The 72089-nt window shown below is 37.9% G+C and overlaps 1 protein-coding gene across 1 annotated transcript; it reads left to right on the top strand.

The window, feature by feature from the left end:
• The first annotated feature begins 39728 nt into the window (after window positions 1-39728).
• Window positions 39729-50008, top strand: LOC122027005 (long chain base biosynthesis protein 2a-like). The gene is made up of 12 exons (XM_042585796.1): window positions 39729-40164; window positions 40269-40334; window positions 47377-47465; window positions 47669-47814; window positions 47890-48014; window positions 48118-48211; window positions 48286-48449; window positions 48597-48758; window positions 48864-48990; window positions 49072-49238; window positions 49502-49609; window positions 49702-50008. Exons 1-12 carry the CDS (start codon window positions 40033-40035, stop codon window positions 49792-49794), a joined length of 1473 nt encoding a protein of 490 aa, XP_042441730.1. The 5' UTR covers window positions 39729-40032; the 3' UTR covers window positions 49795-50008.
• The last annotated feature ends 22081 nt before the right edge of the window (window positions 50009-72089 follow it).

The raw sequence follows: 72089 nt of genomic DNA, 5'->3' as shown, positions 1-72089 counted from the left end.
TGGATTTCTCACAAGAAATTGCATCAAATTCAGCTTAAGAATTTCACTTCCAACAGAATATTTCCCAGGTTGAGTATCAGCACTTTCATTTCTTGCAGTCTCAAAGTTTTGCACACAAAATAAACACAAACTTTACACATTAGTGACTTAAGTTGATACATTCTTTCACAGCAGCAATCTTCAACTACTGCAGCCACTAGCTGGAATTTCCAGAAATCCAATATATAATCCAATTCAAAATCTTACATCCTGATCAGCAAATATATTGATAAGTTTGTATCATTGCATTACTGATTTCCAATTTCTGAGAAGATGTATGTTCCAAAATTCAGCATTTAGTTTCAGTTTTCCTCTAATAACTTGCAAACAACATTTCATTCCCAAAATCTGCAAAACAGCTCCAAAAAAAACTACAAGACAGCTTCCAATCACAACTTCATTCTGATTAATGTGTTGCATTCTGATTAATGTCCACCACCAGTTTAGCTTCATATCCCTTTTGGTTTATTCCTATATCCCCAACTTTTTCACAATTTCCTGCAGATTACAGCTTCTGGATCCAGTAAGTTGAGTTACTGAATTTCAGTTTCATAGTTTCAGAATTTATAGAGGTAAGGCTGAAATACCATTTGTTCTGTATCATCCTGGAGTTAGCTCTGATTACTTTCTTGTTTAGATGTTGCTACTAATCTTTTGATACTCCTTTGATACAAAGTTCCAGCATTTTCTCATATACCCTCTCAAATTCAGTAAGCTACAGCTCTTGTCTCATGTCAGAAATTCCACTTCTCTCAAATTCTCTGCACTCCAATTCAGCAACCCATTTCAGACTTTCAGAAACTGAACAAAAGAAATCAGCTTCAAAGAAGTTCAAGAAGTCTTTTTCAGGATGTCAAATTTAAACTTAAAACTTCCTGCATTACAAGAGTTGCATTTAGCATAGAAAACCTCTGTTCATTTCTGTTTTTACAGCAAAGATCCTTTTTTTTTTTTTTTCAGGAATCCAGTAGCTTGACACCATGTAGCTCATTTTAGTGTATTTCCGAATTCCCTGTTCAACCCCTGACTTTAAATTTCAGAATCTGTACAAGGTGATAAAAATTCAGCATTTTGGTCTTTAGTTTCAGAAATGGAATTTGACTTCAATGAAGCTTCAAGGACCTTATAGAAAGACTATCAATTGTCACTAAAACTGGTTAGAAGCTATTGATGCCAACACTCCATTTGTGCACACATTTATTTTCATTGTTTCTGAATTCTGTTCTACATTTTTACCTCACTGTTTTGAGTGTCAAGTGCTGCCCTTGCTTCAACTCTCCTATCTCAGTTGAAAATTAATACCAAAAGCTATATCCTAATCAGCCACTCCACATGTAAGTCAATATTTCAGCATTTCCAAACCTTCTTGCCACATAATTTTGAATGTATCAACATAGTATCAAGACTTAAAATTCAAAGCAATTGGAACTTGCTCTTGACATGATAAAACTCAAGAAATGGACACATTTAGCATAGAACATTAGAGTCATTCTTCCACAAACGAATTTTCAGAGTTTTGCACCATAAACACCTCCTAAAATTAGCCCTTACTCAAACATTTTCCAATTCTTGATCCATTTCTGCCACTTCAAATTCAGTGATGTTCCTTCCCCCACACTTAAAATCTTGGACATCCTTACTCATCAAGCAATTCATCCAAACTCTCAATGAATGGACCAAGCAAAAGGGAATTAAAGGTTAAAATGCAAGATGAGAATGCTTAAAGGAAATTGTTAAAGAAAATTGTGGAAAAATGAATTAGAATTTGAAATAGGCAAAAGAAAAGAATTCATCCTTCCTTTCCATGCATACATATGCTATTGTGACCTTGAAAAGAAGTAAAGCAAGTTCTAGAGTTCAATTGCTATGAGTGCATGCCACACAAAAATAAAATAACGCATAGGCTTAAAGTGACCCTCTCTAGGTATTTTTATGCAATCAAGCTCAATCAATCAAATTGGAATTCCCTACCATTTTAACCAATATCATGTAAGTAGAGTATCCAATCATGTCAAATGACCTAAAGTTGATGATCAAATTTAAAACAACTTTTACCATCTTAAAAATATTACTAGAAAATTCCCATGGTGATTTTTATTCAAATGAAATGCTATATACTAACAAAATGCAAAGTATGAAAGTAAAATGTAAAATAAAATGCAAAGTGTAAAATCAAAGTGCAAATGCAAAGTATGAAACCAAAGAAATGTATAACGAATTAATTAAAGAAAAACTAAACTCAAAGCATGAATCAAAATGCAAAAGAAAGCAAAATTGGAACCAACTCCCCTTTCATTCCCGGTGGTTGAAAAAGGTTTAGAAGTAGTAGCCACCCCGGAAGTGGAGTAATCGTGGTTCCACTCAAATTCTTTTTATTAATCCTTTTTCCTTTCAAAATTCTCTCCGGAGGTCTAAGGCGGTTCAGTTTTAGCACCCACTCCGGAAGCTTAGGTTCTCCTACAACATCAATCAAAGAAAACACCTCCCACACACATGTGGGATAAAAAGAAAATAGGAGAAAATTAGTGTGGGTAAAATATATATCAAGAATTGCATCACAACTTATAAAATCAATAAATGGTACCTCTATGAAATTTTCTGAAAAATCACACAAAATACTCACCTTGTCATCTTGAGAGGTACCTGGAGTGGTGTTTGTTACCTCTTTCTCCTCAAATAAATGCTCAAACTCCAGTTCTGGCAAATGTTCAACTTCATGTAGTGATTCTTGGGTGCTTGGCTCCATAGCACAAGTCCCTACACTTACATCTTCAACTCTTGGTGATTCTAGAGGTAATGCTTCCAGTAAGCAATCCCCTACACTTAAATCATCTTCTGCAACAATACCTGCATCTTCAACAACATCTAAAGCAACAGCATCAGTAGTATCAGAAATTTTAACAACTACATCATCATCACAAATAATATTAGAAAATTCTTGTGAAGAAATAGAAGTAGTGTCAGGCCTGACAAGATCTCCACAATCCACCTCTTCACTGGCTCTTTGTGCTTGTAACTGATTAATAGATGATGCTATCTGATCTAACTGACTCTGTATATTCTGTATCCTTGCAAATTGCTGCTCTTGATGCTCTAACATTTGTTGCATAACTTCATTGCATTTCCACATTGATTCTTCAATTTGTTCTTGTGCATCCTCATACCTATTCCGTTGCTCCATAGGTAGGTAGGACTGATATCCAAGATGATAAAACTGAGTCTGAGGCTGAAAATAATAATTCTCCATCCCATCTCCAAAATACTGATAAAATGGATCCATGGTCACAAGAATTTCCTGTTCTTACATTGAAAAACTAGAAAATAAAATTAGAAGACTCAGGAACAAATAAAATCAACACATGGATATATAAACATGAAATCAATCAAAACAATCCTAAAATTACTAAACATTGCATTTTTTTCCCCGGCAACGGCGCCAAAATTTGATATAGCCGAATCTGTCACATCCGCTAATCAAATTGTACAAATATATATTTACTGAACCCCTTAATTAAGCAATAATGTTGTAGTAACGAGCCCAGGATCGATCCGAGGAACCAACGGTAGAATGTAATTTAGGATTGTCTTTTTATTCCTATTTTTGGGGTTTCGATATAAAAATGGAGTTGGGGGTTTTAAAGCTTGAATTTAAATCTAACAAATGAAAAGCACAGCGAATAAAGAAATTAATCTAAAGCATAAGAGTGAAACCTAAACAAATAAAATCTACTTGTGTGCCAACAATCAAACCATTATGCATTGTCACCCTACATTATAATTTAATCATCACCACACTTAAACTACATATGAAATTACAAGACAGAAATAAATCTAATCTAAAGCATGATTTAAACCCTAATTTAAAACTTAACAACTAACTAAGCATTAAACAAAAATTAAACTAAATGTATCAATGAAATTACAACTACTAAACATGAATCAAACTTCAACAAAACAAAGAAATGCAAAATTGCAATGATAAGAACTTAACAAACATAAAAGGAAATCTATATCAAGCTACAAAACAGAAATAAAATAAGATAAACCCTAACCGATCCAATCTCTCAACCAATCTCACCAAACTTCATACTCTTGCCGTCACACAAGAGACCGAAATCGAAACCACCCAATTTCGGACCTCAGTGGAGCATCTCAGTGTCGTATCAGCTCGAGGAATGCTCAGCAATGCCGACGGACCACCCCCGGCGAGCTAAGAACACCCAAAACCCACTCAAGTGCCGAAAATCTGGAAATCTAATCTCTGGATCTGGGGTGATGTTGCGGATGATGGTATGCTGTCGGATGGAGCTCAGGAATACCGGAGAACCACCGCCGATAGTCGCTGATGTGAATCGGAGCTTGGATTTGGAGGACCACCGCCAAATCAAGCTGGAAAAGGAAGATGCCGCGAGCCAAATTCCACCGGAGAGAACACTCTCCGATGGCTCCAGAAGATCGGGATGATACCGCTAAGAATCCTTCCACCGAGGTTGAAGCTCGGGAGGATGATCGGAGAAAGAATCGGGGCCGAAATCCGTCGGAAAATGCCGCGGGACGAAGCTGTGCGGAGGAAGAGATCGACGAAGGAAGCTGGGTACTGTAGCTTCTGTTTTGAATCAGATCTGGATTTGAACGGACGGCTGGGATTGATTTGGAGCTAAATCAACGGTGAAAGTTTGCCCAAAATCCGATCTGAAGGTACTGATGTTGATCTAGGGTCTGGATCTACTCTCCCGTAGGTTGGATCGATCAGATCATCACTGGATGGCCCGGATCTGCACAGTCTTCATTGAACGGTCCAGATTAATCCGGCTGGATCAATGGCTGGATGAACTCAGATCTGGATCAAAACTTCTGGATCTTCATCAATGGCTAATATCTGCTCCCCATTAGGTTGGATCGGCCAGATCTTCAACGGATGGTCCAGATCTGTCCTATTCTTGATAAACGGCCCAAATCGACCCAAAGCTTGATCTTGTCTTTTGAACTCCGATTCGAGCCCAATTCCGGTCCAAATAGATCCAAATCTAAGATCCTTTGATGCCTACAAAATAAGAATCAAATATTAGCATCAAATAACACCAAAAATAATATAATTTGTAATTAAGTCTAAAAATACACACTATGCACAAAATGTGATATAACCATGATTTAAACTATGAAATCAACATCAAACCATGCATATATGAATCAAAATAATGCAGTAAAGTCATGGTTATCAAGGGTTGTTAAGCAACCTTAAAAGATTCATGTTTTGGGAGAGTTTTTGAACTCGATCCCTGAAGGACATGAACCTGATCTCCGGACATATGACGAAGCACTCCAAGATAAATATGAAGCATCTTGGCAAAGAGTAATGAATAATAGAATTAGAATATATGTATTCTAATAAAATTTGGAAGCTTGTAGAACCACCAAGTGGTGTAAAAGCCTTTGGGTGTAAAAGGTCTATAATAGAAAAAGAGGGATAGACAGGAAGGTAGAAACCTTCAAAGCAAGGCTTGATGAAAAAGGAAACCTTTTTCACTGGTAGCCATGCTTAAGTCTATCCGGATTCTTTTATCTATTTGGCAAGTGGATGTCAAGACAACATTCCTTAATGGAAGTCTTGAAGAAAGCATCCATATAAAGCAACCAGAAGGGTTCATTGCAAAGTGCTAAGAGCATCTTGTGTGCAAGCTCAATCAGTCTATGGACTGATACAAAGCTTCAAGGTCTTGGAACATCCAGTTTATCAAAGTAATCCACACCTATGGATTTATTGAGTAAACGGATAAAGTTTTGTGTATACAAAAGATGTGATGGAAACGTGGTGGTATTTCTTGTACTATACATAGATAACATTTTTGGTAGTTGGAAACAATATCAAAATGTTGTCAGAAGTAGGGGTATGGTTGTCCAAATAATTCGATATAAAGGACTTGGGAGAATGTATATATTTTTAAGATCAAAGTAATAAGGGATCACAAGAAAAAATATATTTATTCCAAGCTTGATACATCTGAAAAATCCTTGCTCGTTTTAAGCATGCAAAACTCCTCAAAAGGTTTCTTACCTTTTAAGCATGGAGTGTCTTTATCTAAATAGATGTCTCTAATGACATTAAAGGAGATTGAGGACATGTAGACAGTTCTTTATGCTTTGGCAGTTAGACAACCTAATGTATGCTATGCACGAGATCTGAAATCTGTTTTGCCAAGGGCATAGTTAGCAGATATCAAAGTAACCCTTGACAAGGACATTGGACTGCAGTAAAGCATATATTAAAGTACCTTAGAGGCGCTAGAGATTATATGCTAGCTTACAAGGCAGTTAATTTGGTCCTAGTGGGTTCCATGGATTTTGGCTTCCAATCGGATAGGGATAATAATAAGTCAACCTCAGGGTTTTGTGATTACTTTAGGAGGTATAGTCATAACTATGGAAGAGTGATAAGCATAGGTGTTTTTCTGGACTCCACCATAGAAGCTTAGTATATGGCAAGCCTCTGAGGTAGCCATAAAAGCTGAATGACTCAATAACCTCAAGATAGACTTAGATATGATTTCTGGTTTGTCCAAAGATTGTTACAATTTAATGTAATAATGTTGGTGCAGTATCAAACTCGAAGAAACCATAAGTCTATAAGGCAAGTAAACACAATAGAGCGCAAGTACTACCCAATACGAGAAATCGTATAAACGAGGAGAAGTTGTTGCCGCCTAGAATGCATCAGATGATGACCTATAGATCTTTTCACTAAGGTCCTTAAAGCGAGAGCTTTTGATGGACATGTTGAAGGGTTGGGAATCAGATGTATGGCAGCAGATATGGCAGTTTAGTCTTTTAGTATAAGTGGGAGATTGTTAGAGTGTATACTAAAAGCCTAGCTTTTGGTATAAACACTAATCTAGAAATAAGAATCACATTGGTCAAATGTCTACATTGATGATAAATGTAGTTGCTCAATTAATTTATATTGTAGATAACATGGTGTGTGGTGTCACATACAGAAGATCATGTTATCGGTTCCTTATAAATTATAAACAGTAGCTCACGACCAAGATGGAAAGGAACAAACCATTGGAAGGTCGTAGTGTAATTAGATATTAGTTTATCTTAACTATATAATTACACTAGTACACTTAGAGTGTATTGAGTAGGACCATTTGAGGTCGTTCCTTTTATACTGACTTTATAAAAGAATAAAGACCTCAGTTATTATGGAAGTGTGTGCTCTTAATCCTAATATAATAACAAGCACATATATTTGATATTTATTTCTTTAATTTATCAATGGGTGAGATTTAGTTCGATAAATCAATAAACCCGATAAGTTGGGAAATGGTATCACTTATAGTGTGTGTTGTTGATTATAGAAGGAAACTGTGTCCTAGAGATACTAGGTTGATAATGTCCTCAAGAGGAGCTCATAAGGATTGTCATGTTAAACCCTGCAGGTGGACTTAGTCCGACATGATAATAAGGTTGAGTGGTACTACTCTTGGACTTAGATATTAATTAAATGAGTTGTCAGTAACTCACTTAATTAGTGGACATTCGATATCTTAAACACAGGGAGACTAACACGCTCATAATAAGAAGGAGCCCAAAATGTAATTTGGGATTGGTGCGGTAGTTCAATAATAGTTCTTTAGTGGAATGAATTATTATTGATGAAATTAAGTTGTGTGTTCGGGGCGAACACGGGATGCTTAATTTCATCGGGAGACCAAAACCAATTCCTCCTCTCGGTCCCTATCGTAGCCTCTAGTATATAGAGATTTATACCCACCGCATACCCACCTTCTTACCCATCCAATGGGGCCGGCCAAGCTAGCTTGGAACCCAAGCTAGGGCCGGCCAAGATCAAGTGGATGAGTCATGTAGGTGGCCGGCCACTAGAATATTAAAAAGGACTTTTATTAAAATTATTTCTTATGTGGATATCATGATTTTAAAAGAGAGTTTAAAAATTAAAAATTTCCTTTTATAGTTTTCTACAAAAGATTAAGAGAAGAGATTAATCTCTTTCCTTATTTGTAGTTTAAAAGGATGGTTTTAATTTTTGGTAAAAACTTTCCTTATTTGTAAATCATCTACATGTTTAAAAGAGAGTTTAAAATTTGAAATCTTTCCTTATTTGTTGATTAAAGGAGGATTTTAAATTTTAAGAAAACTTTCCTTTTTAACCATGTTCATGATTTAAAAGAAAAGTTTAAAAATTAATAATTCTCTTTTATTAGTTTCTACAAAAGATTGAGAAAAGATTTGATATCTTTCCTTATTTGTAGATTAAAAGAGATTTTAATTTTTAGAGATAACTTTCTTTTTATCCACATGTTTAAAAGAAAGATTTTAATTTATTAAATTTCCTTTTTATAAACCAATCATGAAGGGATTAAATTATTGGAGAAATTTTATAAATTTCTGGAGACAAATTAGGAAGTTTTAATTAATTAAAACTCTCCTTGTTTGTAGCTTTGGTGTGGCCGGCCATGTAAATTGAGAAAAGGAAAATTGTTTTAATTAAATAAATTTTTCCTTTTCATGGCAAAAGAATTAAGGAAGTTTTTAATTAAATTTCCTTATTTGCCAAGACCAAGGATTATAAAAGAGGGGGTAGAGAAGGCTTCATGGAGAACAACCTCTATTATTTCTCTCCCTCTTTTCCTTGGTGTTGTGGCCGGCCAACCTCTCTTCCTCTCTTCCTCTTGGTGGTGGCCGAACCTTCTCTATTTGCTTGGAGCTCTTGTGGTGGCCGGATACTACTTGGAGAAGAAGAAGAAGAAGGAGAGAAAGCTTGTATCCCTTGGAGCTTGGTTGGTGGAAAAAGATCTTCATCTTTTGGAAGCTTTGTGCTTGGCCGAAACTTGAAGAAAGGAGAAGAAGGTGCTTTGGTGGATTCTCATCTCGGAAGATCGTTGCCCACACAACGTCCGAGGTTAGAAGAGGAATACGGTAGAAGATCAAGAGGTCTTTCTAAAAGGTATAACTAGTATTTTTTCTTTCCGCATCATACTAGTTATTTTTGGAAATAATACCAAATACAAGAGGCTTACGATTCTAGTATTTCGAATATGTTTTTCGAAGTTGTGTTCTTTTGTTTTATTTTTCCTTGTGATTTGATTGTTCTTTTCGGTTAACCTAAAGTTATTTTAGGAAATTAAATATTAGATTTCTATAAAAGGTTTTGTCTAGTCGGTGGTGGTTGCTCTCATATCCAAGAAGGCCATGTGCCTCGCCACGTCAGTACTGGGAACCAATTATGGAAATTAATATTTAATGGAATTAATAACTTAAGGTGATTTGGGTCGAACGTGTTAAGTTCCGCAGGAGATCCAAGTCAAAACCTAAAAGAACAAATAGATTAAGTTTTGGATCAAACGTGTTAAGTTCCGCAGGCGATCCAAAATTTAATTTAAAAGAACACATGGTAGCTAGGAAAAGGTTCAGACCTTTGTACAAAATTTTTGTACAGTGGAACCTCTCGGCTTTCCGAGTAGCAACCAACAACACTTGGTTGGGAAATCCTGATGAGTGAAGCTAGGAAGAAAGGAAATCATATTGAGTGAAGCCAAGTGAAAAGCCCTAGTGAGTAAAGCTAGGCAGATAAAAAACCCTAGTGAGTGAAGCTAGGCATATGAGAAGTTCTAGTGAGTGAAGTCAGGCAGTTGAAAAATCCTATTGAGTGAAACCATGTGAAAAACCCTAGTGAGTGAAGCTAAACAAAAGGAAAATCCTGGTGAGTGAAGCTAGGTGAAAGTCCTAGTGAGTGAAGCTAAGCAGTGTGAAAAGTTCTAATGAGTGAAGCCAGACATGTAGAAATCCAGGTGGGTCAATGGTTGATCGGACACCTGGTAATTGGTAAGTCTGAGTGGGTCAAGGCTGGTCGTACACTTGGCACGAGATGGTAAGTCCAAGTGGGTCAAGGTTGATCGGACACTTGGTGATTGGGAGCCCAAGTAGATTAAAGGATTGATCGGATACTTGGCATAAGGAGAAAGGACCAAGTGGATCAAAGGATTGACCGGACACTTGGTGAAGAAGTCCTAGCACGTCAAGGTTGACCAAATGCTAGGTAATAAGGAGTCCCAACAGGTCATGGTGGACCAGATGTTGGGAAAGGACACCCTAGACTCAGATAGAAGAAGTTAGGGCTGACAATCGATTACCAAGTCCTTAATTGATTAGGGTGATCGATTAAGGAGTTTGATGCGAGTGCACAAAAAGGTTCATAATCATTTAGGGTAATTGATTACAAATGCTTAATCGATTACGACAATCGATTAAGCTTAGATTTCACAAATGTATAGAGAGTTTGGTAAGCGATTAAGCAGGAAAGCTTAATCGCTTACGGACTGTTCTCGCGTGAACAGAAGGCTTTCTAATCAATTAGGCTAATCGATTAAGCTTGAAAAACTAGCCGTTATCAGCCTGATAAACGACTTTGGCGTGCACTATTCAATCTATCTTCTTTCCCACTCTCTTCACCAAGCTCAGAGGTCATCACTACAGATTCTTAAAGCTTCTTGGACATAAATGATGTTGCATTTCTAAGGTCAAGTGGTGTTCCCAAATACGAAGAAGAAGCAAGGTAGAGTTTCATGATTGTAATCTTGTAAGATTTCATTTTGTATTAGCTTGTATTTTCCTCTTATTGTATTTCTTTGTGTATGAGATTATAAGAGGCTTCTCCGCCTCTAGATTATTTTCGAAAAGAAGTGTTTCATAGTGGAGAGTGTGCATGAGGGCCGGATCCTTGGATTAGTCACCTCTTCTTGAGGTGGATACTAAGTAAGTCCATCTTTTTAGCATTAGGGAGCTTTATGTCGAGCTTATCCACTATATATCAATATCGAAAAAGTGCGAGAAGCTATTCACCCCCTCTAGCTCCGAAGTGACCCAACATCTAGGACATAGTAGTGAGAGTATGCTCACTTATAACTCAGCCGATAGACATGAGAGTTTAGAACATATGCGTGAGAGCTTGATCACTTATAACTCGGCTAATCAGTTCAAGAGTCTAGGATATAGGGGTGAGAACATGCTCACTTATAACTCGGTTGAATGACTCGAGAGTCTGGAATATAGACATGAGAGCATGCTTACTTATAACTTGGCCAAACGACTCAAGAGTCTGAGACATAGGCGTGAGAACATGTTCACTTATAACTCGGTCGATCGACATAAGAGTCTAGGATATAGGCGTGAGAGCATACTCACTTATAACTTGACTGAATGGCTTGAGAGTCTGTGATAATCGAACTTTCCAAGTTGAATTTGTCTATATTTTTATTGAGCACAAACATTCAATAAGGTACACATTTATGCAATATAAGCATACCCTCAAGTCTGATAGGATTGCAGATGGTTGACACTCCATGACCAATTTAACTCTCTTTCGTCAGCATCCTAAAGATAGTAAGAACCCAATGTGAGCTTTTGCATGACTATGTATGCCCCCCCCACTATGGTTCCAATTTATTGACATCTCCGGCCAGCTTAACATGCTTCCACACCAAATCGCCAACTTGAAAGAACCTCGGGATGACCCTACGATTATAGTTGTGCTTTATTCGTTGCCGATAATAGATTAGCTGAGAGACCGCTTTATCTCTAGTCTCGTCTATAAGATCGAACTCCATAAGGTGCCGACCAACATTGTCTTCATCATATAATTGCCTCCAATTAGACTCAACGCTAACTTCTACTGGAACAATTACCTCTCCCCCATAGACAAGATGGAAAGGAGTAATACCTGTGACCTCTTGAGGCGTGATGCGGCAAGCCCATAACACATTAGGTAACTCGTCAACCTAACTTCCTCCGACATGATCCAACTTAATTTTGAGTCCTCTAATAAAAAAAAAGGTATATCCGCTACCTTAGCGGCCCCCCTAGTGCCAGCCCCACGGATATGGAAGGAGGTTCATGCAGGTACACAGGCCATAGGCACATGGCGGGGTAAACCCCAGGTCGTCAGTTCCTGAGAATCGACCCCTGGCCATTACGCCAGAGATACCATGCGCCCACTATCTGCGCTACGCCCTGGGGGCAATTTTGAGTCCTCTAATGATTTTACTGTTCATGACCTCTGCTTGCCCATTACTCTGAGAAGAAGCCGCGGAGGTGAAAGCTTACGAGATGCCATAACTTGAGCAACATTCCTGGATCTTTCAATCTTGGAACTGTCTTCTATTATCAGAAACAAGCTTATAAGGAATTTTGAATCGGCATACAATATTCTACCAGAGGAACCTGAAGACCACCCACTCGGTTATCTTGGCTAGCACCTCACCATTCCTCATTTGTAAAGTTACGATTTTTTTTTTCAAAAATTTGCCTTCATTTTTCAACTTAAATGCCTTAAACTCATTCTCTTATAAAACATTTCAAACTTTTACTTTTGACATATTTTTCAATTCCTTAACTTAAAATTTTAAAATCTTACAAAGTGTTCAAAATTCTTGTTTTCACAATCTATAACTTTACAAATTTTTAAAAGAGTCTTTCACTCTAATATTTTTTTTTATCAAATTTCTACTTTAATTCTATTTATTAGCCTCCCTTATTTTGATGTGTGTCAAAGGGGGAGAGATAGTGAATTCAGGGAGAGTTATTCAACTCAGGGGGAGAGTGAAATGCTTGCTTATTTTTTTTTTTTTGTAATTTTTAACTTAACTTTGAATCTTGGTTGCCAAACATCAAAAAGGGAGAGATTGTTGGTGCAAGTTGCACCAGAACAAATCTAAGTTTAGATGTTGTCAAAGGTTCAAGTTTGTTGTGATCTAACAAGTTAACTGAGTGTGAATGTTTTTTCTTAACCGGGAAAAGACCTAGCTGGAGACTAGGTAGGAAAAGTCTTAGCAGACTGTGGAACCCAGGTGAAAGTCCAAGTGAGTCGAGAGGACCTGACGCTTGGCAGTGTGATTATTGAGAGGTCTGGAGGACCGAAGGTCGAAGGAAAAGTCTTGGCGAGCCGATCAAGGCTAAGTGAAAAGTCCAAACAAGATCGGGAGAATCAATGTTTGGCAGGTAGGTTGAGGTAAATAACTGGAGGAGCGACAGAGAGGTCAAGCTCCTAAAGGGAACAACCTAAGGTTGCTGATCCAACTGATGAAACTGGGAAGGTTTCCAAGTTGAGAACAAGACAAGTTCTACTGTCTAATATTACTCATGCATTATATATTACTGTGCTAATCTTTGTGTTGCAGGGATACTTTGTCTAACACTGTTTTACAGGTTATGGCCTGATCGGTCGATCGAACGTAGGGATTGGTCGACCGAACTAGGTTGACTCAGCACAGATCAATTCAATCAGCAATGATAGGCAGCGAAGGAAACTACACTGAGTCGGTCGATCGAACGATCAATCATTAAAGGCACAGTAAATGCGAATCTCGATAAATCTTGACGAACAGGGAAGGAGTCTGTTCGGTCGACCGAACAGAGGGATCTGTTGACCGAACCCTTAATGATCATTAATTACCGAAGATCGAATCAGCATCGAATCTCAGTCAGGAAAGAAGGGAGCTGGTTCGGTCGACTGAACCCTAGGATTGGTCGATCGAACATCGACGTTTCTTATAAAAGAGAGCTCGAGGTTCGAGGCTGGGTAAGGTTTTTGGTTCGAAATTAATCACTGTGCAAGCTTCTGCTGATCGTGCTACTACTCTACAACTTGCAAGATGCTCCATCCAAAAGTGTCGACCAAGCTTCGTCTTTCATTATTGTCGGTACATTTATTTATATTTTCATTGTACTTAAACTCTTACAAGATAGTAGGGTGTTACTATCTTGCATATTGTACGCATTGCTTCTTCTCGAGGTTTTCGGAAAGAAGGGTTTTAGTGGATTGCCCATCAGTGTGGTCAAGGATCGCGGGCCTTGGAGTAGGAGTCGATCTAGGTTTTGAACCAAGTAACTGAACTGTTCTTTATTTTTCTGCTACATGACTTTGTTTTTAACGAGTAAAAGAAAAGTTTTAAAAGCGCGATATTCACCCCCCCCCCCCCCCCCCCCTCAATCGCACCCCTTCGATCTAACAGCGTCAACAAAAGTACAATACATGTTATAATTAGCTACAATAGCTTTAATGATTAGAGCATCGTTATGGGGCATTTCCACCCCCTTTAAGTCTTTAGACCCAAAGCTAATTTTGGGCCCTTGTGCATGCTCCCAGATACATCCAACTACGTGGATTTTCAGTCGGTGAGCATGTGACTTGTAGGCTCGATTAGAATCTCAATCGGTCGGTCCACTAGCTATCATACCAATGTCTCCCTGAGTAGTGTTGCTGGGGGTTTCTTCTTGTTGAGTGGGGGGATGCTCCTGTTCACCTCGGGTGGGGGCCTGAGAGAAGGCGCTCACTAGAATCTCTAGAGTGGCCGAAGGAAAGTTGATGACCACTTGGTTGAACTTTTTAATATAGTCCCTTAGCGTCTCCTTGGGCCCCTATTTGAGGGAGAATAGGCTTAGTGTGGTTTTATGGTATCAAAGGCAATTGATGAAGTGGTGGATGAAAGCTTTACAGAAGTCTTTGAAACAACCAATGGACTCAACTGGGAGTCAGTTGAACCACCTCCGTGCTGAGCCAGAGAGAGTAGTAAGAAACACTTGACACTTAACTCTATCCGTGTTTTGATGGAGGATAGAGACATTTTTAAATTTAAGAAGATGGTCTTCGGGGTCAGTCATTCCCTCATATTCTCTAATCATTAAGGGTCGGAAGTGGCTCAACAATCTGTCCTCCAAAATTTCTTGGGAGAACAACATGTTTATCCGTCTGGGAGAATCGTTAGGGACTTGAGTCTTTCCCTTTCATGGATCTTGAGTGGGTGCATCCCTAGAAGATGATCCTTGTGGTCTTTTCGCTCACCCACATCATCAAATGGTGTGTGAAACATTGCCCGATGGCATGCGATCGGGGAGGGCAGTACGGGCGACAGGTTGATCGGTTGTGTAGGTGTTTGCGTGAAGCCAGACGGAAGAGGAATTGGTTGGAACCCAGTTGGGCCTTCCACTCTAGTTCCTCATTCTATGTGAGGGTCTGTCATTGATGCAGTTAGATCATATGATAAAGGACGCTCAACTGCTTCTTGTTGTTGTTGTATCAATCACTGAGCTCGGGTGACTATAAGCAACTCCAAGTTTTCTTGAGACAAAGTAATTGTATTAAATCGTCCAGCTTCTTCCATCCTCTTGTTTCAGATTTAGGTGAAGTTTCTATAGACAATGTCAAATTTAATCCTATTTGAAATTGGGAAAGATAGGGCGTTGGGCAAGTAGCTCTTTTATTGATCGTGAGAAGACCCTGAGTTGGAAGAGGATGGCACCGAGTGCTCCTTTCTGCATGCACCACCATGAGTCAAATGAAAACATTAGAGTGAGAACCAGGGAGGGGGTCCTTAATGCAGACAATTCAACCCTCAAGTCAGAACCGTCGAAGAAGAAGATCAATAGTAATGTAGATGTGTGAGTATGTGTGCTTGCGTGAGTGAACTTAAGAGCATGAGCATACTATTGGTGTAATTAGCACCAATGGTCAAACTTAGGTTTTGATGAATGATAAATTGATTAAAGTTAGATGTTATATTTATCTAATTTATCTACCAAGTGTGTAGGATATAAACTTGATTGGTCTAGAGGATCGAAACACTAGGCTAAAGTCCAGATTGATTGAGATCCGACAGAAGGAAGTCTAGTTGAGTTGACAATTGGCTAAAGTCCAGATTAGTTAAGATTTACAGGAAGTCCTGGTGGATTAAAGGACCTGATATCAAGGAAGTTTGTAATTGGTAAGTGGAGGTACACAACTGGAGGAGAGATCTAGTGAGAACACATTCCCAGTTGAGGGAACAGTAAACATCGGTCCTGCCTAGAGTTTCAGTGAAACTTAAAGTTATGACCAGATAGTCTGAAGACTATTAAATATTACTTTTCCTTGCATATTATTGACTGTTGTGCTAACCTTGTGATACAGGAAAACAAGTTATTGAAAAAAGAGGCTCTAAGCACTCGGACGCGCGGAGTTGTTCCAGGCACCCAAGATGGGGTCGAACAGGCGACCGGTGGACCTGAGGTGGCGCACGTGGATGGGATGCCACATGTCATGACCGGATAGTCTGAAGACTATCAAATATTACTTTTCCTTGCATATTATTGCCTGTTGTGCTAACCTTGTGATACAGGAAAACAAGTTACTGAAAAAAGAGGCTCCAAGCACTCGAACGCAAGTAGTTGTTCTAGGCACCCAGGATGGGGTCGAACAGGCGACCGGTGGAGCTGAGGTGGCGCACGTGGATGGGCTACCACATGTCACAGTCCAGGCACCCGGACCAGTCTAGGTGCTAGAAGAAAGATAAATTTTTAGAGATAAAGTTTCACCGAGGAGCCACCATGTCAACAACCCAGGCGCCCTAGGGGTGGTCCGGGCGCTCGAAGGAGGATAAGTTAACAACATAGTAGGCCTTGTTGGAGGTGCCCAGGGGTGGTCCAGGCACCCAGAGATGACCTATAAAAAGGCCTTCAGCCAGAAGCTTCAACAGAACATTTGCTCCAACTTTTGATCTTGTGCTCTGCTCCGAAAAGGTTTCTATATCAATGAAAAGTTACTCTGACAACCAGCAATCAAGTTTTCTTTTTCTTCTATTGTCGATACTCATTTATTATTCTTGCATTTATACTTAACTTTTGTAATCTTTATGAACTTATAGTAATTGCCCAATGAAAGCACTTAACGAGTGCGGACCTTAGAGTATGAGCCGTCAAAGGCTCCAAACCAAGTAAACCGAATCTATATTAGCAATTGTTTCATTTTTGTCTCACTTTCTTTTTTTTTGCTACACACTTAATTTTTAAAAGAAAAGAAATGTTTTCAAAATCATGTGATTCACCCCCCTCTCACATGCTTACGATCCAACAAGTGGTATTAGAGCGAGGTATGCTCTGAATTGATGCAACCACCAATTGAATAGGGAGTTCTCTTATTTTCTTTTTCTTTAGGCCTCGTTTGATTTTAAGTTTTTCGATCTAGTTCAAATTGGTGCAATTACCTCTTTTGGACAAAGTTTTCTCATTGCAAAACACTCTGAATTGGTGCAATCCAATTGAGTCTTCTAATTTTATCATCTCCCACACTACTAATCCAAGACCTAGTCTTGGGATCTCCTTGTTAGTTTACTTTTTTATGTGTGCAAGATTCTTTATTCAATGGTCCAAAATGAAGGTTACATCACTTCTTGTCCTCCTCTCTTTAGCGGGGATGATTTCCCCTACTAGAAGAGAAGAATGGAGGTATACTTGAAGACAGACATCGATCAATGGTTCACCATTCGACGAGGATATAAGGTGCCAATGGATGAAGCAACGAAAGTACCTCTCAACCCGGAAAACTAGAACCCAGAAATGAAGAAGGCATAAACTGAGTTCAAAGCTGTAAACACTTATCAATGCGGACTGACCAAGAAAGAACTTAATTGGGCCAGACCATTCGAGAATGCCAAGAAAATTTGGAAAAAACTGATCGAGTTACATGAAGGCACATGTAATGCAAAGGTAACAAAGTGTGATTTATTATTAAATAATTTATTTAATATTAAAATACATGATGGAGAAACAAGAACTCAGCTGCATGCGAGAATCAAGGACATTCTGAACTGGTTTTACTTAATCGACCACCAACTAGAGAATAGGGATGAATACGGTATGCCTTGAACTCTTTTCCTCAAAATGTACTGTGGACATCTATAGTAGATGCCTACAAAGTTTTGAGGAATTTAAACAAATTAAAATTAGACTAATTATTTTGTGAACTTGAGCTCCATGAACAGACTCACTCCAAACATGTCGAGAAAGGTATGACTTTTCTTGCATGTTCATTAAAGGAAGAAAAGACTAGAACTTGAGTCAAGCTTGAGTCAAAAAGTGAATCTGACTCTGAAACATATGAAGAAGAATAACTAGTAAACATGGTCAGAAAAATATTCACTAGAAGAAAGAACAACTTCACAAAGAAGGACTTACATAGGTGATCATATCTTCACCCAACGATGCAAAGGCGAAGATGATGTGCTTTAGATGCAACAAGAAGGGTCATTTCAAGTATGAATGTCTAAATCGAAAAGAAGACAAAGAGAAAGAAGGCACTCTAAGCCACCTGGGACAACTCCTTTGAAGAATCAAATACTGAAGATCGAAAACAAGCAAGCTACCTCACGCTCATGTCAATCAGACCCGAGTCGAAAAGAGCCTTAGATCAAGAAGAGGAGTCTGAATATGAATCAAGCCACGAGTTCACACTCATTTTTGAAGGTCCTAATAAGGTACAAACTATTTTAATTGAAAAGTTCTTTAAAATTATTACATGCTTGAATAAAAAGTTATTTAAATATGAAAATAAACTTAAAATACTCCTTGAGGAAAATCAAGACCTTAAGGAATAATTTGAAACAAACCCAACAACTGAGCAAGATCAATCTAGAAGTCCAACTCAAGTTGCAAAACTTGATGAAGAAAATTCCAAATTGAAAAGTGAAGTTGCTAGGCATAGAGAACTTTTAGAAAAATTCACAACAAAATCCAAGTATCTAGATATGATACTTAGATCCCAACAAGCCATGTATAATAAATTCGGACTAGGATGCAAGTCCAACTTGACAAATAAAAAGTTCATCTCATTAATAAGTCAAAATAAAAAATAAACCAAAGCTTGGGTTCCAAAATCTTGTCTAACTAAGCAAGTAGGACCAAACCAATTTTACATACCTAAAAATGAAATACGCTATATAAAAACAAAACAAGATAATCTCTTAAATAAATCTAACAAACCAAGTCTAAACCTAATCCATCAATTCAATTCAACTAAATCAAATCTAACCTTGGGCTACAAGTCTAAATCGAAGCAAAGATCTAAATTCCATGAACAAAGCTACAATTAAGTTTACTATAATTACAAAACAAATCAATATAGACCTAAAACTTAAACCTAAGTTCAATAATTCAAGGGGAGGCTCCAAATTAGTTGGCACCTCAATAACATGAACCTTACCCATAAGGGTAATTAGGACTAGAAAAATTAGGATTAATTTAACTTGACAAATAGTACTAGAAAAGTTTAGAATGATAGTAGGTTAGAGAAGCTCTATCTATGCATGTCTAGGAAGAATGATATATGTTCGACCTAGTGTATTTGACTTAGTGAAAGTAACTGAAGCTACCCTTTACCAATCTAAACTGCTAGACTAAACTTTTGTATTAAGTTCTTTGGGTAGGACTATTTAAAAAAACTCGAAGGACGTGGTTACTTTAATGATGTCTAGATAACTCACCATAGCCTAGAAATTTATTCAAAAAATATTTGCTTAATGGACCCAAAGCTAAAGTTGAATCTAACACAAGTTAAACCAACTCCTAAAAATAAACTTAACTAATCTCATAAAATGATAGGATACCTTTGTCTGAAAACTTAGACCGGGTGAGATAATTAGATCAAAAGAATTCAAATTTAACCTAAAACTAACTTAATTCAAATTAAATTTAGATTCAAAGTTAATCTAATTAAAAATCAAACTAACATTCAAATTAAATTAAAACTAAAATTAATTAAAATCAAACTAACATTCAAATTAAATTAAAATTAAAATTAATGACTTAAATTAAAACTGATTACTTAAGCAATAAAATAAAATTTGAACTAGCTAGATGAAGTTGAATTAACAACTCTAATCAGACCTAACATAAGCTTAATCACGATTCAAAATTAATAATGACTCCTATTTTTTGTAGGAATCCAAGTGGATATTAGATAATGGTTGTTCTAGACATATGATTGAGAATCACGCTAAATTCATTCAATTGAAATACAAGAGCTTAGGAATTGTTGCCTTTGCAAACAATGACAAACTTAAGGTAATTGAGATAAGTAATATTGAACTTAAATCTGATTTTGTTATTATAAATGTTTTACTTGTTGATGATTTTAAATTTAACTTACTCAGCATTAGTCAATTGTGTGATTCTGGTTATAAAGTTAAGTTCTTATCCTCTGAATGCTTGATTAAGTACACAGACAACCCTAACATAAGACTTAGAAGGTTTAGAAAGGACAATATCTGCAATCAACCTAATCAGCTCCTCACTTAAGTGTCACTTGATACAAAAAAAGGAAACCTGGCTATGACATAAAAGATTGTCCCATACTCATTTTTGAAACCTCATCAAATTAAATGGCTTAGTTAGATGACTACCAAAACTATCCAACTTAGACTCAATAATTTGTAATACTTGTCAATAAGGAAAATTGACCAAATCAACCCACAAACCAACTAATCAAACTCAAACCAATTCAATACTTGAATTACACTTATATTTATTTGACTCACATGGAATTAAATCTATAAATGGAAGCCTATATTGTTTGGTAATAATTTATAATCATTTAAAATTCACCCGGATAAAATTCTTAAGAAATAAAGATGAAATATTTGAAGTTTTTAGTAACTTTTGTAAACAAACTGAAAATAAAAAAGAATTAAAAATCAAAAGAATTAGAAATGATGACGGAAGTGAATTTAAAAATTATAATTTTAACAAATTCTACCTAGAAAATGGTTATCACCATGAATTTTTATATCCTAAAATACCTCAACAAAACGGAATAGTTGAAAAAAAAAATAGGACCCTATAAGAAGCTACTAGGACAATGCTTAATGAATACCAACTACCAAAATATCATTGGACAGAAGTTGTCAGTACAACCTTCTATATACAAAATAGAATAATGATAAATAAGAAACATAATAAAACCCTGTTTGAAATTTACTATAATAAAATACCTAATATTAAATATTATAAAGTATTTGGATGTTCAATTTACATACTAAATACAAAGAACATTTAGGGAAGTTCACCTCAAAAGTTGAAAATAGAATTTTTATAGGATACTCCCTAAATAGTAGAGGATATAGAGTTTATAATAAACATACACTAAGAATCGAAGAAATGAAAAATATAAAATTTGATGAAAAATCCAAGGAAACTAACTCTAATAAAACTTAACTTCAACCAATTGACTTCGTTAGATCTAGCACTGATTTAAGGGGAGCAAGTAAAAAGCTAAGTTAAATAGATGAGCCTGAAGATGAATAAATCAACCACAAGAAAATGAACAAACACAAACTAAGTCTAGAACAATAAGAGTTAGTTCAGAACATCCAACTGAACAAATCATAGGTGACCCAGACCTAAGGGTTCAAACTAGATCATCATTTAAAAATACAAGTCAAATAGTTTTAATTTCTAAGATTGAACCCAAAATAGTAGAAGAATCCCTACTTAACCCAGATTGGATTATACTCATACAAGAAGAACTACCCCAATTTGAAATAAATGAAGTCTGAGATTTAGTACCATTCACGCCCCCAAAGGAGTCTCTGCCAGACAAAAATCCGACAGCATCTCCCATGTACCGGTAACAATCTGAAGCATAAGTACAAACAAAATATACATCAGCCACATGCGGCTGGAATATATACACAACCACGCAGTTAATAATCTCAGCCGACACGACTGGACAAATATAACAACAACCACGCAGTTATATATATTTCTATCAGCCCACTCGGCTGAAATCAAAACCAACACAGCGGAAAAATATAAAACAAGCCCATACAAAACACATCAAGACATTGCTAGACGGCTAGGCTTTATACAACAACCACAACAAAATAAATACAACAACAACACCAAATACACCAAATACACCGAATGCACCAAATAACGAATACAAGTAAAACATAAGCGGAAACCCGAAACGCTCTTCGGATGTGACGTAGGACCCGGCAGACAGGATACTCCGAGCGACACTCCAACCATCTACGTGAAAACATAAAGATATACATGCGGTGGTGAGTATAGGTAACTCAACGGGTAATAGAAAAGATAGTGCATGATCTATAAATAAACATAGAGATCAAAGGTATATAGTCTCGGTAGGAAATCAAACAACATGATCCAACTATCATAATCAATACATCTGAACATATCAGACCTACTAACCTAACATACATACTGTACAAACCACAACCGACATAATGATAGATATATACCCAATCTAGAATCGACACCAGATACAATGGTCAGTAAACTCACCAGATCTGCAACAGACCTACTCGTGACACCTGTGCAATATAAATACGACTGCAAATACATGTAAAATAAATGACATGTATGCAGCATGACAACCATATGCAACAATCATATCGCAAACAAATGCAACATACCACAAACACATGCAACTAGTATCTACTAGGCATGTATGCAAATATATCTTCAAAGATGCACCGCGCATCAAATGCCAATGTGCATGCATGCTCCATGGTCACCCCCGCCACCTCTCTAGACACCACAACCCCTGTATGGCCGAGAGGCTTGGGTCCGTGACAAACCGTACTAGCCTCCAGTACAAGCACCGCTATAGGCGGCCGAAGCGGACAGTCAGCTAAGTAGTTATATAACTACATAGCTAAGGGTCCCTGACCACTCACATCTTTAGCCCTCTGACTACTGTACCCTCAAGACTTACTACTCCAGAGTGGTCGAGGCTGACAGAACACTGAGCGACTGAGTAAGCGCGACAGGACTAGCTCCACTCCTAGCTACCACTCTCCATCAATGGTCGAAAGGACAGCTATAAACGACTGACGACTCTCTCCACCACAAGGAAGACAATAGTCGTCAACAATGCAATGAATGATGAACATGATATATATATATAATCATGATACGAACACCGTCATCATCCATGCAACTCTAAATCCACCTAAGTACCCCACAACATGAGTATAATCATCATGATACCTCCATATATCCGACCAAACATATGTATATAACTACACATGTATAGTCAACCAAAAATCTCCAATAACCCCAACAGACACACATACACAACCCCACGTGTACAATCAACATGTATCCTCCAGTAAAAAAAACACATCAAACACGTGTATAAACCACAGACATACAATCAACACAACTCCAATCATCACACCAGACAGAAGTATACACGACATACTAATGGACAAACCTCATATGAATACCACCAACGAAGTATCCCCTACCATACATACTCCACATGTAAAAATATCACAGAGTATAGATAACCAAAGTGCAGATTGTATAAGAATTAAATAGATCATCACAAGGGTCAAGCATCGGTATCAAACAGGAAAACAACAAACGAACAAGATATAAGGTAAAGCATCCTAAACCATCACATAAAACCATGCACTAAGTTCAATAAAAATCTACATAGAGCCAAGGAAGAAATACCCGCCTTTATCTGTCGATCGTATCTGATAAACCAATCCCACGTCGAGACGCTCCCCTCGAATCAAAGTCCTGCAATCACATAATATATTTATCTAATTACATACAAAGTAAATAACTAAACAACTGCCCCCACCTAATTAGAATAACCCTAATCCAACATGATCATGGATTAATCCTCCAACTCACCTTAACCATAATACAACCTAATTAGATTAGGTTATACATGCTACATCTCCAAAAGTCCTCCAAATCCACACATCATTTAATCCAATAACAAATCCATCCTTTAATTATCAATCCACTACCTAGTGATACTAACCCACAATAACCTATCATAAAATCAAATCTCTATCATAAATCCACATCAACCTAACATCATCATCAACAACCAACCAAATCCACAACCAATCACAAACTCCAACATCCCGTTATTATCCACTACACATCATAAATCAAACATGCAAAATCATCCTCATGATCCACCTCCAACCACTGAATCTGATAATCAATCTCATCATATCAAAACCCTCCTTCACATTTCACATGCCCTAATGAATTAGCTCTTACATACAATCGCCAACCCATGAGAAATATGGAAAGAACAGATTATCCACAAATGGAAATCAAAGGCGAAGTCACTAAAGAAACTCACCCATGACATGTGGACAGTGATCAAACGCCACAACCTCTGCAATAGCTTCATCCTGTTGATGGCAAACCCTAGTTATCCGACCCTTCTCCAATTTGGACCCCAACAGCAGGATATGCCAAAGAGATCAACATTCACAACCCCACAAGAACTCTGCCGATAGCCACCCAATAACCCCTACACCAATTCTTTCTAGAATTAAATCCAGAACCTAGCTGTAGAGACTTTAATTACCTGAAACTCCAACAAACATAACCTTACTCACCTCAAATGCTCCCAAATTCTTCAGCCGAGAGCCCAATCAGCTGCAAGGAGGAATAAGGTCAAGATCTGCACAGGGGAAATCCATCACTAGGTTGATCCGAAGCTTTCCTCTAATCCAGATCAGAAATAACCCAACAAAAGAAGCCAATTACACTAGAATCCTTGAATCTAAAGAATTCCCGACATTGCCTTACCTCAATCAGTTGCCTCCAGATGGTGTCGCGTGATCCATTCTAACTGATGACGATCCGGAATATACTCCATTGAACAGATCGAGGGGGAGAACTGAAAGGGGCTCAATCAGCCGGAACCCCGCCGTGCCCTAGCTCCATCGAAGCATCGTCGATCACCCGCAAGAAACTGTCGAGGAAGCGATCGGTCCACTGGAGAAGGCTTGGACAACTTCAGCTCCTTCAAGATTCCGGTGACGGTCCTCAGGCGACGTAAGGAGGCCGAGACCATCGGGAAGAGTTGTCCTCTGTCGACGTCGGGTCATCCGCAAGAGAGAGCAATCGGGAGAGAGGAAACCAAGAGGTGAGGAAGAAGAATCGACCACTTGTTTTCCCCTCAAAGCTCCAGTGATTGCCTGCGCCGGCGACGTCGAGAGGGGAAGAGTAGGATCGGCGATCGTTGGTGTGAGGGGAGGAGATGTGAAGAATAGAGAAGGGAGAAGAATCGGGGTGCAAACAGGGGAGGGAAAATTTGTGAATTTAGAGATTAGGTTTTTAATTAAATACTTAGGTTAGATTTAATTAAGTCCTAAGTTAGTTTCTCCATCAACTCCCAACTTAATTAGGTATACAAAATAGGCTTCCTCTGTACCCCGAATCCATCCCTTTAAAATGGGTCATATGAAACCCATTTAATTCCCGAAAAATTTCTAAAAATTCTTGAAAAATCTAATAAAATTTTTCGTCCAATAATATTTATTATTTAATTTTACGGTATCTTACATTCTCCCCCACTAATAAAAATTTGGTCCCCAAATTTACTGGTCAACTCAGGGATCCTCATCCAAGGGTAACATCCAAACCACCTACTCATATACCACTCACTCCAAGTATAATAACCAAACAACATTCTCATCCACTACTCCACCCTAGTATCATAAACATATCTCCAAACATGACAATCCACCTCTAAGTGAATAACGACGATTCTGTGAGCTATGAACTCACCCTACTCCTGCTACTCCCACTCTACAATCTAGCTAACTGCGGAATAAATCAACTACCTCTAAAATCTAAAATCCACTATCAACAGATCCTCCAACATCTATATAGGGCGCTTAAACCATCCATCTGTCTGAGGATAAAAATCTATACTAAAGTGAAGCTCCTAATCCAAAGTCTGCTGTAACCTCAGTCAAAACCATGATGTGAAATCACTGATCTCCATCCAATACAACACTCAGAGACATACCATAATGTCAGGTAATCTATCTACAGTATTATCCTACTACTCAATCCAAAAGAATCTGTCCTACAAATCGATAGCTAGGGAGCAAAGTCGTCACCAACAACGATTATCTAAACCATCATATCCTCCCCATGTCCTGAATAATCCCACAACAAAAGCCGTCAAAACATGCTCCCAACTCCACTCTAGTATCCAAATCAACGGAGGCAATCCTACTAACATCTGATGTTCAGCCTTCTCTTGCTGACATACTAGACCTCAAGCTACTAAATCCACGATGTCTTTCTTCATATCGTTCCACCAATAAGAATGCTCCAAGTCTCCATACATCATACGCCACCCGAATGTATCGCAAATCCAGATCAATGTGTTTCCTGCAGTAACTCCTCCGGATAAGAAGTGACTCGGAAACACCCATACTCTCCCATGAAAATCAAAGAATCTCATTCCCATCACACGATAATTCGGTATACTGGCATGAGACTACTCCTTTCATGCTACATCGAAACTGCACCAAACCCAGGTACAATACATCTGTGTAGAGTACAAATCCATCTATACTAGAAAGTACAACTAAGACGAATGCAGTTATCGGCATTTCGTTACAACTCCTGAAACCGATCTCACAAGCATCTATCCAGGAAACTTCTCTACCCTTCTTAGACGGTCCAGACAAAAACATATCAATGCTAGAGAAACCCTCATCCAATCTCCGGTAATATCCAGCTAGACCAAGGAAGCTGTGAGTCTCCTGTATAAACTACGACTACTCCTAACTGGTAATAGCCTCTATTTCCTGTACATCCACTAATATCCCTCTACTAAAGACGTGTCCCAGAAATCTCGTAGAAGACAATCAAAATACGCACTACTGAACTTCGCATATAGATGTTCCCGTCGAAACATCTCTAGAACTATGCGAAGATAGTGTACATGATCCACCTCGGATCGAAAATAGATCACAACATCGTCAATGAAGACAATGAAAACTGATCTAAATACCCTAGAAATACCAAGTACATCGAGTCCATGAAAACATCTAGGGCACGGTATACCTAAATGGTAACACCAAGAACTCATAATGTACGCACGACAGACTCACTCAACTGTAAGATCCCCAACAACAAGTCTGTAATCTAATCGTCAACTACAAATCACCAAATCCATAAATATCACAGACATGCTACTTCCCATATCACTATCAACATCAAACACCAAATAATAAATCGTCAAGCCAAAATATCTACCAATATATCATCAAAAGACAGCATATCACTACACATGATCTCACAATATCCATCAATCAAGATCGTCCTCAACATCAATCAATCATACCAGATAGTCTCCTACACAAAGATAGAGAAAAAGGAAAGCATCCAACCTTCAACACCTACTGCCAACAACTAAATGTATCCCAAAAAGTCTGGCAAATCTCATCATCTCATCCTTTCTGATAATCAAATATTCATAGTAAAGGAATGTCAATCCAAAGTCAAGGGTTACACAACCTTCTGACTAAGAGTCTACCCATCTAGAAAGTATCTCCACAACCTTCATAATCATCCCATATATGTCCCTCGACAAATATCGATAAAAGGTCAAACCCTCTAATATGAGATATAGACCACAAGATCTAGTAAAATGATCACGTGGTTAAGGTCTTGAACCACCTAATATAGAGACAATGTTAGCTGAGCCGTCTAACCATTGTCTTATACCCCATCATACTGTGATTGCTCCACCCTGAGGTTCAACAAGCTCCAGTATCGAGCAATGAACACAAAGATAGCGGAACGCTACAACTAAATAGCTGATCAAAATATCTGTCAATCAACACTCTATCCCTCGAAGATCATCATCTGAAATTATACCTAATTATGATCGGAACTCCTAGGTATTACTCAACTAATACCACTACCTCTGTATCATTACAGGTCATAGATCACTAGGTACATCGAGGATATCTAACTATATCCGATAAGTCTATGAGTCAGGATCTCCCATGGAGCAACGTTAGGAGAGTCTCATCGTCTTATAAACCACCCTGCTACCGAAAGAGGTAGAGAACTACTCTCTCTCCAAAACATCTCAAAGAAAACACTAAATGATCTCCTGATCTCCAAAAAGCATTCTCTGCTTCCCCTTTCACGTGGTACCGGGTCACGTAAAGGATAAGTAGCTAACTTCAACTCTCTCACGTCAGTACAAATCCTAAATCCAAATGTACTCTCCAAGTTATACCCCCTAGCAACGGTTATATCTCATAAGTGTTATGCAAGTAGCTTTACACTTTTTCACACCGTAGGGTATCCTATCTGAATGTACCTTCTAAGTCCTGCATCCAAGTACAGACAATCCATGGTCAAAGTCCCCATGGAATAGGATACATCAATCCTTTATAGACTGACTAAGCCGACAATGGTATACGGCTAATTCAATCCTTTCTACACCGGTACAAGTCAAAATATCTAACCAAGTATGAAACATCCCAAAGATAGGAATCTCTAAAAATAGAGTAAGTCAGCCCCTACTGGTTGGACCAATAAAATAAATCGGTCAACTACTATCCAATCCAATAAGAGTAAATCAATCATCCACTGCTGAAACTAAGGTAAATCGATACCCAACTACAAAAGTCAAACCCCACTGCACAAGTCAAACAGGTAACCCAATCTTAAACAGGAGTAAATCGGTACTCTACTAACTGAGTCAACATGAGTATAAAGATATCGTCTACTACCCAGCTAATAATAACAGGTACTAGTATGTGACTCTAACTCTCAACCAACTAGTAGTAACTGACACTAGAACTACTGGTAGCATGATATGACGAATCCCCTGAGACTGTAATCCTTGATCTCCAGTAGGTCAACCGTGATCAGTGATTGACCCAACACATGAAATGCATGCTACAAGCAACTGGACAAGTACTAACAAAAGTGCACTAACACATGTCATCACTATCAGAACAACAATGCATGTACTAATAGAAATGTACAATAACAATATGTAAACATACCTCCTATAGCCTGGAGATGTCCTGCTGCTGCCTGGTCCCAAAACTCGAAAAGTCACATCAAGAAAATTAAAACACGAAATCCCAAAACACGAAGAATAGGAATCACAAACCCGCTCTGATACCACTAAATTGATATAAGATAAATCTCGAAAATCCAGAACACATGGCAAGTATCGTATACCTGCTCTGATACCAAAAATTATCACGCCCCCAAAGGAGTCCCTGCCAGACAAAAATCCGGCAGCATCTCCCCTGTATCGGTGACAATCTGAAGCATAAGTACAAACAAAATATACATCAGCCACATGCGGCTGGAATATATACACAACCACGCAGTTAATAATCTCAGCCGACACAGCTAGACAAATATAACAACAACAACGCAGTTATATATATTTCTATCAGCCCACTCGGCTGAAATCAAAACCAACACAGCGGAAAAACATAAAACAAGCCCATACAAAACACATCAAGACACTACTAGCCGGCTAGGCTTTAGACAACAACCACAACAACACAAATACAACAACAACACCAAATACACCAAATACACCGAATGCACCAAATAACGAATACAAGTAAAACATAAGCGGAAACCCGAAACGCTCTTCGGATGTGACGTAGGACCCGACAGACAGGATACTCCGAGCGACACTCCAACCATCTACCTGAAAACATAAAGATATGCATGCGGTGGTGAGTATAGGTAACTCAGCGGGTAATAGAAAAGATCGTACATGATCTAAAAATAAACATAGAGATCAAAGGTATACAGTCTCAGTAGGGAATCAAAGAACATGATCCAACTATCATAATCAATGCATCTGAACATATCAGACCTACTAACCTGACATACATACTGTACAAACCACAACCGACATAATGATAGATATATACCCAATCTGGAATCGACACCTGGTACAATGGTCAGTAAACTCACCATATCTGCAACAGACCTACTCGTGACACCTGTGCAATATAAATACGACTACAAATACATGTAAAATAAATGACATGTATGCAGCATGACAACCATATGCAACAATCATATCGCAAACAAATGCAACATACCACAAACACATGCAACTAGTATCTATAGGCATGTATGCAAATATATCTCCAAAGATGCACCGCGCATCAAACGCCAATGGGCATGCATGCTCCATGGTCACCCCCGCCACCTCTCTAGACACCACGACCCCTGTATGGCCGAGAGGCTTGGGTCCGTGACAAACCGTACTAGCCTCCAGTATAAGCACCGCTATAGGCGGCCGAAGCGGACAGTCAGCTAAGTAGTTATATAACTACAAAGCTAAGGGTCCCTGACCACTCACATCTCTAGCCCTCTGACTACTGTACCCTCAAGACTTACTACTCCAGAGTAGTCGAGGCTGACAGAACACTGAGCGGCTGAGTAAGCGCGACAGGACTAGCTCCACTCCTAGCTATCACTCTCCATCAGTGGTCGAAAGGACAGCTATAAACGACTGACGACTCTCTCCACCACAAGGAAGACAATAGTCGTCAACAATGCAATGAATGATGAACATGATATATATATATAATCATGATACGAACACCGTCAACATCCATGCAACTCTAAATCCACCTAAGTACCCCACAACATGAGTATAATCATCATGATACCTCCATATATCTGACCAAACATATGTATATAACTACACATGTATAGTCAACCAAAAATCTCCAATAACCCCAACAGACACACATACACAACCCCACGTGTACAATCAACATGTATCCTCCAGTAAAAAAAATACATCAAACACGTGTATAAACCACAGACATACAATCAACACAACTCCAATCATCACACCAGACAGAAGTATACACGACATACCAATGGACAAACCTCATATGAATACCACCAACGAAGTATCCCCTACCATACATACTCCACATGTAAAAATATCACAGAGTATAGATAACCAAAGTGCAGATTGTATAAGAATTAAATAGATCATCACAAGGGTCAAGCATCGGTATCAAACAGGAAAACAACAAACGAACACGATATAAGGTAAAGCATCCTAAACCATCACATAAAACCATGCACTAAGTTCAATAAAAATCTACATAGAGCCAAGGAAGAAATACCCGCCTTTATCTGTCGACCATATCTGATAAACCAATCCCACGTCGAGACGCTCCCCTCGAATCAAAGTCCTACAATCACATAATATATTTATCTAATTACATACGAAGTAAATAACTAAACAACTGCCCCCACCTAATTAGAATAACCCTAATCTAACATGATCATGGATTAATCCTCCAACTCACCTTAACCATAATACAACCTAATTAGATTAGGTTATACATGCTACATCTCCAAAAGTCCTCCAAATCCACACATCATTTAATCCAATAACAAATCCATCCTTTAATTATCAATCCACTACCTAGTGATACCAACCCACAATAACCTATCATAAAATCAAATCTCTATCATAAATCCACATCAACCTAACATCATCATCAACAACCAACCAAATCCACAACCAATCACAAACTCCAACATCCCGTTATTATCCACTACACATCATAAATCAAACATGCAAAATCATCCTCATGATCCACCTCCAACCACTGAATCTGATAATCAATCTCATCATATCAAAACCCTCCTTCACATTTCACATGCCCTAATGAATTAGCTCTTACATACAATCGCCAACCCATGAGAAATATGGAAAGAACAGATTATCCACAAATGGAAATCAAAGGCGAAGTCACTAAAGAAACTCACCCATGACATGTGGACAATGATCAAACGCCACAACCTCTGCAATAGCTTCATCCTGTTGATGGCAAACCCTAGTTAGCTGACCCTTCTCCAATTTGGACCCCAACAGCAGGATATGCCAAAGAGATCAACATTCACAACCCCGCAAGAACTCTGCCGATAGCCACCCAATAACCCCTACACCAATTCTTTCTAGAATTAAATCCAGAACCTAGCTGTAGAGACTTTAATTAGCTGAAACTCCAACAAACATAACCTTACTCACCTCAAATGCTCCCAAATTCTTCAGCCGAGAGCCCAATCAGCTGCAAGGAGGAATAAGGTCAAGATCTGCACAGGGGAGATCCATCACTAGGTTGATCCGAAGCTTTCCTCTAATCCAGATCAAAAATAACCCAACAAAAGAAGCCAATTACACCAGAATCCTTGAATCCAAAGAATTCCCGACATTGCCTTACCTCAATCAGTTGCCTCCAGATGGTGTTGCGTGATCCATTCTAACTGATGACGATCTGGAATATACTCCATTGAACAGATCGAGGGGGAGAACCGAAAGGGGCTCAATCGGCCGGAACCCCGCCGTGCCCTAGCTCAGTCGAATCATCGTCGATCACCCGCAAGAAACTGTCAAGGAAACGATCGGTCCACTGGAGAAGGCTTGGACAGCTTCAGCTCCTTCAAGATTCCGGTGATGGTCCTCAGACGACGCGAGGAGGCCGAGACCATCGAGAAGAGTTGTCCTCTGTCGACGTCGGGTTATCCGCAAGAGAGAGCAATCGGGAGAGAGGAAACCAAGAGGTGAGGAAGAAGAATCGGCCACTTGTTTTCCCCTCAAAGCTCCGGTGATTGCCTGCGCTGGTGACGTTGAGAGGGGAAGAGTAGCATCGCCGATCGCTGGTGTGAGGGGAGGATATGCGAAGAATAGAGAAGGGAGAAGAATCGGGGTGCGAACAGGGGAGGGAAAATTTGGGAATTTAGAGATTAGGTTTTTAATTAAATACTTAGGTTAGATTTAATTAAGCCCTAAGTTAGTTTCTCCATCAACTCCCAACTTAATTAGGTATCCAAAATAGGCTTCCTCTGTACCCCGAATCCATCCCTTTAAAATGGGTCATACGAAACCCATTTAATTTCCGAAAAATTTCTAAAAATTCCTGAAAAATCTAATAAGATTTTTCGTCCAATAATATTTATTATTTAATTTTGCGGTATCTTACAACCCAAACATAAAAAGGTTATAGAAATAAAATGGGTGTTTATAAATAAACTAAATGAAAAAGGATTTAAACTTGACTATGATGAAACCTATGCCCTAGTAGCCAGACTTGAGTCTATTAGAATACTACTAAACTATACTTCTCATATAGGATTTAAACTTTATCAAATGAATGTTAAATCAACTTTCTTAAATGAGCTAATCAAAGAAGAAGTGCCTGTAGGTTAACCAACTTGGTTTGAGAGTTTAGAACATTCTGACCATGTGTTTAAACCAAAGAAAGCATTGTATGGTTTTAAACAAACACCTAGGGCCTTCTATAAAAGGTTAACCTCTTATCTAATCTCTAAAGGATTCAACTAAGGTCAAATTGATCAATCTCTTTTTGTAAAAGTACTTAATCAAGATGTTTTTATAGGTCAAGTATATGTAGATGACATAATTTTTGGTTCAACAAATTTAAAATTTTTACAAGAATTTATCAACTTAATGGAATATAAATTTGAAATGAACTTAGTAGGAAAATTAACCTATTTCTTAGGTTTATAAATTAAACAAATAAATGAAGAAAATTATGTTTATTAACAAAAATATACAAAAGAATTACTTAAAAAATTTGGAATGAAAAATATTAAAGAAATAAAAATACCAATGACAACTAACACAACTTTAGATAGTGATCCAAATAAAAAATCAGTAGATCTAAAGTATTATAGGAGTGCCATAGGCAACCTCTTGTATTTAACTACAAAATGACCTAATATTTTATTTGTAGTGAGTATGTGTGCTAGATACCAAATCTATGCTAAGGAATCTCACCTAACTAATGTAAAAAGAATCTTTAGATACTTGAAAGGAACACCAAATATAGAAATTTGGTACCCTAGAATATCTAATTTTAAACTTATAGGTTACTTTGACTCAGATTATGTCGGCTGTAAACTAGATCAAAAATGTACAAGTGATGGGTGTCAACTACTTGAACTATCACTTATCAGTTGTTTAGTAGAGAATAATATTATGTTGCTTTATCTACTACTGAAGTAGAGTACATAGTAATGGACGAGCGTGTGGCACAATTGCTATGGATAATGAACACATCAAAAGACTTTAACTTAGAACATAAAAATGTAAAAATATTTATTGGAAATATAAGTTCAATTAACTTAACCAAGAATCCAGTGTATCATTCAAGAACCAAACATATTTAAATCAAACATCACTTTATTAGAGATCACATTGACAAAGGAGACATTGAACTTAACTATGTTGAGTCCAAATCAAATATGACTGACATATTCACTAAACCATTACCAGAATTCGAGTTTAATAATCTAAGGAGACAACTAGGAATGTGCACGATAGATTAAGACTTATTCTATAACTTATCCTTTACAAAACTTATTAACTTATACTTTCAAAACTTTATGGACTTATCCTAAGTTTTCCCTTAGAAAGCATGCACCTATAGATTTAGATAGTCAGCATCTCACAAGTACATTATATTTACCTTGTTTGTGTATTTAACAACATAGAATGGTGTGAGATGCATAGAGTATTGCCTGAACTTCAGATACTTATATCAGTGCATCACTATAAGTCTGGATGAAAAAATACTAAAATATATTGATCAAGTTAAGTAATTTCTTTAGTAAATAACTATCTAGATACAAGTACTTAACTTAATTAACTATATGAATACTACTATCTTCTAGTAGCTAGTCAATAACTAAAAGTTAGATATGTGCCTAGGATATTATTCTTAAATGATTATTTTCAAACTAGATATTTTTTATTTTAAATTAAAATTAATTTGGAACTTAAAACTTGAGTTAAACCTTAATTTAAATTTTGAACTTGAATTTAACTTAATTAAAATTTAAAATTTATGCTAAACCTAAATTAAATTTAAAATTTAAATTCAACTTAATCAAAATTAAAATTTAAAACTTAAGTTAAACCTTAATTTAAATTTTGAGTTTAAATTTAACTTAATTAAAATTTAAAACTTAAGATAAACCTAAATTCAATTTAAAATTTAAATTCAACTTAATTAAACTTTTAAACTTAACTTAAAACATTAATTAAACTTTTAAACTTAAGTTAAACCTTAATTTAAATTTCAAACTTAAATTTAACTTTATTAAAATTTAAAACTTGATTTAAAATTTAAAACCAAAATTAAACATTAATTAAAACTTAACACGTAATTTAAAAATTAGTTAAAATTTTAAAACCTAAGTTAAACATTAACTAAAACTTTCTTCAACTTAATTAAAAACTTAAGTTGAACATTAACTAATCTTTAAACTTAATTAAAAATTCAACTTAATTTAAAACCTAATATAACCTTAATCAAATTAAACTTAATTAAAATTTAGCTTAAAACTTAAATTAAAATTAATTAAACTTAATTTAAGACTTAATAAAACCTTCATTAAAAAAAATCGGGTTGTTCGCCCAAACCTGGATGTCTGGACCATGTCTAGGTGCCCCACCCTGCCTTAGTAAAGTTAGCTCACGGTTTTTCTAGGGCACCCCTAGTATTGGTGTCTAGGCGCCCCACCTCACCTCCTAGTCTAGGTGTCCGGACACGCCTATATAAGACACCCGAGGCTTAGCCCTAGGCACCCCTATCCACGGGTGTTTATTTACAAACATTCGAAAAAATTATTTTTTTTCACAATTTATGTTTTTTACTCCCGACCTTCCAGCATGCGGGGGATTTAGAAGCAACCGAGGTCATCATTTCTTTTATAAATATTCAACATGTTCCAGTAAAATTTTAAACAAACACTTTATTTTTTTGTTGTTTTTTGTTTGTTTAATCTAGAATTTCATTCTTCAAGTTTTTTTTTCAAAATAGGAAGAGACCAAATACTGGTGTTGGTCCTTCTTAAACTCCTAGTATAGATCCTAGGTTTCCTATAGAGGAGCTTAGGATTAGGTTTTCCTCCATTTCATATATTCTATTCCATTCTAGATATCTTGATAGGAGTTTCTTTATGCATTCATACATTCCTTGTGTAGAGGTCTTTGACTACTATAGGCTGCAAAATTTAGTATATAGTTCGAGTTCAGTAAATATAGGTTTACGCGTTGAACTATACAACAATTTAGTTAAAGTCAATGATGTTACCTACACTACCAGGGTCGCAGGTACTAATATTACACTATCTCCTACGATTATTAGAGACTTCTTAGGATTACGACCCTCTGCATGTCCTTTTCTGTGCTACCACCCTAGGGATCTACCATTTAGTGATCCCTATTCGCATGTCACTCTAGATACGATATATTCATATTTTTTGGAGGGAAACGCGTACCTACTGTAACTCAATTTAGGTCTGTCACCCTTATGATCTAGGACTATATCCTTTATAGGATTCTAGTCATGTGCATTCTGCCTTTGACTACCCGAGATGTAACCATGATGCACTTATTTCTCTCATTCCCTCTGTATGCATTATGTTAGAGGCTATACATCAACATCAATTTGCATCTTTTTCATACCATCATTTATTTAGCTAGTATTACCACTAGTCGATGGGTACATATGCCATATTTTGACCTCCTACTTAGCATTATTAGGTTTTGATGCTGCCACTGGTGATGTCAAAACCTTGAATGAGTTTAACGTAGTAGGTGCTAGGAACCTGTCCAATCCTTAGCTAGTGTTCACATAGATGATCATGGAGTCCTATCTTGGAGGAGAGAGGCCTAGCATCAGCCCGACCCCGTCGCCCAACCTCAGCTTGACCCAGCTCCAGCAAAGGAGGTAGACATGCCTCATATCATTGCTGATCTTTTTGGGATGCCTCTACCTCCAACCCCTCCTTCTCTAGACGACAGAGTTACCAGACTGGAGGAGTCTATGACTAGTCTTCAAAAGGAAGTTTCTGATCTTTGATAGGACATTTTCAATCTTCGAGAGGAGGAGAGGACTCGCCATATTGAGCTAATGTATATGCTTCATTCTCAGAGCTCAGACCATCATCATCTTTTTAGTATATCATCTTAGTTGCATTTTATTTATACCTTATGCTAGTTATTTTGGATATGCACTTTTGATACACTTGACTGTTGTTATGATATGATATTATGGTTGTTATATTTTGCCCTATGGTTACGTACTACTTTTATGTGTTTTTGATGAATGTAAAAGGGGGAGGGAAGAGTTAAATAGATAGAAAAATCAACAACATAAAATATTTTTACTTGAATATATTATTATGCTTATTTTCTAACTTTAACCTAGGTTGTCATTTCATCAAAAAGGGAGAGATTGTTGGTGCGATTGACACCAATGGTCAAATTTAGGTTTTGATGAATGATAAATTGATTAAAGTTAAATGTTATATTTATCTAATTTATCTACCAAGTGTGCAGAATATAAACTTGATGGGTCTAGAGGACTGAAACACCAGGCTAAAGTCCAGATTGGTTGAGATGTAGCAAAAGAAAGTCTAGTTGGGTTGACAACTAGTTGAAGTCCAGATTGGTTGAGATCTGGAAGGAGGTCTTGGTGAGTCAAGGGACCTGACATCAAGAAAACCTGCTATTGGTAAGTGGAGGTAAGCAACTAGAGGAGAGATCCAGTGAAGACGCATTCTTAGTTGAGGGAATAGTATGCGTTGGTCCGATCTAGAGTTTTAGTAAAACTCAAACTCTGGACCGGATAGTCCGGAGACTGTCAAATATTACTTTTCCTTGCATATTATTACATGTTGTGCTAACCTTGTGATGTAGGAAAACAAGTTGCTAAAAAAAGAGTCTCCAGGTGCATGGACTGTGTTCGGGCGCTAGAAGGTCTGGGCGCTCGAAGTTGGTCTAGGCACCCGGGATGAGGCCGAATAGGGCGACCAGTGGAACTGAGGTGTCCCACGTGGATGGGCTGCCACACGTCATAGTCTAGGTGCCTAGACTAGTTCAAGCGCAGGGAGAAGGATACATTTTCAAAGATGAAGTTTTGCCGATAAACTGCCACGTCAGCAATCAAGCGCTTGGGGTGGTCAAGGCACCCGGAGGAGGATAAGTTAGTGACATAGTACGCCCTATTGGAGGAGCCCGGGGGTGGTCCAGGTGCCCGGAGATGGCCTATAAAAAGGCCTTCGACCAAAAGCTTCAACAAAACATTTGCTCCAACTTTCGCTCTTGCGCTCTACTTCGAAAAGGCTTCCTACGATGACGAAAAACTACTCCGACAACCAACAATCAAGTTTTCCTTTCGTTCTATTGTCGATACTCATTTATTATTATTGCATTTGTACTTAACTTTTGTAATCTTTACGAGCTTATAGTAATTGCTCAACGAAAATACTCAACGAGTGTGGGACTTGGAGTATGAGTCGTCAAAAGCTCCAAACCAAATAAACTGAACCTGCATTAGTGATTGTTTCATTTCCGTCTCACTTTCTTTTTTTGCTTCACACTTAATTTTTAAAAGAAAAGAAACATTTTCAAAATCACATAATTCACCTGCCTCTCACGTACTTACGATCCAACACATGCCCGACCAATGAGAGGACCTCTTTTTATACCACCTCTAATAACCTCTACAAGAATAAGGCAGCAGAGAATGTCTGGTGTCAAAATATATTAGGTAATAGAGGATGTCCATCAGCCTTCCCCTAGGCGAAGGAAGCTTCCATTGTGGGTATATGTCAGAGTAATGGAATATTCTTTGGTGAGTAACTATTATTCTCTGTCAGGTTGTTACGATTATCTGACAATGCTATCTCCTGGAGGAGGTCCGACCGGCTCCGAGACTCGGTGGATGTATGCTGGGGGCTTTGCCCATAAGTAGTGAAGAACTTAGTCTGGAGGTCTGACCGACCCTGAGGTTGGGCGGATATATGTCGAGGGCCGCACCCATGAGTAGTGAGGAATTGAGTTTGGAAGTCTGACTGACTCTGAGGCTGGGCAGATGTATGTTGAGGACTATGCCTATAAGTAGCGAGGAACTGAATCTAGAGGTCCGATCGGCTTTGAGATTCGGCGGATGGATGTATGCTGGGGGTCGTGCCCATGAATAGTAGAGAGCTAAGTTTCTAAGGTCCGATCGACACTTGGGTCGATGGACTATAAGATGGGGGGCTTACCCTTGGAGAGTGGGGAGCTAAGTCCTTAGGATCCGATTGATACTTGGGCCGATCGGTCGTATGCTGGGAGCGTGGTTGGCTAAGTTCTGATGGTGAGTCGTCTGCCCTACTATGTACACTCTGATTGTTACTTCATAGTGACTTTGATTTCTATATCATCTTGACTATTGACCTCGTATTACTCTTGGAACTACTCACAATACACCGTATCAAATATACATATATAAACTCATACTACTTGTCAATGGGAATAGAAAAGGGTCAGTCGAGAGAATTGTAATCGTTCGTCAATGATGGTTGCTCTACACAAAGATGGAAAGAAATAAAAGAGATTGTTGTCGATAAGGGAAGAAGGGGGCTCTTGCTTATGTAAGAAGAGGGAAAATGACATTGCTAGGTAGGTGACTTGACCAACATCAACATTCTCCAGCAACTTTGACGGATTGAGGAAGGCAAACGGCTAGGCGATGGTTGGCTCGACAAGGCAAGCGATGACAATCTAACTAATGTCAAGTCTACAATGTGGATGCATAATGACAATGATAGCAAGTTGCTCGTAAAATGATCATAAGATGTTCGGAGGTGCAACTAATTGTAAAAGTTGAAAACTTTCCTGAAACCGGATCTATTATAATTGATTCAAAAAAACTAGATATATGATGTTAACTGAAAAAACTGAAAGTAAGGTCGCGATCAATTTTTTAACGACCAGTTCAACCCTAAAACTCCTAAATGAATTCCTTAAATATTTAATAAATTTAAATTATATTTTATTTAATATCATGAAAAATTAGAGACGGCATCGGATAGAAATTGAGTACTTTGTTGGAGCCGTTACAGAGAAATGGACGAATTTGACGTAGCAAATACGTTGGTATCGTTAAAATGGTACGAATAAACAGTATGTTAACTCGATCCGATTAAATAAAAATCTAGAGAAGGAACAAAAAGCCGCTTTCCACCCGGTAAAAGTTATGCCCTCTCCTCTCGTTGTTTCCGCAACCGTGTTGGTCGGAAGACCTCCAGTTCTACCGTCCAACCTCCGCCCCTCTCCCAGACTACGCCATTGACGACCATTTCTGCTCGATTTAAACACTGCCCCCCCTCCTTTCCCTTATCTCTCCATCTTCATTTTTTTTCCGCCTGCCGCGTTTTCTCTGATCCAGCTCGGTCTGGATCTTTGCCTCTCTTTCGTGTTTGTGAGATTGCGAACGGGATTCGAAGGAGGGGGACGCGGCTGAGTGGAAGATGGTGAGATTGCCTTATGTCACAGCGCTCACAACGCTTTTCAGCTATGGCCTCCTCTTCGCGTTCGGCCAGCTTAGGGATTTTTTCCGGAAGATCATCGATTGGTTCAAATCCACCTCCAAGGACCTCAAGGTCTCACCTTTATCATTGGTTCCTTTTGTTCGTTTTCTTCTCTGGTATTTAGAAAAGAAAAAATTTGGATCTTGTGATGGATTTTTTGCTGTTGCGTGGAATAGGGGTATGCACCGATCTGCTTAGGTCTAGAGGATTTTTACACCCGCCGCCTCTATCTCCGCATTCAGGTTTGTTCTTTCTTAGTATCCATATCAATTTTCTTCATCAAAATTAGCTTTTAGTTTCTAATTCGTTTTCTCCATAATACTTTTATTTTTCAAATTTAATCAATATCTAGTATCAAAATTTTTCTAGAAACTTTAATTCTTGACCTTTATACTGAAAAGATATTGTGATATGTTAGTTTATTTTTCATCAGATCTGTAAACTTTTTCATAAATTATGGTGAAGACTTATATGTGACATTCATGTGATACCAATAACTCCTTCGCTTGCAAATCCTGAATAGGTGAGTACTTTATCAACCATTTTTCTTCTTCTCGATAAACATTTGGTGACCATTCACTGAGTGTGTAATATTGTAGAAAATTCTGAATGCAGCTAGCTAACAGAATTTTTTTGCTTAGAGAAAGTGAAGTTTTACAAACTCAAATCACTTTTCTGAACTTCCACGTAATTATGATTTCAGAGTCTTTCATCGCTTCTTGTTGGAATCACAGATGCCTCTAATACCAGTCAGAAAATACTCTAGCACCACTTGCTAGATCATGCAGCTGGAGGATATTCTAGCTACACTTGCTAGATCCTGCTGCTGCAAAACATTTATAAGTCTAACTGACTGTGTTGACATCTTGAACCCCCACCTAAAAATCATCTCTAAAAGTCATGACCGTGGTTACACATACATCAAATTTGTCAAATAACTCTCCTAGAGAAAATATGTATTGCACAAAATCAAATCAAAATACTAGACTGTGGAAGATACATTTTTAACCTTTAGACAATAAGTACAAAAATGTGCACCTTGATTTTTGCACATCTCCTTGAGTTTTTTCCTTCATAAAAAGTTTTTCCTGATATGACCATTTATCTTACACATTTAGCACCTAGCATTAAATATCTAGTAAGATCCACTAGATTTAGATTTGTGCTTGTAAGATCCTCACGTGGTTGTCCCTTGTAATTATTCCTTCTCTCACTTTTCAGCAACTAGTACATTCTCACTTGAATATAAGACAACTTTATCCTTCTTTTGAGAAACATATGCTATAGTCTCATTCATCACCTTCAAGTCACCCCATGCCTCCTACCAACTAAGAGAGACTTTATAAAATGGTCAAATGAATTGCCCCTAAATATATCTCCTCAACCTTTGCCGTAATCTTTAAAAACATAGAATCTCTTCAGAAGTTTCCCCAGCTATCTATTATTTGTCATGCCTATGTCTAACATATATAACTGCCTGTGATGAATTTGGTTACTGAATCATGTAACATGCCTTTAATTTTTACATAATGCCAGTGTTGCATTCTCATTGGACATTATATGAATCACATTATTCACAAGATATATTCTGATGGTACTGACTCCTTTTGTTTGTATCATCACTCAATTGGTCTTTTTGATATATGATGGCTTGCCTTTTTCTTTGTCAAGTAATGTGTCCCATAAACTTAGTTGAATTAATATATTTTGATATCCTAATCGCAAAAAAATTCAAATAAGAATGACATAGGTTACCAAATTTAGGTATGTAATTATTGTCAATGTTTCCTCCATTAATACCCATAATATGGATTCTTGCTAATTAATTATTGTTTACTTTTCTTTTATGGAAACAGTAAAACATGCATATAGATTTATTGCTTTTTGCAATTTAGATCATTACACAAATATTCCAATGAGTATTTTTAATTTAGATAATTTTATATGACTAATGGAAAAAAATTGTCTAAATTATGCTCATAGTTAGTTTCATGGAAAAGGCACTTACAACATATCATAGTTCCTATCCAATGGGGGATCATGATGATGCGCCTAGGTCCTTGCAACTACCAAAGTCATCACTATTATGGCAAATTAGATAATGAGGATACTTATAGTATATTGTGCTAGGGCACTTATAGCACAATTATTATGAAATTCATGTCTGTAAAGTCCTTAACATGTAATTTTGGAAGGACTTGTATCATTATATCGTTAGAAGATACAATCTTCTCTAGAGATACTTTATGAAATTGAATTATTTTAAGGTGATTACTGGATGAGTTGTTTAGTGGCCACGTAAAGTATGTTTAAGATTAGCCCAAAGATGGTAGAGAACTCTGGTTTTAGGTTATGATACACATGGAAAAGTAAAATAAAAAACAAAGTGAGTATTATTGTAGATAGTTTATTAAAGGATGAAGTTATAAGAGTAGTTAGAAAGGAGGATAAAATTATAGCTCTTAAGATAGTAGTGGCGAACAAAACTATAAATGTAATTAGCATATATGCACCTCAAGTATGATTAGATAAAGATACCAAATTAAGGTTTTGGGACGATTTAGATGAAGTATTATAAAATATTCATGAAATGATTTTAATAGGAGACGATTTAAATGGGCATGTCTGAGTGAAAAATGAGGAATATGAGAGTATGCATCAGGGTTATGAGTTTAGTAAGGAAAAACTATATTAGAATTTGCGATAGCATATGATCTTATACTAGCTAATATGTTTTTTAAAGAAAAAGAACATTTGGTCACGTTCAAAAGTGGGAATAATAAATCGCAAATTGACTTTCTTATAGTTAGGAAGAGGGATAGAAATATTTATAAAGATTGTCTTAACTACCCAATATACATCTTAATCATAGTATCAGTAGAAGGAAAATATACACGACTCCTTGAATTAAGTGGTGTAAGTTAAAGGATAGGAAGCAAAACATATTTAAGGAGAAGGTGAAGTACAAGCATTACATGAAATATACGGTGACTTTAATATGACATGGGATAAAATAGTATCAAAGTTGAAAATAGTAGTCAAGAGTGCACTCGGTGAGTCAAAGGGACATACACCACCAAGTAAGAAATCTTGGCGTGGAATAAGAAAGTACAGGAGAAAATAAAGGAAAAACGAACGACCTATAAATTATTATATACTTGTAAAGACAAAGAAAACTTAAAAAAATATACAATAGCCAAGAAATATACTAAAAAAACAGTGAATGAAGTAAAAAATAAAACTTTTGAACGATTATATCGAAAATTGGATACAAAAGAAGGGCAAAGTGACATTTATAGAATAGCTAAAATGAGAGAGAGGAAGATAATAGATCTTATCTAAATAAGATGTATTAAAGATGAATGCAATAAGGTACTAGTAAATGATGGAGAAATAAAATAGCGGTGGAAAATATATTTTTATCAATTTTTTAATGAAGGTTTTTTGGTGACCAACTTAACTTAGGTATTTAAGTAGGTCAAATGAGTATAGAAATTTAAATTTTTATCTTAGAATTCAAATTTCAGAAGTATAACAAGTTTTAAATGGGATGCAAAATGAAAAAGCCGTTGGACCAGATGATATTCCGATAGAGGTATGGAAGTGCCTAAAGAAATAAGGTATTAAATGACTTATAAAATTATTTAACATGATTTTGAAAATGAAAAAAAATATCTTATGGGGTAAGTACTCTAGTTCCCTTACATAAGAACAAGGGAGATGTACAAAATTATGCAAACTATGGGGGTATTAAACTAGTGAGTTCTACCATGAAATTTTGGAAAAAAATAATAGAGAAAAGATTAGGGAAGTAAGCCAAGGTGATCGAAAATTAATTTGGGTTCATGCTTGGAAGGTCGACAATAGAAGCTATATATCTTCTCATGTAACTAATAAAGTATTGGGAGCAAAAGCAAGATGTACACATGGTTTTCATTAACTTAGAAAAAACTTATAGAGTCCAGGAGAAATTGTATGAAGAATTCTAGAAAAGAGAGGTGTTAGCGTAATATATATTGAACTAATTAAGGATATGTACGAGGATGAGTGAAGACTTGATTAACTAAAGTATTTCCAATAAAGATAGGGTTATATTAAGGATCAGTTCTAAGTCCTTATTTTTTTTACTAATCGTGGACTCACTGGATACATTCAAGACATAATAACACTAGAAGTGAAAGGTTTTAGGCTTAGTAGAGTAAAGACAGAATATATAGAATTTAAGTTTTGTAATATTAGACATAATGAGATAATTGTTAAGATAGAAGATGACGAGTTGTCTGGAACTGAGAGCTGAGCTTTGAGTATTTAGGATCATTTTTGTAAAATGATGGAATGATTGAGAGAGATGTCTTACATATAATACAAGCAGGATGGTTGAAATGAAGGTTAATGTAGAGTGTTTTATGTGATCGTAAATTATCTCTTAAACTTAAAGGGAAGTTCTATAAAACGACGGTTAGACCTGCTATGTTATATGATACTGAATGTTGGGCTATGATTTGAGCACATGAGCAGAAGATGAAAGTTGCAAAGTTGTGGATGTTAAGGTATATGAGTGGACATAGGAGGATAGACAGAATAAGAAATGAGAGTATTAGAGAGAATCAGAGTTACATCTATCGAGGAAAAACTCTGAGAAACACATTTAAGATGGTACGGATATGCACTTAGACGGACAATAAATGCCCCACTTAGACAATGTGAAACTATAACAAATACGCACATCAAACGAAGAAGAGGAAGATAAAAAAAGTCTTGGTTAGCAACAGTAAAACAAGATAAAATTTATTTAAATATAGATGATGATATAGTAGAGGATAAAGTCCAATGACGTAGGATCCATGTAACTGACCCACATAAGACTTGGTTGTTGTTGTATTGTTTTATTATGTATACAAAAGTGTTATTAATGTAAATTTTCTCTAATTGTGGGCTAGCGTTAATTAATAAATTAGTTATTTGATTCTAATCAAAATTGGACTATATATAGTTTAGCCCAAAGTTAACCGTATCCATACGGTGTGATCAGATTTGGTAAAATCGTCTCATATTGATACGATGGATGACTATGTATAACCCTTTATGCGTGGTTACCTAGAGTTTTACTTCTATTAATAGGTTAAAGGTTAGGTCCTCTCTATCTTGAGAAATAATAAGATCAAGTCATAAGAGAATGATTTATAAAGAAGGCACGAAGTATGGAAAACAAAGGTATGCTTTTAATTTATGCAATCTATTTTCATCTTTGTGCAGATCATACACGCTCATCTTGTATGAAGGAAATTCTACAATATTCCTTACCATCACCCCCTGATAATTTGTGTCAATACTATCCTCTATGCTAATTGCTCCACTCACTATAGAGCCCTAAATGCATTACTTTATATTTGACTACTTTGATTCAGGAACCACTTGTTGGGATCACAAGTGTTTCTAATGCTATTGGATGGGGTCAGCAATCACACTAGTAGTGCTTGCTAGATCTCGTTGCTTCAAACCACATTTGCAGATCCCATTCCGGTGCCACTAGAATTTTAAGTAACCCCACCATAAGGTCACCTTGGTGGAACTTTGTCTTCCTTGGTAGAATTACACAAATTGGTGGATCTTTGTCTTGGTAGAATTACACAAACAAATAAACAAAGATAAGAACAATTTAACATAGATTATAAGCTTATACCCCCAGAGAGAATCCAAATTTATGTAGTGAGAGAGCAATAATACAAAGAAATCAGACAAAACATTAACCACACTGTGTACCGGCAGAAATTAAAATTTGTATTAAGTCAAAACTTATTCAATACATGGGATCCTAATAAATTTTTATAGATTGATAACACGAGTACATTGACTTAATAAAAATCCAAAATATCCTCATAAAAATTTATTAGATTTTTCTAAAACAACTGAATAACATTTTATGGAAACAAACTATGCTATATATACCATATTGGATGGAACCATGATCCCATGATTTAAATATTTTTCAGCCTAATTTATAGGGATATACATGGTTCTAAAATTATGTGTTTCCAGATGTATAATACCTATCTCAATGAACCTTTGACCGTTCTCTTAACACTGATGAGAAAAATAAAATGGTCACCTCTAGCTCTCTTCAAATACAAAAAACTCTTACTAAAGAAATTTTTTCCTTCTCTACAAGTCTTTTAATCTTCCGCAACCTCCAAAAGCACTCCAATCCATCTCTTACACTCTAAAGTGTTCGCTTGATGAGAAAACTCATAGTCGTTCACAGAACTAGCAGAAAATCATATTGAAATATTTGAAAATTAACAAAAAGGGTTTCCTGGACTGTTGGGCCTTAATTGGCTCAGTAGCTTGGAAAAAGGCCAGCCTGCCATAAAATTTGTCAAAAAATTGAAATTGTTGGAAATTAACCCTAAAAAGGTTTCTTGGACTGTTGGGCCTAAATTGACCCAGCAACTTACCGAAAAAGAACAGCCTGTCCAAGCGTCGGTGCATTTATTTAAATAAAAAATTGGCACTCATGCTTTCTATCCAAAGTCTTCCTTTGTTTGCTTTCGGTTAAATGGACAGGTGGTTTTAAAGAGTTTTACAGTAGAAAAGTGCATCTTGGCCATTCAACAAATGTACCAAAAATCTACAGTGTTACCAAGTTAGCCATATTCTTTTGATAATACTGCTAAAAATGTTCAATGATCTTAACTAATTGGTATTTTAACTTAAGAAATCCAGAAATTCTAAAGGATAAGAAAGACCAAAGGAAGATAAGAAAGTTATTTTGTTTCTTTAACTTTATTGCTTGTAATTTTTTCATTATCAAATTAGGCTTTCTTGTCCATTTTGCTTATGCAAATACTTCAAATCCTGAATTTCCACGTTTATATGATTAAAATGAAACAGTATGTTTATTTTTTTTTCTTTATAGAAACATGTATTTATTGTTATTTAAGGTTAAGGGTCCTGACTGATTGACTCTGGACTTTGGCATTGCAAATGCATTTCATTTATAAGTATGTCAGGCAACCTGCCTTTATTTATACTTGCTGTTAATATGTATGGAACCTATGGGTGATTTTATCACTTCAATCCTATGGGCATTTAATTTCTGATCATTGGTGTCACCACCATGATCGACTCCAATCCTAGTATACTATGAAATTAGACTGTCTGAATTAATGATCAGAATGGGAATGAATCACTGACACTGTGAACTCACTTTATCCTGAAATTTTTTCCAAGGCAATTCCTTGAGTGAGTTGGATATCTTGCAATGACGACTTACTTGATGTGCAGGATTGCTTTAGTCGACCAATTGCAAGTGCACCAGATGCGTGGTTTGATGTGGTTGAACGCTACTCTAAAGACAATAACAAAACACTGCAGTAAGTATATGGTTTTACTCAGGTGCATGATCTTTTGACATTAGGGAAGTTTCACATAGTTTATGTATGCGGCTTATAAAATGTGGTTGTCATACTACAATATGATGTTAATCAAATGGCAATGCCAATTGGAAATATTTGGTTTGTTAGTTAACATAAGTCAACTTATCAAGAATTTAATCTGTTTCTGGTAATTTGTGCAGCCGGACCTCAAAGACTTCCAAGTGCCTTAATCTGGGATCATATAACTACCTTGGTTTTGCAGCTGCTGATGAATACTGCACGCCCCGTGTAATTGAATCTTTAAAGAAATATTCTCCCAGCACCTGCAGTATCCGTGTTGATGGTGGTATGTCTGTTTTACTTATCATGTTGCAACTAAGAGCGTCCAATACATAATATGCTTTTTCTTTCTCTGGTGCAGGCACAACTGACTTGCACATGGAGCTGGAGTTCCTAGTTGCAAGGTTTGTGGGAAAACCAGCTGCTATAACTTTTGGCATGGGCTACGTGACAAACTCTGCCATTATTCCAGTTCTGATAGGGAAGGTTGGTACTTTTATTTCTGTTGATTTTGAAATCAACGAAGGAATTTGTAGTGTTCAGTTCAGTGTTTACTTGCTCATTTTTCAAAAATCATGATGCTGTGTAGGGAGGACTCATCATTAGTGATTCTCTGAATCATAATTCAATTGTAAATGGTGCTCGAGGATCTGGTGCGGCAGTTCGGGTTTTCCAGCACAATAGTAAGTTCTTAATTTCCCAAGGAAATGCTATCATAATTGGGTTGTTCTCAATCACCGTGCTTGTGGTTTTGTAGATGCTCCACACTTGGAAGAGGTACTGAGAGAACAGATAGCCGAGGGACAACCTCGAACTCACAGGCCCTGGAAGAAGATTATTGTCATTGTTGAGGGTATATACAGCATGGAAGGAGAACTTTGTCAGCTTCCAGAGATTATAGCTGTTTGCAAGAAATATAAGGTTCGTATACATTTACATAATTTTAGTGTTGACCATTTTCTATCATGGCATTTCTATTCAGATTCATCATTGACCAAATGGAGCTGTGTACTGTCCTAGAAACTCTTAATGAAGAATTAGTTCGATTTGGCTTTTTTCTTGAAACAGGTATATACCTACTTGGACGAGGCCCACAGCATTGGTGCTGTTGGGAAATCTGGCAAAGGAGTTTGTGAGCTCCTAGGAGTGGATCCGGCTGATGTCGACATCATGATGGGCACATTTACAAAATCCTTTGGATCTTGTGGAGGATATATTGCAGCATCCAAGGTTCTCTTGAAACAAAAGAAATTAATTAAAAAAAAAATCAAATAAGCTTAGTTTAGGGTGAATTTTAAGATATCTTCCAAAACCTCTAACTCTTCTCTTGTTCAGGAAATTGTTCAATACCTAAAGCATGCATGTCCAGCACAACTTTATGCAACTTCAATGTCCCCACCAGCTGTGCAGCAAGTTATATCCGCACTTAAAGTTATTCTCGGAGAAGACGGATCAAGTAGAGGTAAGTTTAGCAGCTTATAGCTTGATTCTTTTTGTCTTTCTCTGCTGGGTTTCTTGTCTATATGGCTTCAATATGTACCAGGGGCCCAAAAACTAGCACAGATTCGTGAAAATAGCAATTTCTTTCGCTCTGAACTTAAGAAGATGGGGTTTGAAGTTCTTGGTGATAATGACTCCCCTGTTATGCCAATAATGCTTTACAACCCAGCAAAGATTCCAGCTTTTTCTAGGGATTGTCTCAAACAGAATGTAAGTTGCAACCATCCGCATGAAATCTTGTGATCCTTCTCATTTGCATTGTATAAAATGCTAGTGATATCTGGGCAAACAAAACTTCACCATAGTGGATATGCAAGCTGTTTACATTAGCCAAATTTTTGCAGCAGGATATTTGTGAACTTATATGGAGCCCCATTTGGTCTCAGTTGGAATTGCTTTATGAGCATTATTGAGAACTCTGTGTGATCAGTCATGTCCAAGTTGTGGTTATTCTGTCACAATAATTTTTGCAGGTTGCTGTTGTCACTGTTGCTTTTCCAGCCACACCTCTTCTGCTTGCAAGGGCTCGAATTTGCATATCGGCCGCACACTCAAGGGAGGACCTCCTTAAAGGGCTGGAGGTAAGCTCATTCTCAGGCATTCCCTCTCTCAAAGGCCACTGATTCAATTAGCTTCAACCTAAATGGACTCTCGGTATATTGTGATTCCCCAGGTTATCAGCAAGGTTGGTGATCTTGTGGGCATCAAGTACTTTCCTGCGGAACCACCTAAACATGGGCATCAAGCTCACAAGAAGGTGGAGTAAGGAACAATTTTTTGTGAAACATCACCATAATGGAAGCAAATCCAATCAATCTCAATGTCAACTGTTTAGTTATGTTCTAGTCCAGTTTGACCTTGCTGAGGGTTGTTCCTTATCAGAAACGATATTTGGTTGTCAGATGGTATCACGCATTTAGTCGTATCATATTTTTGCGATGTACAGTTAAATTATGCTAGTCAAAAATGTTTTTTTGATATTGTGTGCTATCCCAATTTAATGTGGAAGCTCCAAGCATGATTCTGAATGCGATAACCTTTGAGCTGAATGAATTCAAGTGGGCATATACAATACACATATGCCGAAAATAATGCAGCATTTTTTGTTTTCAGCTTTGATACTTTGCCATAAAATATTCTTCTTGATTCATATTTATAATGGTAAAATTTTCTGATTTCTTTTAATTAGAAGGTGCGTAGAATTCTGTTCCGTTATAATATCTTTGGTTAATTTTTTTCCTTAAAAAGTGTCAAGTTAATTTATACACACTACTAAAAAAAATAGACAATTAGCGACGAAAATTTGTGACGCAAATTATTCATCACAAATTTACGATGATTTTTACAATAGTAGCAATTTATAGTAACAAAAGATGAAATCTGTCATCCTAGCGATTTCACATGGTCAACCCATGATTACCTGTGAGGAGATAAATCGGGAAGTTGTAGTTGGTCAGTACGAAGGAAGATTTTTTTCTTCGACTTTACCGAGATTCGAACCCTTGCCCTATAGTAGTAATTCTGTTCCGAACTAGCCAACTCAATTATGCCCCAAGGGTACACATCTTCCAAAAATAGAGCCCGTTGCAATGAATATAGAATTCAATGCTAATTGACAACGAAATTGGCAATGAAATAAAATCATCCTAAAATAGCAACAATTATAATTTCGTCGCATAATTTGTTGTCAATCAGGGTTGAAATATAAAATTTTTTGCAAAATTTATAAACTCTGCTACAAAAAAATTTTGTTCGTCGCATAAACTTGCACAAAATATAATAATTTTTGTGACAAATCTATGGATTCCTCGCTAATTGGCGACAAATATGGGGTTGTCACCAATTGGCAATGAACATGTGAATTCGCTACAAATTTAAAAAAAATATATAAAAAGAAAATCTTCCAAAATGTGACAGATGACCTTAGAGATCACGGAAACATATAAAACAAGTTTCTATATATTCGTATCGATCTCCAGATAATATAAATGACATCAAATATCAATTCCACCAAGTATATTAACTATTCCATAATTTTTTAAAAATGAATTAGTATGAAAAATCTAATTCTTGTTCCAAAAATTATTAATATAAAAAAATTTGGTGAATTAATATTTGAGGCGATTAATGTGATTAGAAGATCGATACGAATACATAGAAACTTATTTCATATTATTCTGAGATCTCTAGGTCCATCTTCCATATTTTGGGTGTATTTATTTTGTTTTTTAAAAAATTAAAATTTTAGGATGAATTTAAAAATTTGTTCCAATTTTTTTTTTTAAAAAAGTTATGCGTCCTAAAACTGGAAGATGCCTCTAGAGAGCTCAGAATGATATGAAATAAGTTTCTATATATTTGTATCGATCTCCTAATCACATTAATCAACTCAAATATCTAATATAATTTTTTAATAGTTAAAATAATTAGATTGACTTTATAAATGGTATGACTTAGTAAAAAAAGTTAAAATTTGAAAGTATTAAAGTTATTTTGATATCCAAAAATCTTTGATCTAAATGCATCGGGTGAAAATAATATTTGAGGTCATCATTGTGATTAGGAGATCGATACAAACACATAGGAACTTGTTATATGATTGAATGAGTGCGATAGAGGGGGGAGGATATCGCGCTTTAAAAAAATTTTCTTTTACTTGTTTAAAACAAAGTCGTGCAGCGGAAAGTAGAGAACATGTTCGGTTACTTGGTTCGGAGCTTAGGTCAACTCCTACTCTAAGGCCCGCGATCCTTAATCGTACTGATGGGCAATCCACTAAATCTCTTCTTTCCAAAAACCTCAGAAAGAAGCAGTGCGTACAAGAAGATGAGTAAGATAATAAGTACAATGCAAGCAAAAGAAAGTTATACTAACAGTATATAAAAGCTGAGACTCGGTTGACACTTCTTGAAGCAGTAGATGAGTAGTCATAGCACGAATCACAGCTTACACAGAGATGAACTTCGAACCCAACCAGAATGCCCTTACATAGCCTCGGACCTCGAGCTCTCTTTTATAAGAATCGTCAATGTTCGGTCGACCGATCCTTGCGTTCGGTCGATCGAACCAACTCCCTTCCATCTTCGCTAAGATTTGATGCTGGTTCGATCTTCGACATTTAATGACCATTAAGGGTTCGGTCGACCGAACAAGATCCTTCCCTGTTCGTCGAGATTTGCCGAGATTCGCACTGACTGCGCCTTTAATGTGATGATAGTTCGGTCGACCGATCTGCTGGTTTGGTCGATTGATCAACTTTGCTTCCTTCTCTGCTTCTGACCAAACTGATATGTGCTGCATCGTCAGGGTTCGGTCGATTGATCAAGCTCTGATCAGATTTCACTCTAGTTTGGTCTGAACTTGTGTCTATTTTGAGTTAGTCTAGTTTGGTTAATCGATCCTTCTGTTCGATCGACCGATCATGTCAAACTTGCAAAACAGAGTTGAATAGTATATTCCTGCAAAATAGAGATTAGCACAGTAATATAAAATGCATGAGTAATAATAATAGATAGTTCAACTATCTTGATCTCAACTTGGAAACCTTCCCGGTTTCTTCAGTTGGATCAGCGACCTTAGGTTATTCCCTTCAGGAACATGACCTCATTGTTGTTCCTCCAGTTGTTTACCTCAACCTACCTGCCAAACTTTGATCCTCCAAATATATTTTGACTTTTCACTTAGCCTTGATCGGCTTGCCAGAACTTTCTCTCGATCTTCGGTCCTCCAGACCTCTCGATCTCACTACCAAGTGTCGGGTCCTCTCGACCCACTTGGTCTTTCCACCTGGGTTCCACGATCTACTAAGAGTTCTCCTGCCTAACCTCCAACTAGGTCTTTCCCAGTTGAGTAAACAACCTGCATACTTAGTCAACTTGTTGGATCACAACAAGATTTAACTTGAACCTTTGACAACATTAAAACTTAGGTTTGATTCTGGTGCAACTTGCACCAACAATCTCTCGCTTTTTAATGTTCGGCAACTAAGGTTCAAAGTTAAGTTTGAATATGCAAAAATAAATAAGTAAGCACTTTAACTCTCCCCCTGAGTTAAACATCTCTCCCTGAATTTACTATCTCTCCCTGAATTTACTATCTCTCCCCCTTTAATACACATAAAAATAGGGGAAACAATCACACATAAGTAAAGTTTGATTTTGAAAATTTAGAAAGGCAAAATATAAGATATTTTTTTTTTAAAAAAAAGACATTTGAAATTTTCGCAAAGTAAAATTTTTAAAAGAAGAAAACAATTGTGAGTATTTGAAAAGATTAAGTAAAGGTAAGACTTGAAAAAATTTCGTAAAGTAAAATTCTAAAGAAATGGTTAAAAAATAGGAAAGGTTTAGGAAAGTGTAAATTTTAGCAAGGAAATTTTGAAAAAGATGATTGTATAGGTAAAATTTTTGAAATTTTGAAAAAAAAATTATTAGGGAGAAATTTTAAAAAATGATAGTATAGGTAAAATTTTGAAAAATTACTAAGGAATAATTTTGAAAAACTGTAAAGAAAATAATTTGAAAACTATAGATAAAATTTTGAAAAATTTTAGATGTAAATAATTTTCAAAATATTTTGTAAAAAGAAAAGGAAAGGGTTTTGAAAGTTTAGTGTCAAGCTCTCCCTAAAATCAATAATTTTCTAAAAGTCCAAGCATGGTTTAAAACTAAAAAAAAATTCTTATGATGAAATGTCTAACCTTTGTACAAAGCTAACTATCACAAGATAGTAGCTATTTGTTAGGAGGTATACTAAAAGCCTAACTTTTTGTAAACATTTATTTTGAAATAAGAATCACATTGGTCAAATATCTACATTTATGTTAAATGTAGTTGTCCATTTAATTTATATTGTAGATAACATGGTGTGTGGTGCCATACAGAAGATCATGTTATCAATTCCTTATAAATTATAAATAGTAGCTCACAACTAAGATGAAATGGGACAAACCATTAGAATGGTTGTAGTGTAATTTGGTATTAGTTTATCTTAACTATAAAATTACATTAGTACACTATGTGTGTATTGAGTAGGACCATTTGAGGTTGTTTCTTTTTATACTGACTACATAAAAGAATAAAACCTCTGTTATTATGGATGTGTGTACTTTTAATCCTGATATAATAACAAGCACGTATACTTAGTATTTATTTCTTTGATTTATCAATGGGTGAGATTTATTTCGATAAATCAATAAGCCCGATAAGTTGGGAAATGATATTATTTATATGGTGTGTTGTTGATTATAGAAGAAAATTATGTCCTAGTAATCTAGGTTGATGATGCCCCCTTGAGGAACTCATAAGGATTATCTTGTAAATCCTGCAGGTGGACTTAGTCCGACATGATAATGAAGTTGAGTGGTACTACTCTTAGAGCTAGATATTAATTAAGTGAGTTGTCAGTAACTCATTTAATTAGAGGACTTTCAATTTCTTAAACACAGGGAGACTAACGCACTCATGATAAGAAGGAGCTCAAAATGTAATTTGGGATTGGTGTGGAAGTTCAATAATAACTCTTTAGTGATATGAGTTATTATTGATGAACTTGAGTTGGGTGTTGGGCGAACACAGGAAGCTCAAGCTCATCGGGAGACCAAAATCAATTTCTCCTCTCGGTCCCTGTTGTAGCCTCTATAAAACCTTGTATCCACCAAGTCCACTGCTTACCCAAGTAATGGGTCGGACACATCCTTGCTTGGAGCAAGGGGGCCAGCCAAGCATTAGCTTGGAGCCCAAGAGGTGGTCGGTCAAGTCTTGTTTGGCGCCCAAGCAAGGGGTCGACCACCACAAAGAATAAAAGGAGTTTTTAATTCTGTGTTAAAAATTTTCCTTTTATAGCCATCCACATGGAGTTAAAAAGAGAGATTTTATTTGTTAAAATCTTTCCTTTATAGCCATCCACATGGTTTTAAAAAAGAATTTTAAAATTTTAAAATATTTCCTTTTATATCTACAAAGGATTAAAGAGAGATTTTAATTTTGTTAAAATCTTTCCTTATTGTAGTTTAAAAGAGATATTTTAATTTTTGATAAAACTTTACTTTTTTGTAACCATGATTTAAAAAATAAGTTTTAATTTTAATCTTTCCTTTTTTGTAGATGTCTACATGCTTTAAAAGAGAGAGACTAATTTTAAAACTTTCCTTTTGTTGCCATGTACAATAGGAAATTTAAAAGAGAGAGATTTTAATTGTTGTTAAAATTTCCTTTTTCAAAGGGAGACCACAAATAAGGAAGTTTTAATTATGTTTAAAACTTTCATTTTTTGTCATGACCAAGGATTATAAAAGAGAGGGAGAGGGTGCCTCATGAGACAACCTAAGCCTTGCCTCCTCTCCTCTCTTCATTGTGGTCGGCACTTTGTTTCTTCCCTAAGGGCCGACGGATCACATCTCCTTTAATCCTTGGTGGCCGGCTCTCTTCCTTTCTCTTCTCTTTTGCTTTCTTCCCTTAAGGCTAGCGGCACATCAAGCTCCATCTCCTTGGTGGTCGGTTGTTTGGAGGGGAAGAAGAAGAGAAGGAAATTTCCTATTTTAGCATCCCTTGGTGGCTTGAGAGTCTTGGAAAAGAAGAAGTGGTTCGGCTGAAATTCATCTTGGTAGATCGTCAGCCACACAACGTCCAAGAGGAGGAGAGGAATACAATAGAAGATCAAGAGGTCTTTAGCTACAAAGAAAGGTACAACTAATTAATGGTTTCCGTTTCGAATTAATTAGTTAGTTTTCTTTGCATGGATTCTGAAACACCAACACAAGAGGCTAGCAATTTTATGTTTCGATTTCGTGCTATCGATTTTGTATTGCGATTTTGCGTTTCGATCTTGTGTTTCTATTGTGGTCTTTGTATTTAAACCTAGGGTTACTGTAAGTGGTGGATATTCCCATAACCAAGAAGGCTTAGTGCCTTGCCATGTTTAACCTGGAAGCCAATATTTGAAATAGATATTTAATCAACTTTTGTAATATGGTTTAACTTAGGAAGATCACATCGGTTAAACTTGTAGTAAAAATGTTAAGTATTGTTTCCAATCCAAGTTTAACTTCTGAAGAGAAACTTGAATTAATAATGTTAAGCATCGTTTGCAATCCAAGTTTAGCTTTAGTAGAGCACATGGGTAGCTAGGTTAAGTTTTGTGCTTGCACAAACTTTTGTACAGGAAAAACAAAAAGGAATCTAGGTGTAGCAACCAATACTATTGACTCGGATTGGTCAATTTGAGCATTTGGGACTAACTAGGTAGTTATTACTAGCTAGTAAACTCAAATTGATCATTGTATGTTGTTTAAAGCCGAGATTTATAGCGATGCATTAATATAAGCATCTGAAATCTTAGGCTAAGTCCTAAGCATCTCATCCATTCTAAGTTGTACAAGCAAGATATCCTATTATGATTGTGAGATGCTGGCTGCTAAAGATATAGGATCATGCAATTCTACGGGAAATACCTAAACTACTCTAGAAAAATAAAATATTTTGAAAAAGCTTTTGAAAAGGAAAATTTTACAAAAATAATTTTGAAAAACTACTAAGTAATATTTTCAAAAACATGTTAAGTGAAAAAGAAAACTATTCTATAAAAACGCATTCCTAATTGTCTTCTTAAGTTACTAAATTCAGCTTCAGGTAAAGGTTTTATAAATAAGTCGGCTACGTTAGATTTTGAGTCAATATAGTTCAGTTCAATATTTCCTTTAGCAACATGATCCCTAACGAAATGATGTTTCACTTCCATGTGTTTAGTTCTAGAGTAATGTATTGGATTTTTAGTTAGATTTATAGAACTTATGTTATCAATATAGGTTTTCACATTTTTATAATCAAGATTAAAGTCTTTTAAGGTATGGGACATCCATAGCAATTGAGCTACACATTCGCCCATTGTTATGTATTCGGCTTCAGTAGTAGATAAGACAATACAATGTTGCTTTCTACTAAACCAACTAACTAAAGAAGGTCCTAGCAGTTGACATCCTCCACTTGTACTCTTTCTATCTAACTTATATCCGACATAATCTGAATTAGAATAGCCAACTAATTCAAAATGTGAAGATCGAGGGTACCACATTCCTACATTAATGGTTCATTTTAGATATTTCATTATTCTTTTAACACATGATAGATGGGACTCTTTGGCGCATATTTGTGTTAGAGTGTATACTAAAAGTCTAGCTTTTTGTAAATATTAATTTTAAAATAAAGAATCACATTGGTCAAATGTCTACATTTGTATGCTAAGTGTAGTTGTTCAATTAATTTATATTGTAGATAACATGATGTGTGGTGTCACACACAGAATATTATGTTATCAATTCCTTATAAATTATAAACAGTAGATCATGACTAAGATGGAAAGGAACAAATCATTGGAATAGTCGTAGTGTAATTTGGTATTAGTTTATTGTAACTATAAAATTACACTAGTACACTCTGAGTGTATTGAGCAGGACCATTTAAGGTAAGTTTTTTTTTATACTGACTGAATAAAAGAACAAAACCTTTATTATTATGGAAGTGTATGCTCTTAATCCTGATATAATAACAAGCACATATATCTAGTATTTATTTCTTTGACTTATCAATGAGTGAGATTTAGTTCAATAAATCAAGATGCCCGATAAGTTGGGAAATGATATTATTTATAGTGTGTGTTGTTGATTATAGAAGGAAACTGTGTCCTAGTAATCTAACTCGATAATGTCCCCAAGAGGAGCTCATAAGGATTGTCATGTAAACCCTGCAGGTGGACTTAGTCCAACATGATGATAAGGTTGAGTGGTACTACTCTTGGAGCTAGATATTAATTAAGTGAGTTGTCAGTAATTCATTTAATTAGTGGACATTCGATATCTTAAACACAGGAAAATTAACACACTCATGATAAAGAGGAGCCCATATAGTAATATGGGATTGGTGCAGTAGTTCAATAATAACTCTTTAGTGGAATGAGATATTATTGATGAACTCGAGTTGGGTGTTCGGGGCAAACACGGGAAGCTCAAGTTCATCGAGAGACCAAAATCAATTCATCCTCTCGGTCTCTTTCGTAGCCACTTATTTATAAAGTCTTATACTCACGCATACCCACCTTCTTACCCACCTTAAGGTGGCCAGCCAAGCCTAGCTTGGAGCCCAAGCTAGGGCCGACCAAACCAAGGTGAGTTGGTGGCCGACCCTAGCTTGAACCCAAGCTTAATTGGCCGGCCACATTAAAATAAAAGGGTTTTATTTTTTAAAATCTTTTCTTATGCGGAAGCCATGATTTTAAAAGAGAGTTTAAAATTTAAATCTTTCCTTTTATAGTTTTCCACAAAAGATTAAGAGAAAGGTTTGATATCTTTCCTTATTTGTAGTTAAAAGCAAGAATTTTATTTTTGATAAAACTTTCCTTTTTTAACCATCCTCATGATTTTAAAAGAGAGTTTTAAAATTTAAATCTTTCCTTTTATAGTTTTTAAAATAATTAAGAAAAGATTTGATATATTTCCTTATTTGTTGATTGAAAGAAAGATTTTAATTTTAAAGAAAACTTTTTTTTTGTAAAATCATCCACATGTTTTAATAGAGAAATTTTAATTTATAAAAGTTTTCTTTTATAACCAACCATGAAGGAAATTTTTAAAAGAGAAATTTTTATTTAAAAATTTCAGGAAACAAATTAGAAAGTTTTAATTTTGTATTTAAAACTTTCCTTCCTTGGAGGATTAGATATGGCCGACCACATTAATAGAGAAAAGGAATTTTTATTAGTTAAATTTTCCTTTTCAATGGCTAGGAAAATAAGGAAGTTTTTATTAAAACTTTCCTTATTTGCTAAGACCAAGGAATATAAAAGAGAGGGTAGAGGTGCCTCACCTCATAACAATACTTCTATTATTCCTCTCCTCCTTGGTGGTGGCCGACCCTCATCCTTCTTCATCTCCTTTTCTTCTTCTTTGGTGGCCGGCGACATCAACTCTTGGGGAGTCCTTGGTGGCCGGATTTTGCTTGGAGAAGAAGTAGAGAAAGGAGGCTTTGTTTCTAGCATCCCTTGGAGCTTAGTGGTGGTGGTCGAACCTCATCTTCTCTTGGAGTTCTTGTGGTGGACGAAACTTGTTTGGAGAAGAAGGAAGCTTGGGTGGATTCTCGTCTCGGTAGATTGTCGCTCACACGACGTCCAAGATAAGAAGAGGAATACGACAGAAGATCGTGAGGTCTATAAGCTATAAAAGGTATAACTAGTTATTAGTTTCTGCATCATAACTAGTTCATCCTTTTATTTAGATCTTGAAATACCAAACACAAGAGGCTAATGAATCCAGGTAATCGAATTTATGTTTTCGATTTTGTGTTTCTTTTATTTTTTGAATTTGTGATTCGATTGTTCTTTTTGGTTAAACCTAGGGTTATTATAAGGAAATTAAATATTAAATTTCATTGAAAGGCTTTATCTAGGAAGTGGTGGATGCTCTCATACCCAAGAAGGCCTAGTGCCTCGCCATGTTTAACCTGGAAGCCAATCTCTGAAATTAATATTTAATTGAATTTGTAACATGGGTGGATTTGGATCAATAATGTTAAGCATCATTTGCGATCCAAGTCAAAACCATTAAGAATAGATAAGTTGAATTTGGAATCAATAATGTTAAGTTCCATTTGCGATTCCAAATTTAATTTCTAAAGAACACAATAGGTTGTTAGGAATGGTTCAGGACTTGTACAAAATTTTTGTACAGGGGAACCGGTACGATATTCCCAGTAGCAACCAACAATTGGTATCACAGCTAGGGTTTACCTCTGTGTGTTTGGTTTTCAGTTTAATTATGCACATACCATACATAATTTAGGCAGGATAATAGTAGGATGTGCTAACTCTATGGTTGCAGGCTCTAACTATTATGGCTTATAGATATTGTGTGTGATTGGAACCTTGGACATGTCAAGGGAATTTTATGTGTGTGCATAATTGTATGTATTAAATACATCAGGAGCTGTATTAGTTTTAGGATTTTACATTTTTGTTTCGATCTAGATTGCATGTACATTCCTTTGTGGAATATATGATCGATATATGTAAAATTCTATTTTTGTCGCGGATCGTATCCTTGCGAGGCGTGGTACTATTTGTGGACCAGAGGTGCAGCAGAAAAAGAAGCAAGATAGATGCGGCGACTAGACCCAATTGCGGTGGCTAAAGATGGCAGCAACTTGGGTTGACAGCACACAGAGGACAATAATGGAAGAAGTCATAATAGTTGGAAAATTAATTTCCATATTTATTGCTTTTATTTACTGTGATGTGTGCTTGCATGGTTAAAATTCCTCACCTTAAATAACTAAGTAGGAGAGGGATTAGTAAATAAATTCTACGGTCTCCATTACTGGTTTGTAAGTGATGTAACAAACTTGCGTGTTGACTCTGAGTGCCTCCCTCCACAACGGATGAATTTGTTTGCGAATCACTAGATCAAACTTCTTTTATGGATGATTATAGGAAATTATTTAGGAGCGTGTGATCTTCTCTAACTGAAGGGGCACAATCCTATTTAATAGACTAAGTATCAAATAATGGTATACACTTAGGCACATCTAATAGTATCCTCTCCAACGGAGTCACTATTATTATTTGTGTGACCAAAGGAATACCAACTATTAATTTTATTTGTCATAAAGTTAGGATGACAAGATAATAAAATTAATGGGTAAGACCCTTCTCTTACAAATGTTTGATTTTGTATACGTTCACACTAACGTGACATGCAAAATTCACGGTGTTTTGAGGTGTTGGTAAATTTAAATAGTATTGTTTGAGGAATCAATATTATTTTGAATTTAGAGTCTCGACCAAAACTTATTTTGTGATTCTTAGGATGGCTTTCAACCCACTGACTATTATACTGAAAGAGAACAAATTTACTGGTCTCAACTACATAGATTGGAAAAGAAATCTGGACATTGTCCTAACTGCTGAAGGCTATAAGTTTGTACTGTTAGAGACCTGCCCTGATGCACCTAATAACGATTCTAGTGAAGAGGAAATTGAGTATCATAAGAAATGGGTAAAAGCAGATGAGATGGCGCGGTGTTATATTTTGGCTTCAATGTAAATGTGCTGCAACATTAGCATATGGACTTACCAACTGCTTATGATATAATGACCAATCTCAAAGAACTCTTCGGACACCAGAATTGAACTGCTAGGCAAGAGGCAATGAGAAAATTAATGACAGTCACCATGTTAGAGGGGACACCTGTAAGGGATCATATTCTAAAGATGATGGCTTATTTGAACGAAATACAGATCCTTAGAGCTGAAATCGATGGGGAAACCCAGATCGATATTATTCTCCAAACGCTATCCAGAAGTTTGAGCAGTTCGACCTGAACTATAACATGAACAAAATGGCTTATACGTTGGCAGAACTTCTGACAGAACTTCAGGCAGCAGAGGGTATATTTCGTCATAGTTCTCAGATTCACTTTGCTGAAAATGTTTTTACTTCTAAGTCGAAAGGCAAGAAGAAGAAGAAACAGGCTGGCTCAGCAAAGAAGGTGAAAATATCTCTAGGTACTGGACCTAAAGTTGGAGTGAAGAAGCCAAAGGACAAGTGCTTCATCTGTAAGCAGTCGGGACATTGGAAGGCAAACTGCCCTCATAGGAATCAGAACAATAGAGGTATATCTTATTCTCTTGTAGTTAAAACATGTTTAGAGATGATATCTACCAGTACCTGGTGTGTAGATACAGGAGCCACTGATCATGTCTGTAATACATTGCAGGGGTTCCAGGAAACCCGATGACTATATGAGGGAGAGATAACAGTCTACATGGGCAATGCTATGAAAGTGGCGGCTGTTGCAGTGGGAGACGTCTACTTATCTTTTGATAGGAATAGAAGTTTCGTTTTGAGAAATTATCTTTATGCACAAACTTTTAGAAAGAATTTAATTTCAGTTTCTAAATTATTTGTGGATAGATATTCTGTTTCTTTTGATGACAAAGTAGTTATCAAGATGAATAGGATTATTATCTGTTATGGTATATTAGTAGACAATTTATATACTTTAAATCCAATTTATCCTACAAAGCAACAAATGGAAATTAATAACACATCTTCTAATTCTAATAAGAGAAAGGAATCTTCGGAAATGAACCAAACATATCTTTGGCATCTAAGGCTTGGTCATATTAACTTGAGTAGGATTCAAAGGCTTATAGCTGATGGACTCTTGGGTTCATTAGTGTTGAAAAACTTTCCAACTTGTGAATCTTGCTTGGAAGGTAAAATGACCAAGAGACCTTTTAAGGCCAACGGGTATAGAGCCAAAGATATGTTAGAACTGGTTCATTCTGATTTGTGTGGTCCTATGTCTATCCAGGCAAGAGGTTGTTTCGAATATTTTGTATCTTTTATAGATGACTATTCGAGATATGGGTACATTTACTTGATGCACCGCAAGTCTGAATGCTTTGATAAGTTTAAAGAGTACAAGGCTGATGTGGAGAAACGTCATGGTAAAAGTATCAAGACACTACGGTCTAATCGTGGTGGCGAATACCTCTTTGGATAGTTTAGGAATTACTTATCAGAGGCTGGGATTCAATCCCAATTGTCAGCACCTGGTACATCCCAACAGAATGGTGTGGCAGAACGAAGGAATAGAACTCTTATGGAAATGGTTAGATCGATGATGAGTTATTCAGAATTACCAAATTCATTTTGGGGATATGCTCTGGAAATAACAGTATACATTCTGAATATGGTACCTTCTAAATCAGTACCCTTTACTCCCATGGAATTGTGGAACGGGCGTAAGCCTAGTCTGAGTCATATTCGGATATGAGGTAGTCTAGCACATGTGCTGAAGGGAGATACTGGCAAGTTGGAATCACGTACAAAAGTTTTTCTGTTTGTAGGATATCCTAAGGGAATGAAAGGTGGTTTATTTTGTAATCCTAAAAATTAGAAGATCATTGTTAGCACCAATACTCAAATTTTAGAGGAAGATTATGTAATGAACCATAAGCCCATGAGTGAAATTATTCTAGAAGAAATGCGAGTGGACACGTCTACTTTAGTACCAATAGTGCAAGATGAAATATCACAAGAAATTACAACACGTATCACAAATGATACACAACAACTGACAGTGTCTCGTTATAATGGGAGGGTTGTTAGGCAACATGAAAGATTCATGTTTTCGGGAGAGTCGTCAGACTTGGTCCCAGGTAAACATGAACCTGATCCCAGAACATATGACGAAGCACTCTAAGATATAGATGCAACATCTTGGCAAAGAGCGATGAATTCTGAAATAGAATCTATGTATTCTAATAAGGTCTGGGAGCTTGTAGAACCACCAAATGGTGTAAAAGCTGTTGGATGTAAGTGGATCTACAAAAGGAAAAGAGGGACAGATGGGAAGATGGAAACCTTCAAAGCAAGGCTTGTTGCGAAAGGGTACACTCAGAAAGAGAGAATCGATTATGAGAAAACTTTTTCACCGGTGGTCATGCTTAAGTCTATCCGAATACTCTTATCCATTGCCACTCATATGGATTATGAGGTTTGGAAAATGGATGTCAAGATAGCTTTCCTTAATGGAAGTCTTGAAGAAAACATCCATATGAAGCAACCAGAGGGGTTCATTGAAAAAGACAAAGAGCATCTAGTGTGCAAGCTAAATTGGTCGATTTATGGACTGAAGCTAGCTTCAAGATCTTCGAACATCCGGTTTAATGAATTAATTCAATCATATGAATTTATTCAGTGTCCAGATGAGTCTTGTGTATACAAGAAGTGTGATGGAAACGTGGTGGTATTTCTTGTACTATACGTAGATGACATTTTGTTAGTTGGAAACAATATCAAAGTGTTGTCGGAAGTAAGGGTATGGTTGTCCAAACAATTCGATATGAAGGACTTAGGAGAATGTGCACATATTCTTGGGATCAAAGTAATAAGGGATCGCAAGAAAAGGATGTTGTGTTTGTCCCAAGCTTCATATATCGATACAATCCTTGCTCGTTTTAGTATGCAAGACTCCAAGAAAGGTTTTCTACCTTTTAGGCATGGAGTAACTTTATCTAAAGAGATGTCTCCGAAGACATCAAAGGAGATACAGGAGATGAAGGCAGTTCCTTATGCTTCGGCTGTCGGAAGCCTAATGTATGCTATGTTGTGCACGAGACCGGATATCTGTTTTACCGTGGTCATGGTTAGCAGATATCAAAGTAACCCTAGACAAGGACATTGGACTGTTGTAATGTATATATTGAAGTAACTGAGAAGGACTAGAGATTATATGCTAGTTTACCAAGCAGATGATTTACTCCCTGTGGGTTACATGGATTCCGACTTCCAATCAGATAGGGGCAATAGTAAGTCTACATCAGGCTATGTGTTTACTTTAGGAGGTGGAGCCATTGCATAGAGGAGTGTTAAGCAGAAATACGTTTCTGACTCAACCATGGAAGCTGAGTATGTGGCAGTCTCTGAGGAAGCCAAAGAAGCTGTGTGACTTAGGAACTTCCTAATGGACTTAGATGTGATTCCTGGTTTGCCCAAAATCATCACAATTTATAGTGATAATAGTGGTGCAGTAGCAAACTCGAAGGAACCACGAGTCCATAAGGCAAGTAAACACATAGAGCGTAAGTACCACCTGATACGAGACATCGTAAAGCGAGGAGAAGTTATTGTCGCCAAGATTACATCAGCAGATAACCTGGCAAATCCTTTCACTAGGGCCCTTCTGGCGAAAGCTTTTGATCGGCATGTTGAAGGAATGAGAATCAGATGTATGGCAGCGTTTATGACAGCATAGTCTTTTAGTATAAGTGGGAGATTGTTAGAGTGTATACTAAAAGCCTAACTTTTTGTAAACATTAATTTTGAAATAAAGAATCACATTGGTCAAATGTCTACATTTGTATGTTAAGTGTAGTTGTTCAATTAATTTATATTGTAGATAACATGGTGTGCAGTGTCACACACAGAGATCATGTTATCAATTCCTTATAAATTATAAACAGTAGCTCACGACTAAGATGGAAAGGAACAAACTATTGGAATAGTCGTAGTATAATTTGATATTAGTTTATCTCAACTATAAAATTACACTAGTACACTCTGAGTGTATTGAGCAGGACCATTTAAGATAAGTTCTTTTTATACTGACTGAATAAAAGAACAAAACCTTTGTTATTATGTAAGTGTATGCTCTTAATCCTGATATAATAACAAGCACATATATCTAGTATTTATTTCTTTGACTTATCAATGAGTGAGATTTAGTTCAATAAATCAAGATGCCCGATAAGTTGGGAAATGATATTATTTATAGTGTGTGTTGTTGATTATAGAAGGAAACTGTGTCCTAGTAATCTAACTCGATAATGTCCCCAAGAGGAGCTCATAAGGATTGTCATGTAAACCCTGCAGGTGGACTTAGTCCAACATGATGATAAGGTTGAGTGGTACTACTCTTGGAGCTAGATATTAATTAAGTGAGTTGTCAGTAATTCATTTAATTAGTGGACATTCGATATCTTAAACACAGAGAAATTAACACACTCATGATAAAGAGGAGCCCATATAGTAATATGGGATTGGTGCAGTAGTTCAATAATAACTCTTTAGTGGAATGAGATATTATTGATGAACTCGAGTTGGGTGTTCGGGGCAAACACGGGAAGCTCAAGTTCATCGAGAGACCAAAATCAATTCATCCTCTCGGTCTCTGTCGTAGCCACTTATTTATAAAGTCTTATACTCACGCATACCCACCTTCTTACCCACCTTAAGGTGGCCAGCCAAGCCTAGCTTGGAGCCCAAGCTAGGGCCGACCAAACCAAGGTAAGTTGGTGGCCGACCCTAGCTTGAACCCAAGCTTAATTGGCCGGCCACATTAAAATAAAAGGGTTTTATTTTTTAAAATCTTTTCTTATGCAGAAGCCATGATTTTAAAAGAGAGTTTAAAATTTAAATCTTTCCTTTTATAGTTTTCCACAAAAGATTAAGAGAAAGGTTTGATATCTTTCCTTATTTGTAGTTAAAAGCAAGAATTTTATTTTTGATAAAACTTTCCTTTTTTAACCATCCTCATGATTTTAAAAGAGAGTTTTAAAATTTAAATCTGTCCTTTTATAGTTCCTTTTATAGCCTGACATGTCTATAGGCTTGAGAAGATACTTATCTAGTCCCTCAGAAGTGCCTGTTCGGAGCAAAAGGCGGGCGCTTCCTGGGCTACATCGTGACCGAGTGGGGCATAAAGGCGAACCCCAGCAAGATAAAGGCATTGCAAGACATGCCGCCTCCCAGAAATCTTCGAGAGGTACAGCGTCTCACCGGTCGGATAACGGCGCTGTCAAGGTTTATCTCTAAGACCGCCGACCGGAGTCTGCCGTTCTTCAAGATTCTGCGTAAAGCTACCAAGTTTCAATGGGATGAGGAGTGCGATCGGGCATTCGAGGAACTGAAGACTTATCTGAATGCCTTATTCGTGTTGACAAAACCTGCCGTAGGCGAGCCACTCCGCATTTATTTATCTTCAACCGAGCATGCTGTGAGCTCGGCATTAGTAAGGCCGAACGACGAAGAATAGCATGTGTACTTCTTAAGCCATATCTTAAAGGATGCTGAGTCTCGCTACACCGGTCTCGAGAAGTTGGCTTTCGCCTTGGTCCTTGCCACTCGGAGGTTGCGCCCTTACTTTTTGGCGCACGCCATTCTTGTGATGACGAACAACCCGTTGGGAAGGGTACTCCTAAACCCTGAAGCATCCGGACGGCTCATCAAGTGGACGACGGAGCTAAGCGAATTCGACATCCAATACCAACCCCGCCCGGCGATCAAGGCACAGTCCTTGGCAGATTTCGTGACGGAGGTACAAAAGCCCGAGCCTGAAGCTACATGGAAAGTATATGTGGATATATCGTCCACTCGGCTCGGAAGCGGAATTGGGATCCTGATACTTTCGCCTCAGGGCGAGAGGATGCATTTGTCCGTCTGGCTGGACTATCGGGCAACAAATAATGAGGCAGAGTACGAAGCCCTCATAGCCGGACTGCAGGCCGCATGACATGTTGGAGCCAGCCGGGTGGTGATCCACTCGGATTCCCAGCTAGCCGCTCAACAACTCATGGGCGCCTTTGAGATAAACAATGCAAGACTCAGGTTGTATGTGGAGGCCTTTGAAAAACTCAAGACCAGATTCACCTAGGTGGTGGTCCAGAAGATATCCCGAACGGAGAACTAGGCGGCAGATGAATTAGCCAAGCTCGCAGGCTCGATATCGCCGATCATCATCCAGCAACCAATCGAGCAAGTATCCTTGGTAGTGCACGTGGACCGGATGGAAGGCCTCACATTCCCGAGCGATTGGAGAACAACCATCATGGAGTTTTTGCGCTCAGGTGCCACGTCGTCCGATCGGGATGAAGCCCAGCTACTGAGGAGGAGAGCCGGCCGGTTCACGCTCATCGGAGATCAACTTTACAAAAAGGCATTCTCCCGACCGTTGCTAAAGTGTGTCAGCTCAGAGGACGCAGAGTACATTCTCCAAGAGGTACACCAAGGATCTTGCGGAGGTCATCCGGGCGGCCGGTCTTTGGCTAGGAAGATCCTGCTGGCTGGATACTTCTGGCCAACTCTACATGAGGACGCCGCTTGGACCGTCGCAACATGTCTTTCTTGTCAGAAGTACCACAGTTTCTCTCATTACCCGACGGAGGAAATGAAAGCGTCCACAGTATCCTGGCCGTTCGACCAGTGGGGCATGGACATCGTAGACCTTTCCCAATGGCGACCGGACAACGGAGGTTCCTATTGGTGGCAGTCGATTACTTCTCCAAGTGGGTGGAGGCTGAGCCATTGGCCAAGATAACCGAGCAGATGGTCAAGAAATTCATCTCGCAACACATCATCTGTCGGTTCGGCATTCCGCGTCGGCTCGTGTCGGACAATGGGCGACAGTTCGTCGGAAAGCAGCTCGAGGAATGGTGCGAGGGATATGGCATTGAGCAGCACTTCACGTCAGTGGCATATCCCCAAAGTAACGGACAAGCCGAAGTAGCCAACCGGGAGATCCTCCAAATTCTTTGGGCTCGACTCGACCACATGGGAGGAAGCTGGGTGGACGAGCTGTCGGGAGTCCTATGGGTCATTCGCACGAACCCTAAGGAGGGAACGGGAGTAACACCGTTCCACCTGGTGTATGGAGGTGAGGCGGTCGTCCCAATCGAAGTCGGCGTAGAGTCCGTCCGGATCCAGAACTACGACGAGGATAATTCAAGCGGAGGCAGCTAGAATTGGACTTGATCGACGAGGAGCGAGCCAAAGCGTCTGTCCGGCTGATGGCCTACTGGCAGAGAATGAAGCAGAACTACAACCGCCGCGTGATTCCCCGAGCATTCCAGGTGGGTGACTTGGTGTGGAAGAAAGTGAAGTCGGTAGGGGATGTAGGCAAGCTGGAGGCTCCCTGGGCAGGACCCTTCAGAGTCGTCAAGAAGCTCCAATCGGGAGCCTACTACTTGGAGGATGAGGATGGACGGCGGCTGGAGAGACCATGGAGCGCAAACCACCTCCAGCCCTATCGGGCCGAATGAAAGGTGCACCGATGTAATATATTTCATGAATATTCCATTCGGCTGTATCCTTTGGCTGCAGGAATGAAAGTTATAAGAACAAAGCAAAGGCATGAGCATTGTGCGCCAAGCGGGTAGCTGCATGAAGGCGTGGCGAAGACCCTGTGTCGTTCGGCCGGGCCTATATTGTCCGGGCCACAGGCTCGATGTCGAAGACCCCGGACCGATCGGTCGGACGTATATTATCCAAGCTAAAAGCTCATTGTTGAAGACCGTCGAGCAGCGACGTTAAATCTTAGAGTCGAACCGGCGACTATAAACCCCCCGGCCTGAAGACCGTCGAGCAGCGACGTTAAATCTTAGAGTCGAACCGGCGACTATAAACCCTCCTACCTGAAGAGCGTTGAGTAGCGACGTTAAATCTTAGAGTCGAACCGGCGACTATAAACCCCGCAGAGCGGTGACGTTAAATCTTAGAGTCCAACCGGCGACTATAAACCCTCCGGCCTGAAGACCGTCGAGCAGCGACGTTAAATCTTAGAGTCGAACCGGCGACTATAAACCCCCCGGCCTAAAGACCGTCGAGCAGCGACATTTAATCTTAGAGTCGAACCGACGACTATAAACCCCCCGGCCTGAAGACCGTTGAGCAGCGACGTTAAATCTTAGAGTCAAACCGGCGACTATAAATCCTCCGGCTTGAAGACCGTCGAGCAGCGACGTTAAATCTTAGAGTCAAACCGGCGACTATAAACCCCCCGGCCTGAAGACCGTCAAGCAGCAACGTTAAATCTTAGAGTCGAACTGGCGACTATAAACCCCCCGGCCTGAAGACCATCGAGCAGTGACGTTAAATCTTAGAGTCGAACCGGAGACTATAAACCCTCCGGCCTGAAGACCGTCGAGCAGCGACGTTAAATCTTAGAGTCGAACCGGCGACTATAAACCCTCCGGCCGGAAGACAGTCGAGCAGCGACGTTAAATCTTAGAGTCGAACCGGCGACTATAAACCCCCTGGCCGGAAGACTGTCGAGCAGCGACGTTAAATCTTAGACTCGAACTGGCGACTATAAACCCTTCGGCCGGAAGACCGTCGAGCAGCAACGTTAAATCTTAGAGTTGAATCGGCGACTATAAACCCTCCGGCCGGAAGACTGTCGAGCAGCGACGTTAAATCTTAGAGTCGAACCGGCGACTATAAACCCTCCGGCCGGGAGACCGTCGAGCAGCGACGTTAAATCTTAGAGTCGAACCGGCGACTATAAACCCTCCGGTCGGAAGACCGTCGAGCAGCGAACTTAAATCTTAGAGTTGAACTGGTGACTATAAATCCTCTGGCCGGAAGACCGTCGAGCAACGACGTTAAATCTTAGAGTCGAACCGGCGACTATAAACCCTCTGGCCGGAAGACCGTCGAGCAGCATCATTAAATCTTCGATTCAAACCGGCGATTATAAACTGCCTGGATGGGACAAGTCATGCAGGCTTCGGCTCGGTGGTAAAACACCAGCAATCGACAAGCCTTGCTTTTAGGGGCAAGAAGAAAATAACAACGTACTTTCGTCCGGGTCGATCGACAAGAAGATAATAAAAAGGTCGGCCTGTGAGCCGAGCGGCCGATTGGTCAAGTTACAAAAGGTCAAGTTACAAAAGGTACTTCACGAACTTCCAACGGGAATCCCATTCAAAGAGATGGATGTGTTCAGACAAGCAGCCCATTTACAGAAAATACTTCGTGATAAATTCCTTTTGAAAGTGAGGGAGGCAAGACGAGAGACGATTAACGAGATGGAAAGGTGGGGGACGCAAATGGCAGTAGTTCGCGCTCCGATCGGAAGACACAGGTATTGACGAAAAAAGAGTAAGCTAACAAAAGGACAACATATCTTCATTAAAATTCAGGCCATTAGAGCCGGTCGGAGTGATTACAAAAAACACTTCATTCAAGGAAATTATAAACGTGCTTCAGGATGAAAGAAAGGAGCGCCGCGTAGTCTTCGGCCGGGATGGCAGCAGAGTCGGGGAGCTGACCCTTGGACTTCAGATAGTCCGTCGTGGTGGCAATGGCCAAATCAAAGGCAGTATACATCCGCTCGTAAACTTTCTCAGAAAATTCGTTCGAGCGGATGTGCTGCAATCTCAGGGCTGCGACCCGGCCTGGCTCGGCCTCTTGATACTCTTTGAAGGCAGCTCGGGAAGCTTCAAGAGCCTCCTGCAGGGTCTTCAGTTCGTCCTTGTGTTTGGTCGCCTCCCCCGAGCGGCCCGCCTTCTCGCCGTCCAGCTGCTCCTTCAACTCCTTAACTCGTTGCTCCAGGGCCCGCGCCTCAACGTTTTTCTTATCCAGATCGGCGATAGCCTGCTTCTTCCGATCGGTAGCCAGGCTTATTTTTCGATCAAGAGTTTTGACCTGTTTTTCGAGTTCTGCCAACGTATAGGCCTGGTCGACTATTTTCTTTCGCTCGGCCTCCAACAAATCTTTGGTCCTCTTGAGCTCTTTCTACAGCTCGGCATATGAGGGGCCCTGGGAGGACGGGCCGTCCGAACTCTTCAGCCTCTTCAGCTCTTCATCCGCCATGGCCAGCCGGTTGGCGACAACGATCTCCTCCACCCATCTCTGACATAAATAGGAGTATTAATAGCCGATCGGAAAGACGACGTAAAGGACTTCGGAAGAAAACACACCCCAGTGGCCTGCTGCATTTGGCTGTTGGCTAGGTTGCCAAGCGGAATCATCGCAACACGGGCCCGAGCATCGGCCCACATCTCGACGAGGGGCCCCTTCATGGTGATCGTATGCTCGTGCGCTGTCGGTCGATCAGACTCGGCCAAAAGCTCCTCGGTGGGAAGGTGCAGGGTGGTCCTGATGGTGTGGCTCCGTCCGGGAGTCGTGTGAGCAGACACAGAGGGAGCAGAGGCCGGGGCGGAGAACTTGGACAAAATGGCCGAGCGCTGGACCTGGCGGGAGGTAGGTGGAAGAGTGCTGACCGGCACAGCCTCGATAGGGTTGGCAGGCGGGTTCAGTTGAGACGGAGTCCGATCGGAGGATAATGCCTCCACCATTGGGGTTTTCCCACGAGAATCGAATCCCGTCCGCTCAGACACATGAACAGCGGAAGTAGCCGAGCGCAGCGGCGTCTCCGTCCGGCGCCTTTTTCGTCTGAGCGGGGGCTCACCTTCCCGATCGGAGCCTTCCTCCTGGACAGCTGGTTCCCTGTTTGACGTGGCGCCTCCCGTTGTAGCGCCCGCCCTCCCTGCTAACCCTAAGGGACGGGGCTACGATACTCTATGTACAAATTTTTCTTTTTTTTTTTTTTTTAAAACAGCGGAAGACTTAAAATAATTCTCTTAGTTTAATAAAAACTTTTCTTTTATTTTCCCTTTCATCAAATCCGAACTACACTACCATGGCCTCAATAACATGATATCAAAATTAGTAGAAACATAACATCAAGTCACACATACGGTACTACAATTCATGATACCAAAGCATAG

This window comes from Zingiber officinale, chromosome 10A (assembly GCF_018446385.1).
Source record: "Zingiber officinale cultivar Zhangliang chromosome 10A, Zo_v1.1, whole genome shotgun sequence".
In the NCBI taxonomy this organism is placed as follows: Eukaryota; Viridiplantae; Streptophyta; class Magnoliopsida; order Zingiberales; family Zingiberaceae; genus Zingiber; species Zingiber officinale.
The sequence above is the reverse complement of the archived record's forward strand: the minus strand, read 5'-3'. Positions and strand labels throughout refer to the sequence as shown.

Bases quoted from the DNA above. Each gene is read 5' to 3' on its own strand.
- LOC122027005 (XM_042585796.1), top strand. From the start codon at position 40,033: ATGGTGAGATTGCCTTATGTCACAGCGCTCACAACGCTTTTCAGCTAT. The intron at 47,466-47,668 runs GTAAGTATATGG...TAATTTGTGCAG, and splicing joins GACAATAACAAAACACTGCA to CCGGACCTCAAAGACTTCCA. The intron at 49,610-49,701 runs GTAAGCTCATTC...GTGATTCCCCAG, and splicing joins ACCTCCTTAAAGGGCTGGAG to GTTATCAGCAAGGTTGGTGA.